This window comes from Pseudophryne corroboree, chromosome 1 (assembly GCF_028390025.1).
Source record: "Pseudophryne corroboree isolate aPseCor3 chromosome 1, aPseCor3.hap2, whole genome shotgun sequence".
NCBI classification, from domain to species: domain Eukaryota; kingdom Metazoa; phylum Chordata; class Amphibia; order Anura; family Myobatrachidae; genus Pseudophryne; species Pseudophryne corroboree.
In genome coordinates this window covers 929,908,070-929,980,158 of record NC_086444.1, presented here as the reverse complement: position 1 = coordinate 929,980,158, position 72,089 = coordinate 929,908,070, and the positions used below count along the sequence as shown (strand labels likewise).

At 41.8% G+C, this 72,089-nt stretch overlaps 1 long non-coding RNA gene across 2 annotated transcripts; it reads right to left on the bottom strand.

Annotated features, from left to right (window-relative positions):
• Positions 1–11,637: 11,637 nt before the first annotated feature.
• Positions 11,638–68,888, bottom strand: LOC134969653 (uncharacterized). 2 transcript variants are annotated; one of them, XR_010189519.1, is made up of 5 exons: positions 68,836–68,887; positions 47,968–48,378; positions 44,675–44,816; positions 18,877–18,991; positions 11,638–12,062 (listed from the first exon to the last, which is right to left on the bottom strand). It is a non-coding gene; the product is annotated as an uncharacterized LOC134969653 (long non-coding RNA). The 2 variants fall into 2 exon arrangements; XR_010189515.1 differs by lacking the exon at positions 47,968–48,378 and having other exon boundaries at positions 68,836–68,888.
• Between the last annotated feature and the right edge of the window lie 3,201 nt (positions 68,889–72,089).

Sequence of the window (72,089 nt, the reverse complement as noted above, 5' to 3'; positions counted from 1 at the left end):
AACAACACCCGTACGAGCCTGATCTCCAACTCTTTGTATTCTTTACAGAAACAAAATAACCCACCCAAATCTAACTCTCTCTGCAAATTTTATATCTGCCCCCACTGCAGTGCACATGGATTTGCTCAACTGCTAACAAATTTGCTGCTGCGATCATCTCTGAATTACCCCTATATCAAGTGGACCTGGGAGCTCTCGCTCAAGGAGAACACAAACTAAAAACTATCACATAACACCAGGTGAGATTCGTATTATTCTCCCCTTTCTATTACATGTTAGGGCATGTTAATAATTTTCTTGGGTGTACTTACATTGGCAACTGGACGGCTTTGTGCTGAAGTGCTGTTTACATCAAAATGGTAACTCTACTGTATGTAACCTCAAACAGAATAATGGTGGTCATTCCAAGTTGTTCGCTCGCAAGCTGCTTTTAGCAGCTTTGCACACGCTAAGCCGCCGCCTACTGGAAGTGAATCTTAGCATAGTAAAATTGCGAACGAAAGATTAGCAGAATTGCGAATAGACACTTCTTAGCAGTTTCTGAGTAGCTCGAGACTTACTCGGCAACTGCGATCAGTTCAGTCAGTTTCGTTCCTGGTTTGACGTCACAAACACTCCCAGCGTTCGCCCAGACACTCCCCCGTTTCTTCAGACACTCCCGCTTTTTTTCCAGAAACGGCAGCGTTTTTTCACACACACCCATAAAACGGCCAGTTTCCGCCCAGAAATACCCACTTCCTGTCAATCACATTACGATCACCAGAACGAAGAAAAAACCTCGTAATGCCGTGAGTAAAATACCTAACTGCATAGCAAATTTACTTGGCGCAGTCGCAGTGCAAACATTGCGCATGCGCAATTAGCGGAAAATCGCTGCGATGCGAAGAAAAATACAGAGCGAACAACTCGGAATGACCACCAATGTTTGGGATAACCGTTTTTGAGGTCTTTTTTTAGAGCTGCTCTAAATGGGTAAAGTAACCATAGGAATTAACATGGAAAAGTACATGTTTTGCTGCTATTGATAATAGGTTTTGTTCCTGTGTAATGCACATAAAATGAAGAACTAATTATTTCACTATACTGTTTCTAAAACTATCTATCTGTCACCAAAAATACATGGCAATACTATGCGATTCACTAGGATTGTCAAAACAATAAAAAGTAAGGATCTTCTGTTTAATCTGCACATGGCAAAACTGTATGATGTAGTCACAATGGCAAGACATACAGTACCTGCGGTCATGAAGAGGTTGCTTAGCAATGTATTTTGTATTGTGCTTTCAATGATTGTGCATTGCCTCAAATTATTTCAGACAATTGCTTGTTTGCTTTCACAATTGCTTTTATTGATTTTTTAAATTGATCATATTAAGTCAAATTGATTTTATCAATAAAACCTTTGTTTTCTCTCTATTACGATATAGATGATCATATTTAAAATCCAGCTGATATATCCCATTAAAAGCAAAAGGAACCTCAAACTTCAATGAATTACAATAGCAAGCAAATGTCCAACAACGCAGACCTCAAATGCACGCACAAAACAAGGCAATAATTGGGCATTTCCATAAAGCAGGTGTTTTGACTGGCATGGTTTCATTTTCATTCAAAGGGGTTGTAAGATACAGAAATCACAAAGCATTGCAAATAAACGGCAGTGACAGCAGTGATCTCAGTAAGCGAGGGGGCCAAAATCAGACTGTCTTTTCAGATTATGAAAATACCTAAATGCAGCCTTTTAAAGCCATGGCTACACAAAGCAATGTCTGTTAGCTTAGGTTTGTTTTTGATATGCCAAGAGCTGTATTCTATTCTTCCTTGATAAACTTCCTCAGCAGCCATAACAAGCTTAGAATGTTAAATAGCAGTAGCTCACATGATGGGACAAAATAATTCTACAATAAATGGATTAAAGGACATCGTAGACACCAACCACAATACTAAATCCTGAACCCTGTTAATACACCCTCCCCCCTTCCAGCTAATAATAAAACAGTATTGTTAGAACTTGTCAGGTCAAATTTTCAAGCATGCAAAATGTGATTTGTTGTAAAGAAGCTTACATAATTGTTTCATCGTGTGATTAGGCATTCAACAAATTGCAAATTAACTCTTTATATACTGTATCTTAGTCTTTGGTTTTGCGATTCATGACAATGTTTTATCTTTTGAGTATAATGCTGTATATATGCATATTTATATAATATTATTCTTATTTAAGCAATGATTACAGTAGGACAAAACATGTTAATTCATGTAGGTGAATTGTTGGATCCCAATACCAGAAAGTTTCAATGATATGGTGTAAGTACTCAATAATCAAATTTATAATTGTTTCATTCTCCCAAGGGCTTCTGGTTCGAGCAAGACCAAAGGGATCAATATGAAATACCGGCAGACAGGATACCGGCTGTCATGATCCGAACAGTGGGATCGTAATGCCGGCCAATCTGCTGCGCTCGCCACATGTTCTATTCTCCCTCTATGGGTGTCTCCCTCAGAGGGAGAATAGACTGTGGCGCCGGTATTCCGGTGGTGGCATTTCACCACTAGTCGGGATTCAGACATCAGCATTGTGACTGCCAGGATCCCGACTAGTGGTATTTGAACCGATTCCCAGTACAAAACAGCAGGAGGTGAGGCACAGTTCCAGAAAGTGCAGGATATCTCAAGCAGGAAATGCACACTAAGGCCAAAGGCAGACAGCAGATAGCATAATATCTAAGGCATAACATCTGATACTGCATACAAAATACAGTATAGCAATGCAAATTCAGAAAGCAGGTCATATAGAATCTAGTAATATACAACAAACTGCTACTTCTTACTAGTTTGATGCCTTAAGGTGGTATAGTTGTGTTGGCCTGGGGTGCCCAGTGCTCTGTAATTGAATCTTAGGAATGTAGGGACCCCCCTGATGATGTCATCTAGCTGTGGTAGGTGGGCCCATATTTTTTGTCAAAAATTATGCTAAGAACCTCAATTTTATGGTGTTTTCTATGTTTAGAATTAGGGTGTGCAGTCAGGGGTTTAACTAGAACTTTGTGGTCCCCACAGCAAAATCTTGAAAACCCCCCATTGGCATGGAGAACCTTAGGAAAGTTAGGCACCCACCTGATGTAGGTCACCTGGCTGTGGTAGGTGGCAAATATTTTTGGTAAAAAATTATGCTAGGAACCTCAGTAAAAAAAAACACACACATTTACCCCCATATGACAAAAAATATTTTTGGTAAAAAAAATTATGCCAAGACCCTCAGTGAAAAACACACACATTCACACCGCATAAAAATGTGTTAGCGCATAGCATTCTAATGGGGCAGAACATTCCAGGGTACAGAATTCATCGAACATGGTGTACAGTATGTGTGTGTGTGTGTGTGGGGGGAGGGGAGCAGAGGGACAAATTGGGTGAATCACAGTACTCAACCTGCATGTTTTAATGTGTGGGTGTTGGTGGAGTCGAAGGGGAGTACAGAGCACATATTGAGGGGGTAAGTACACAGCACTGCCTAGTAGAGATGAGCGGGTTCGGTTTCTTTGAATCCGAACCCGCACGAACTTCACTTTTTTTTTCACGGGTCCGAGCGACTCGGATCTTCCCGCCTTGCTCGGTTAACCCAAGCGCGCCCGAACGTCATCATGACGCTGTCAGATTCTCGCGAGACTCGGATTCTATATAAGGAGCCGCGCGTCGCCGCCATTTTCACACGTGCATTGAGATTGATAGGGAGAGGACGTGGCTGGCGTCCTCTCCATTTAGATTAGATTTAGAAGAGAGAGAGAGAGAGAGATTGCTGTGATACTGTAGATTAGAAGAGAGTGCAGACAGAGTTTAGTGACTGACGACCACAGTGACCAGTGACCACCAGAGACAGTGCAGTTGTTTGTTTTATTTAATATATCCGTTCTCTGCCTGAAAAAAACGATACACAGTCACACAGTGACTCAGTCTGTGTGCACTGCTCAGCCCAGTGTGCTGCACATCAATGTATTGTATATAAAGCTTATAATTGTGGGGGAGACTGGGGAGCACTGCAGGTTGTTATAGCAGGAGCCAGGAGTACATGATTAATAATATTATATTAAAATTAAACAGTGCACACTTTTGCTGCAGGAGTGCCACTGCCAGTGTGACTAGTGGTGACCAGTGCCTGACCACCAGTATATTAGTAGTATTGTATACTATCTCTTTATCAACCAGTCTATATTAGCAGCAGACACAGTACAGTGCGGTAGTTCACGGCTGTGGCTACCTCTGTGTCGGCACTCGGCAGGCAGTCCGTCCATCCATAATTGTATTATAATATATACCACCTAACCGTGGTTTTTTTTTCATTCTTTATACCGTCGTCATACTAGTTGTTGTTACGAGTATACTACTATCTCTTTATCAACCAGTGTACAGTGCGGTAGTTCACGGCTGTGGCTACCTCTGTGTCGGCACTCGGCAGGCAGTCCGTCCAACCATAATTGTATTATATACCACCTAACCGTGGTTTTTTTTTCATTCTTTATACCGTCGTCATACTAGTTGTTACGAGTATACTACTATCTCTTTATCAACCAGTGTACAGTGCGGTAGTTCACGGCTGTGGCTACCTCTGTGTCGGCACTCGGCAGGCAGTCCGTCCATCCATAATTGTATTATAATATATACCACCTAACCGTGGTTTTTTTTTCATTCTTTATACCGTCGTCATACTAGTTGTTACGAGTATACTACTATCTCTTTATCAACCAGTGTACAGTGCGGTAGTTCACGGCTGTGGCTACCTCTGTGTCGGCACTCGGCAGGCAGTCCGTCCAACCATAATTGTATTATAATATATACCACCTAACCGTGGTTTTTTTTTCATTCTTTATACCGTCGTCATACTAGTTGTTACGAGTATACTACTATCTCTTTATCAACCAGTGTACAGTGCGGTAGTTCACGGCTGTGGCTACCTCTGTGTCGGCACTCGGCAGGCAGTCCGTCCAACCATAATTGTATTATATACCACCTAACCGTGGTTTTTTTTTCATTCTTTATACCGTCGTCATACTAGTTGTTACGAGTATACTACTATCTCTTTATCAACCAGTGTACAGTGCGGTAGTTCACGGCTGTGGCTACCTCTGTGTCGGCACTCGGCAGGCAGTCCGTCCAACCATAATTGTATTATAATATATACCACCTAACCGTGGTTTTTTTTTCATTCTTTATACCGTCGTCATACTAGTTGTTACGAGTATACTACTATCTCTTTATCAACCAGTGTACAGTGCGGTAGTTCACGGCTGTGGCTACCTCTGTGTCGGCACTCGGCAGGCAGTCCGTCCATCCATAATTGTATTATAATATATACCACCTAACCGTGGTTTTTTTTTCATTCTTTATACCGTCGTCATACTAGTTGTTACGAGTATACTACTATCTCTTTATCAACCAGTGTACAGTGCGGTAGTTCACGGCTGTGGCTACCTCTGTGTCGGCACTCGGCAGGCAGTCCGTCCAACCATAATTGTATTATATACCACCTAACCGTGGTTTTTTTTTCATTCTTTATACCGTCGTCATACTAGTTGTTGTTACGAGTATACTACTATCTCTTTATCAACCAGTGTACAGTGCGGTAGTTCACGGCTGTGGCTACCTCTGTGTCGGCACTCGGCAGGCAGTCCGTCCAACCATAATTGTATTATAATATATACCACCTAACCGTGGTTTTTTTTTCATTCTTTATACCGTCGTCATACTAGTTGTTACGAGTATACTACTATCTCTTTATCAACCAGTGTACAGTGCGGTAGTTCACGGCTGTGGCTACCTCTGTGTCGGCACTCGGCAGGCAGTCCGTCCATCCATAATTGTATTATATACCACCTAACCGTGGTTTTTTTATACCACCTAACCGTGGCAGTCCGTCCATAATTGTATACTAGTATCCAATCCATCCATCTCCATTGTTTACCTGAGGTGCCTTTTAGTTCTGCCTATAAAATATGGAGAACAAAAAAGTTGAGGTTCCAAAATTAGGGAAAGATCAAGATCCACTTCCACCTCGTGCTGAAGCTGCTGCCACTAGTCATGGCCGAGACGATGAAATGCCAGCAACGTCGTCTGCCAAGGCCGATGCCCAATGTCATAGTACAGAGCATGTCAAATCCAAAACACCAAATATCAGAAAAAAAAGGACTCCAAAACCTAAAATAAAATAGTCGGAGGAGAAGCGTAAACTTGCCAATATGCCATTTACCACACGGAGTGGCAAGGAACGGCTGAAGCCCTGGCCTATGTTCATGGCTAGTGGTTCAGCTTCACATGAGGATGGAAGCACTCAGCCTCTCGCTAGAAAACTGAAAAGACTCAAGCTGGCAAAAGCACCGCAAAGAACTGTGCGTTCTTTGAAATCCCAAATCCACAAGGAGAGTCCAATTGTGTCGTTTGCGATGCCTGACCTTCCCAACACTGGACGTGAAGAGCATGCGCCTTCCACTATTTGCATGCCCCCTGCAAGTGCTGGAAGGAGCACCCGCAGTCCAGTTCCTGATAGTCAGATTGAAGATGTCAGTGTTGAAGTACACCAGGATGAGGAGGATATGGGTGTTGCTGGCGCTGGGGAGGAAATTGACCAGGAGGATTCTGATGGTGAGGTGGTTTGTTTAAGTCAGGCACCCGGGGAGACACCTGTTGTCCGTGGGAGGAATATGGCCGTTGACATGCCAGGTGAAAATACCAAAAAAATCAGCTCTTCGGTGTGGCGGTATTTCACCAGAAATGCGGACAACAGGTGTCAAGCCGTGTGTTCCCTTTGTCAAGCTGTAATAAGTAGGGGTAAGGACGTTAACCACCTCGGAACATCCTCCCTTATACGTCACCTGCAGCGCATTCATAATAAGTCAGTGACAAGTTCAAAAACTTTGGGTGACAGCGGAAGCAGTCCACTGACCAGTAAATCCCTTCCTCTTGTAACCAAGCTCACGCAAACCACCCCACCAACTCCCTCAGTGTCAATTTCCTCCTTCCCCAGGAATGCCAATAGTCCTGCAGGCCATGTGACTGGCAAGTCTGACGAGTCCTCTCCTGCCTGGGATTCCTCCGATGCATCCTTGCGTGTAACGCCTACTGCTGCTGGCGCTGCTGTTGTTGCCGCTGGGAGTCGATGGTCATCCCAGAGGGGAAGTCGTAAGCCCACTTGTACTACTTCCAGTAAGCAATTGACTGTTCAACAGTCCTTTGCGAGGAAGATGAAATATCACAGCAGTCATCCTACTGCAAAGCGGATAACTGAGTCCTTGACAACTATGTTGGTGTTAGACGTGCGTCCGGTATCCGCCGTTAGTTCACAGGGAACTAGACAATTTATTGAGGCAGTGTGCCCCCGTTACCAAATACCATCTAGGTTCCACTTCTCTAGGCAGGCGATACCGAGAATGTACACGGACGTCAGAAAAAGACTCACCAGTGTCCTAAAAAATGCAGTTGTACCCAATGTCCACTTAACCACGGACATGTGGACAAGTGGAGCAGGGCAGGGTCAGGACTATATGACTGTGACAGCCCACTGGGTAGATGTATGGACTCCCGCCGCAAGAACAGCAGCGGCGGCACCAGTAGCAGCATCTCGCAAACGCCAACTCTTTCCTAGGCAGGCTACGCTTTGTATCACCGCTTTCCAGAATACGCACACAGCTGAAAACCTCTTACGGCAACTGAGGAAGATCATCGCGGAATGGCTTACCCCAATTGGACTCTCCTGTGGATTTGTGGCATCGGACAACGCCAGCAATATTGTGTGTGCATTAAATATGGGCAAATTCCAGCACGTCCCATGTTTTGCACATACCTTGAATTTGGTGGTGCAGAATTTTTAAAAAAACGACAGGGGCGTGCAAGAGATGCTGTCGGTGGCCAGAAAAATTGCGGGACACTTTCGGCGTACAGGCACCACGTACAGAAGACTGGAGCACCACCAAAAACTACTGAACCTGCCCTGCCATCATCTGAAGCAAGAAGTGGTAACGAGGTGGAATTCAACCCTCTATATGCTTCAGAGGTTGGAGGAGCAGCAAAAGGCCATTCAAGCCTATACAATTGAGCACGATATAGGAGATGGAATGCACCTGTCTCAAGTGCAGTGGAGAATGATTTCAACATTGTGCAAGGTTCTGATGCCCTTTGAACTTGCCACACGTGAAGTCAGTTCAGACACTGCCAGCCTGAGTCAGGTCATTCCCCTCATCAGGCTTTTGCAGAAGAAGCTGGAGGCATTGAAGAAGGAGCTAACACGGAGCGATTCCGCTAGGCATGTTGGACTTGTGGATGCAGCCCTTAATTCGCTTAACAAGGATTCACGGGTGGTCAATCTGTTGAAATCAGAGCACTACATTTTGGCCACCGTGCTCGATCCTAGATTTAAAGCCTACCTTGGATCTCTCTTTCCGGCAGACACAGGTCTGCTGGGGTTGAAAGACCTGCTGGTGACAAAATTGTCAAGTCAAGCGGAACGCGACCTGTCAACATCTCCTCCTTCACATTCTCCCGCAACTGGGGGTGCGAGGAAAAGGCTCAGAATTCCGAGCCCACCCGCTGGCGGTGATGCAGGGCAGTCTGGAGCGACTGCTGATGCTGACATCTGGTCCGGACTGAAGGACCTGACAACGATTACGGACATGTCGTCTACTGTCACTGCATATGATTCTCTCAACATTGATAGAATGGTGGAGGATTATATGAGTGACCGCATCCAAGTAGGCACGTCACACAGTCCGTACTTATACTGGCAGGAAAAAGAGGCAATTTGGAGGCCCTTGCACAAACTGGCTTTATTCTACCTAAGTTGCCCTCCCACAAGTGTGTACTCCGAAAGAGTGTTTAGTGCCGCCGCTCACCTTGTCAGCAATCGGCGTACGAGGTTACATCCAGAAAATGTGGAGAAGATGATGTTCATTAAAATGAATTATAATCAATTCCTCCGCGGAGACATTGACCAGCAGCAATTGCCTCCACAAAGTACACAGGGAGCTGAGATGGTGGATTCCAGTGGGGACGAATTGATAATCTGTGAGGAGGGGGATGTACACGGTGATATATCGGAGGGTGAAGATGAGGTGGACATCTTGCCTCTGTAGAGCCAGTTTGTGCAAGGAGAGATTAATTGCTTCTTTTTTGGGGGGGGTCCAAACCAACCCGTCATATCAGTCACAGTCGTGTGGCAGACCCTGTCACTGAAATGATGGGTTGGTTAAAGTGTGCATGTCCTGTTTTGTTTATACAACATAAGGGTGGGTGGGAGGGCCCAAGGATACTTCCATCTTGCACCTCTTTTTTCTTTTCTTTTTCTTTGCATCATGTGCTGATTGGGGAGGGTTTTTTGGAAGGGACATCCTGCGTGACACTGCAGTGCCACTCCTAGATGGGCCCGGTGTTTGTGTCGGCCACTAGGGTCGCTAATCTTACTCACACAGCTACCTCATTGCGCCTCTTTTTTTCTTTGCGTCATGTGCTGTTTGGGGAGGGTTTTTTGGAAGGGACATCCTGCGTGACACTGCAGTGCCACTCCTAGATGTGCCCGGTGTTTGTGTCGGCCACTAGGGTCGCTAATCTTACTCACACAGCTACCTCATTGCGCCTCTTTTTTTCTTTGCGTCATGTGCTGTTTGGGGATGGTTTTTTGGAAGGGACATCCTGCGTGACACTGCAGTGCCACTCCTAGATGTGCCCGGTGTTTGTGTCGGCCACTAGGGTCGCTAATCTTACTCACACAGTCAGCTACCTCATTGCGCCTCTTTTTTTCTTTGCGTCATGTGCTGTTTGGGGAGGGTTTTTTGGAAGGGCCATCCTGCGTGACACTGCAGTGCCACTCCTAGATGGGCCCGGTGTTTGTGTCGGCCACTAGGGTCGCTAATCTTACTCACACAGCTACCTCATTGCGCCTCTTTTTTTCTTTGCGTCATGTGCTGTTTGGGGAGGGTTTTTTGGAAGGGACATCCTGCGTGACACTGCAGTGCCACTCCTAGATGGGCCCGGTGTTTGTGTCGGCCACTAGGGTCGCTTATCTTACTCACACAGCGACCTCGGTGCAAATTTTAGGACTAAAAATAATATTGTGAGGTGTGAGGTATTCAGAATAGACTGAAAATGAGTGTAAATTATGGTTTTTGAGGTTAATAATACTTTGGGATCAAAATGACCCCCAAATTCTATGATTTAAGCTGTTTTTTAATTTGTTTTTGGAAAAAAACACCCGAATCCAAAACACACCCGAATCCGACAAAAATAATTCGGTGAGGTTTTGCCAAAACGCGTTCGAACCCAAAACACGGCCGCGGAACCGAACCCAAAACCAAAACACAAAACCCGAAAAATTTCAGGCGCTCATCTCTACTGCCTAGTGTGTGTGTCTGTGTGAGTGTGTGTGCGTGTTGGGGGATGTCATCACAGTAAACAATTATTGCGGGGTTGCAGTACTCACCATGCACTTAGTATTGGGGTTAGGGGGTCAGAACACATATTGGAGGATGAGGATCAGTGTTTACAGTGCATGGTGTATAGTGGGGGGGGTCACAGTACTAAGGCTTCACACAGTGTATGGGGTGGGGGGGGTTCAGTGCTCACACTGTGCAGTGTTTAGTGGGGGAGGAAATCACAGTGCTCGCCATGCATACTGGTGGCCTGAGGTCAACTACTGGACTGTGCCTGAAGTCTCTGGTACAGATGAAGGGCATACACTGAGTACCAGGCTGGTACTGGTATTGCTTTGACAGAACCACTGGACTGGTACTGGTGAGACTTTGGCTGAACACCAGGCTAGTACTGATGGAACTTTGGCTGAACACTGGGCTGGAACTGATGGGACTTTGGTTGAACACCAGGCTGGGACCAGTGAGTTGCTAACTGGATACCAGGTTGATCTCAGTAAGAAGGTGGCTGAACACTGGGCTGGCATTGGTGAGACTTTAGGCTAGACACCGGTCTGGTGCCAGTGAGATGTTAGCTAGACACCGTGATGATATGGTGAAGCTTGGGCTAAATGCTGGGTTGGTCCTGGTGAGATGTTAGCCTAACACTTGGCTGGTACCGGTGAAATGCTAGCTGGACACTGGGCTGGTACCAATGAGGCTTTGGCTGAACACTGGGCTGGTACCAGTGAGATTTTATCTGGGCACCAGGCTGGTACTGGTGAGGCTTTAGCTAAACAGGAATCCTTGGAGGACTAGGGAGCACAGGTACACAAGTTACACTGAGAACAGAGACTTATTGCACTGGCAGCTTGCTGGCCCAACAGGGGTCTCATTTATAGTTACTAATGAAAGTGGATTGGCCAGGAGTGCAGGTACTGTTTTCCTATTAGCGATTCACTAGTCAGATGATGTGACCAAACATGTCGTTGCCCATGGTTTGGAGCCGGTGAGAGACTCACCACTTTTTATGGTAGACAAAGTAAAAAGTAGTCAGAAATTCTTGTACGAGAATAATCCATGGAAAGTATTCACATATTTTGGAGTGGGAATTTTAATGCAGTATTACACTACTGTATCTTTCTGTTTCTTTTTATATAACTGTGGAAACACGAGGTTCTACCATAGGAAAAACAGAAATTATATCTCCATTGAGGATTCTTGCTCTGGGTGAACCATTTAGCACCTGTGGAAGGAGTGGTGACATTTATTTTTGTTAATACATGGACTTTACCCACAGTCCTTTTTCTTGACAAAAAAGAACCCAGCACCAGCGGGTGACAATGAGAGGCAGATGAACCATTTCTCTATGTTCCCCTTGATGTAGTCAGACATTGCTTGGGTTTCTGGTAGGCATAATGGTTATACACGTCCCTTGGAGGGTCTTTCTTGGGATCAAGTTGATGGGATAGTCCCACTCCCGGTGAGGAAGTAATAAAGTTGCTCCTTGCTTGCTGAATATATCCTTGTACTTCTGTTAAACCAAAGGAATTTGATTGGACTTGTACAGTAAGATCCAGAGGAACAAAGAGGTGTCACCCACTGTAGACAAGTCTCGAGGCAAGATAGGCTCCATGATGTAATTTGGAGGAATGACGAGTCCATCTGTACTACCTAAAAAATATGAAGTACAAAAGAAAATTTGTGTAATAAATTCCAATATTAATGTATTAACAGTTCTCATTTTGTCTTTTCAACTGAAAGGATTATCTTTAATCACAATGAGAATTTTATTCATGAGGTGGCATACCTCACTTACACTATCAAAGGTGTAGTGAAGCACATCAAGGTTTCTTTAGATATTCAAAGTAAATTCATTAGATAGACTTTTACAGTGAGATTCCTGAGTGATGATTTTATGGATGATAGCATGCCTCTCTTACACGATATAAGAAACTGCATCAAGGTTTCTTTAAAAAGATGTTGTGCGTACCATTACTCACGTTAGATGGAGCGCGAATCCTCATATACTGTAACACTTTCTTTTGCTCAGTCAGTGTTCCGATGCAGTGTGATTTAAAAAGATTTTTAATATACACAACACTGATGACAAATACAATATTAAAACAAAGAAAATATATTAAAATTATATAAAAATAGAGATGAAAGTATACATCGCCCAGGACAGTTGTGCAGTGATCTAGAGGTGGTATAGACCAATTAAATATGAAGCAAAGGTCTGGCTCCTAAGTCTCAAAAATATATATAGAAAAGGGTCATACCATCCTGCAGTACTGCACAACTAGGTCCACCTATTCAAATATGTCCTCCTGGCCAACACGTTTTGAGTCTGTGGACTGTTTTTCAAGGCATGGAAGGATGAACGTCCTATCTAGTATTTGTATTGAAAACCAATATGGTTAAAGATGGTGGAACTTCCGTTTCCGGTCCGAGGATCAGAGTTGCAAACTAAATAATAATCTAGGGCCAGAAAACACTGCACCAAAATTGGGTGTAGTTATAATAATAAATCAGTTGTGAGTTCTAAAGTCTGTGGAAGGACACTAAATCCCATTGCTCTGTGACTGGAAGTGGTCGCGGTACACTTGAGGCTGCTAAAAATATAGTTAATTTTTGGGCGTCTCAGGAAAATGGCTGTGTTTCCGCTACCAAAAGTAGTAATTTTTTACTAGCGGCTGCTGGGAGATTTAGTTTTTTCAAGTTTTCTTAGCGTGTAGTCTTCCCACCGGAGTTATAGGTGATTATCCAGCATCTCGGGATTTGTAGTAATTTCACAGGATCTCAATCAAGCTAAGGTTTATTGTAAACTTTGTATGAAAAGTTGGATTTATAAATAGATATCCATAAACTAAACTGAACTGAAAATAATGAGAAAATAATCAAGTAAAATAAAATAGAAATAGAAAATGAATAATAATTCAAATGAAAAAATAAAAAAATAAAATCAACATAAATATAAAACGAAAATGAAAATGAAAATAAAAATGAAAATAAAATAAAAATAAATATCTGGGGAGGTGGTGAGATGACATCCAAGATGAAATGACAGAAAGGCTTTCAGTGACATGGACCAATACAGATGGTGAAAACTCTAGGGAGGATAGGTAGATTTGAGTATAATCAGCATATAGATGATACTGAAATCTGAAAGAGCTGATTAGTGATATATATTGAGAAAAGCAGAGGACCTAAGAATAAGCGGAGATGAGAGTTTGGAAATATGTTTGTTTGGCAATCTCCAGAGCATAATGATAAGGTGGTAAATGGTCTAATATATGAGGAAATCACTTGAAGTACGAGACTTACGGCACTGACATTCTATTTTACTTGGAAGTTTTTGTAGGTGTTTTGTAAATTTAGAGTGCCATTGCTGACTACTACAGTAAGTCTTCATGGAGGGGGATGGGTGTCTTTGAGGAGGTTTTGTAGACTTCAATGACATTGAGTTTAAAGTAATAGAGGAGAGCATGCAAGATATAAGGTTATGATTTGAAAGAGGGAAAGGAGTGTTAGTGAAATCAGAAACTGAGCATAGTCTGGTGAATACAAAATCAAGGCAGTGGCCCTCCTAATGAGTCAGTCCATTGGGAAAGGCCAAGAGAGGAGGTTAGAGAGATTAGTTTGCAGGCATGAAGAGATTGTGGACTGTCAATAGCGATATAGAAATCACCCATAATCATGGCAGAGATGGCAGAGGTTAAGAAGTGAGGGAGCCAAGCAGAAAAATCTTCCAGAAATTGTTTGTGTTGACCAGGTGGGCGATAGATAGCAGCAACACGCAGAGAGAAAGGGGTGAAAATCCTAATAGAATGTATTTCAAATTATGTAAATATGAGTGATGGAACCAGTGGAAAAACCTTGTATGTGAAAAATTAAGTCAGTATTATTCCACACTAGGGATGAGCTGGTTCGGTTCCTGAGGAACTGAACCACCCCCAACTTTGCGATCCGAGTCCAGTTCGGGACTTCCCACATTAACGAGGCAAAGCGTCATCATCCCATTGTTGGATTCTTGTGGGTTTTGGATTCTATATAAGTACCTGGTGATTGGCGCCATCTTCACTCCGGCATTGGAAAATGTACTGGACGGATGTGTCCATCTCCACTACTGTGTCTGGCGTGGCATGGGGCAGGTGCGCTCTCAGCTGTATCTGAAAGGGGTACTTCTGTATCTGAAAGGGGTGCTATGTCTGCTGTAAATGAAAGGGGTGCTCTCTCTGTCTGCTGTATCTGAAAGGGTGCACTGTCTGCTGTATCTTAAAGGGGTGGTCTCTTTGTCTACTGTACCTGAAAAAGGGGTGCTCTCTCTCTGTCTTCTGCATCTAAAATGGGTGCACTCTATGTCTGTTGTATCTGAAAAAGGGGTGCTCTGTCTGTTGTATCTGACAAAGGGGTGCTCACTCTGTCTGCTATATCTGAAATAAGTGCTCTCTGTCTGCTGTATCTGAAAAAGGGGTGCTCTCTGCTGTATCTGAAAAAGTGGTGCTCTGTCTGTTGTGTCTGAAAAAGGGATGCTCTCTCTTTCTGCTGTATCTGACAGATGTGATCTATCCATCCAGGGGCTCTGCCCCAGTGTAAAATTAAAATAATAAAACCTAAAATGAAAAAGCCTAAAATTATACATATATATATATATATATATATATATATATATATATATATATAGTTTGTGCTGTACCCCAGTGTACTATACAATTTTTATTTTATTGTCATAAGTACTGTGACACTGCTGGTAAGATCACAGTGTATTATTTCCTGCTCACAAACGCATTGTGCGACACTGTTGGTCAAGTCAACCGCAGTGTGTAATTATTATATGTATTTCTGACTCATTTGTGCAACACTGTCAGTGAAGTCAACCGCGGTGTGTAATTATTATGTATATTTCTGACTCATTTGTGCAGCGCTGTTGGTGAAGTCAACCGCAGTGCGTAATTATTATATTTATATATATATTTCTGACTCAATTGTGCGACACTGTCGGTGAAGGTCAACCTCACTTTGTGTTGATAGAAATGGAGGCTACTACTAGTGCTGAAGCTGCTGTCACTAGTCAAGACATTGACAATTTAAGTCTGTCAATGCCATCTGCTAAGGCAGATGCCCAGTGGCATAGATGGCTTTAAGTCTGGGTATGTAAAATCATTTAATTTTACAAAAGTAAAGGGGAAAAAATCAAAAGTAAAGTTAGCTGCAGAGGCAGTATGACAACCTGCGCATTCAGAATCAGAGCCATCAGACATATTGAGGAACGTTTAGGAGTCTGACATTTCCCACACTGTCGTAGCCTCTGTCAACTCCTTCCACCATTTCTGAACCATCTGCACATGTGGGGAGCAGTACAGGTAAAGAAGGTGATGAATCTGATGAGGACATAATACAAATTAAGGATTCATGTGTGGAAGTGGGACAGGATGAGGGGGATATCTGTGTACTTTCTGAAAGTGAGGATGTTGATGATGATGGTGTTTGTGTAAGTCAGCCACCGGTGGCTGCAGTTGTTGACCATGATAAAAAGAAAGCCATTGCAATGCCTGGGCACAAAACCAGAAAAACCTCATGGGGGTGGGATTATTTTTACCCAAACACAGACAATGTTTATGAAAGCATCTGCTCCATTTATGAGGCCAAATTTAGTAGAGGTACGAATGGTAGCCATCTCGGCACCTCCTCCATGTTACGTTATTTGCGGTGAAGACAAGAAACTTATTGTACAAGATTATAATGTAATTAACACCTCATCATCAACATTCTCAGAGTAATTACTTAACAGAGGTAGTCCTTCTAAAAAAATGTTTTGTGAGGGCTCAAACAAACCAATCATTTCAGCCACATGTTATGATCCCTGTCGCTGAAATTATTGGTTTATTAAACTGTGCATGTTCTGTTTAATATATACAACATAAGGGTGGGTGGGAGGGCCCAAGGACAATTCCATCTTGCACCTCTATTTTTTGTATTATGTGCTGTTTGGAGCTTTTATTTGGCATAGTTTTTAAAACTAATATCTTGTCTGCCACTGCAGTGCCACTGTTAGATGTGCCACGTGTTTGTGCACTCACTTCTGTCATTTAGCTTAGTCATCCAGCTACCTCAGTGCAACTTTTGGCCTAAACTGGAAGAAAATTATATTGTGAGCTGTGAGGTGTTCAAAATAGACTGGAAATTAGTGGAAATTAATGTTATTGAGGTTAATATTACTGCAGCAACAAAAACACTCCCAAATTCTGTTATTTTAGTTGTTTTTTCTTAAATATAGATCCAAAGCCAAAACTGAAACCCGCAAGGGCATTTTTGGCAAAACCAATACAGATCCAAAACACAAAGGAGATACAGATGCAAACCCAAAACACAAAACCTGAAAAATGGCCTGGGTCACACCCCTATTCCAAACCAAACTTCTTTATTGTTAACAGACCTGGAGATGTGTGTGAAGTGGAGCCCTCCATGTGACAGTGCTGCAGGTGAGGCCATGTCTGATTGTGTGAGCTATGTTTCTGTTATAGCCAGCAGGGTGAGTTTTGTTTAAATAAAAAAATCATGGACAAATGTTTATTTGTCGCAAACATAGTGTGCATTCCATAAGGCACATTTTAGTGACTTGGAGGGAGATAGGAGACACGTGATGTTTATATGATTTATTGGATTTACATTACGTTGTTTATCAGCTGAATGTGAGTGGGGAATGTGGATGGGACCTGGATTTGGGGATACTCTATGTCCCCAGCTAGTAGAAGCAGAAGGAGAGAGAGATAAGTATAGTTGTAGGAGGTGTGTAATAGTTTTTTTTATGGTGACAGGTTGAGGATTATAAATGTTCCACCTTTTTATTTTTTGGAGGGTGCGGGTTTATTGGAAGAGTTTTGGTGGTTTCTAAACACGTTTCATAGTAAATATGGGTTTTCTATACTTGTAATGGAAAACATTGAATTTGCTTCAATGTTCTATTCTTATCTCCGGATTCACAGTGGAATTGTGTCAGTTTGGGTTTAACTAAATCCGCAGAATGGAATCCAAAGGCTATACTGCAAAAAATACAAAACCGCTGTTTAGGTAAAATACTGTACCCCTAAGTGTGCTAATCCGTAAACTTATTCTGTACATTCCTCCATTACAATATGCATAATTGTGGTCATTCTGAGTTGTTCGCTCGCTAGCTGCTTTTAGCAGCATTGCAAACGCTAGGCCGCCTCCCTCTGGGAGTGTATCATAGCTTAGCAGAATAGCAAACGAAAGATTAGCAGAACTGCTACTAAATAATTCCTTGCAGTTTCTGAGTAGCTCCAGACCTACTCCTAGATTGCGATCACCTCAGTCCGTTTAGTTCCTGGTTTGACGTCACAAACACGCCCTGCGTTCGGCCAGCCACTCCCCCATTTCCCCAGCCACTCCTGCGTTTTTACCTGGAATGCCTGCATTTTTTAGCACACTCCCTGAAAACGGCCAGTTTCCACCCAGAAACACCCACTTCCTGTCAATCACACTACGATCACTCGAGCGATGAAAAAACGTCACTCGAGCTTGTGCAAATTTCCAAAATTTTGTGCTAAATTACTGAACGCATGCGCGCTGCGTACCATGCACATGCGCATTTTCCACCTAATCGTTCCGTTGCGAAAAACGTCAACGAGCGAACAACTCAGAATGACCACCAATATGCATAATAACAGTTAATATATAGTTATATATTTAAATACACCTCTTTTGTACAATCTTAGAACCAATTATTTCTTCATTAAAAACCTATGAAGGTAAAAAATTCAACATTATCATCAGGTAGAATTAAAATCATAATGTTTTTATCATTTAGAGGTTATTTTTCAGTATATTATTTACATATTATTTTACGCACAAAAAAAGAAGTAAGCCAGACAATCTTTAATAATGTTTTTCCATTAAAAAAAAGTTTTCATCAGACTTTTAAGAGTCGGAAAACAATGGTTTCTTGTTTGACATATTTAATTTTTTTGTGCTTCATTTTTATACAGGGTTTTAAACAACTGAACTATGATAAATTGCTTCCTGTCTAATTTTTCAGTGGGGAATCTGAATCACAGACTGCACTCAAATTAATAATTATATGGGTCTAATTAATCATGGTCCATCAGCCTAAAAAAAAATTATGTGTCTCACAGTTATTCTCAAAACGTGTGCTAATCAATAAATAGATGCTGTACTCTTACTAGAATATTTTTTTTAGTGAAAAGAAATCCAAATACTGTATCTACAGTATTTCTACATCTATATGATATTTCAAAACAGATATTTTACATGGCTGAAGATGTAAACCAGGGAAACCAGCTTTGGATTGATGACATTTTCCTTAAACTATTGTTTATGCAAGTCTGTCTATTAGTTTTCCGAATTTTGACACATCTGTCCACACAAGCACAGAAATGTCATTACATTAGAATATTATAATACATGAACTGTCTCCCATCTGACCTTACTTCAGTACATATCTCACCTTGTATGCGTCATGCTCTCAACATGTTCTGCACAATGTACAGTATACTATTCCTGCAACTGTCTTCATGTACCGTTCTTCTGTTTACCTACTGTATATGCATCTGCAAAAAAACCTTTCATTGGTGAGAAAAATAAAATTGAGATTAGTGTCAAAAGGTGCACTATTATTTTCTGAGAAACCCATTTATCTCATTCATACCCCGTTTCTTATAACATTTTCACTCTCTGAGATCCATTGATTCGGGGGTGCGGTTCACACCCAGGCCACTGGGCTAATTTTCAAGGTGATGAAATATGTACACCATTCTCGTGACTGGTTCCTAGTTGCACACAAAGGCCTCATATACAGGCAGATATATATTTTTATCTTTGATTAATAAATATCAATTAGCAGGAAGAACTCAGAGGGCATTCACATATGAAAGAAGTGTCATAAACCTCCCGGCTATGTGTGCTCACACTTCTGGCAAGAACACGGGGGGGTTAAGGATTCTGTTGGGAGGGGTTAAATGGTTGTCAGGGTATTGCAATTGGATTGGAATGGGAATAGGAGGTACTTTAATTGTTTAAGCTAGGGAGTTGAAAAAGAGGCCGTCTCTTTCTTCTGGACTTTACCCTCCCATCCCTCCTTTGTTTTTAGTAATAACGTTATGTGTCAGCTGGGTTTGTGGTGGTGGCCGGACTCAGAACGGCTTCTGTTTAATGGTTTGTTTTGATTGATATTTTTCTCTGCAGGGCAGTTCAGTTCATGGAGGAGGTTAGGCATGGACAGCAGTGTAGGGCAAGGGGCACCACCCTACCAGGTGGGTCCTTTCCTTCTCTGTGGCTGGACTGTCGCCTCAAGTTGATGCTGATGTGGGCAGATGGCCTCATTGATTTGGTGTTGTCCCCGCCCAGCCTTTGCAAGTTGGATGGACAAGGATGGTGGCAGTTTGCTCATCCTTGCCTGCCATGCAGTTGGCCCTATTTATAAGTTTATTGCTAGTGCTTATGCTAAGCTAGGCCATTCTTTTCCTGCCACCATACTTTAGTTTAGCTTTAAATTTAAATAAAAACTAATTTAAACCCTCTCAATAAAAAGCTAACCCCTTTCACCTCAATTATAGTTGTCGGTGTGATTATTTTAGATAAGTTGGTGTGTGTGAAATGTTGGTGCATCAGCTGTGGATAGTTTATTAGTAGTGATGAGCGGGTTCGGTTCCTCGGAATCCGAACCCCCCCGAACTTCACCCATTTTCACGGGTCCGAGACAGACTCGGATCCTCCCGCCTTGCTCGGTTAACCCAAGCGCGCCCGAAAGTCATCATCCCACTGTCGGATTCTCGCGAGATTCGTATCCTATATAAGGAGCCGCGCGTCGCCGCCATTTTCATTCGTGCATTGGAGATGATAGGGAAAGTTGTGTTCAGTGTGCTGCAAATATCTGTGCTCAGTGTGCTGTAAGTATCTGTGCTCAGTGTGCTTGCAAATATCTGTGCTGAGTGTGCTGAAAATATCTACGTTCTCTGCCTGAAAAATGCTCCATATCTGTGCTGCATTGTAGTATAGGAGGACAGGACAGTGCAGAATTTTGCTGACCAGTCACCACCAGTATAGCAGTATGGTACAGTAGTCCACTGCTCTACCTACCTCTGTGTCGTCAAGTATACTATCCATCCATCCCTGTGGTGCATTTTAGTTGTTGTGTGGTGTATATATAGTAGGAGGACAGTACATAATTTTGTTGACCACCAGTATATAATATATAGCAGTACGGTACAGTAGTCCACTGCTCTACCTACCTCTGTGTCGTCAAGTATCTATCCATCCATACCTGTGGTGCATTTAAGTGGTGAGGTGTATATATAGTAGGAGGACAGTGCATAATTTTGCTGATCGCCAGTATATAATATATAGCAGTACGGTACAGTAGGCCACTGCTCTACCTACATCTGTGTCGTCAAGTGTACTATCCATCCATCCCTGTGGTGCATTTAAGTGGTGAGGTGTATATATAGTAGGAGGACAGTGCATAATTTTGCTGACCGCCAGTATATAATATATAGCAGTACGGTACAGTAGGCCACTGCTCTACCTACCTCTGTGTCATCAAGTATACTATCCATCCATACCTGTGGTGCATTTTAGTTGTTGTGCGGTGTATTTATAGTAGGAGGACAGTGCATAATTTTGCTGACCACCAGTATATAATATATAGCAGTATGGTACAGTAGGCCATTGCTCTACCTACCTCTGTGTCGTCAAGTATACTATCCATCCACCCCTGTGGTGCATTTAAGTGGTGCGGTGTATATATAGTAGGAGGGCAGTGCATAATTTTGCTGACCGCCAGTATATAATATATAGCAGTACGGTACAGTAGGCCACTACTCTACCTACCTCTGTGTCGTCAAGTATACTATCCATCCATAAATGTGGTGCATTTTAGTTGTCGTGCGCAGTATATATAGTAGTAGGCCATTGCTATTGATATATTACTGGCATATAATTCCACACATTAAAAAATGGAGAACAAAAATGTGGAGGGTAAAATAGGGAAAGATCAAGATCCACTTCCACCTCGTGCTGAAGCTGCTGCCACTAGTCATGGCCAAGACGATGAAATGCCATCAATGTCGTCTGCCAAGGCCGATGCCCAATGTCATAGTGGAGAGCATGTAAAATACAAAAAACAAAATTAAGTAAAATGACCCACAAATCAAAATTAAAGCGGCTGATGAGAAGCGTAAACTTGCCAATATGCCATTTACGACACAGAGTGGCAAGGAACGGCTGAGGCCCTGTCCTATGTTCATGGCTAGTGGTTCAGCTTCACATGAGGATGGAAGCACTCATCCTCCTGCTAAAAAACTTAAAAGAGTTAAGATGTCAAAAGCACAGCAAAGAACTGTGTGTTCTTCTAAATCACAAATTCCCAAGGAGAGTCCAATTGTGTCGGTTGCGATGCCTGACCTTCCCAACACTGGACGGGAAGAGTTGGTGCCTTACAGCATTTGCACGCCCCCTGCAAGTGCTGGAAGGAGCACCCGCAGTCCAGTTCCTGATAGTCAAATTGAAGATGTCACTGTTGAAGTACACCAGGATGAGGATATGGGTGTTGCTGGCGCTGGGGAGGAAATTGACAAGGAGGATTCTGATGGTGAGGTGGTTTGTTTAAGTCAGGCACCCGTGGGACGAATATGGCCATTGACATGCCTGGTCAAATTACAAAAAAAATCACCTCTCCGGTGTGGAATTATTTCAACAGAAATGCGGACAACTGGTGTCAAGCCGTGTGTTGCCTTTGTCAAGCTGTAATAAGTAGAGGTAAGGACTTTAACCACCTAGGAACATCCTCCCTTATACGTCACCTGGAGCGCATTCATCACAAGTCATTGACAAGTTCAAAAACTTTGGGTGACAGCGGAAGCAGTCCACTGCCAACAAAATCCCTTCCTCTTGTAACCAAGCTCCTGCAAACCACACCACCAACTCCCTCAGTGTCAATTTCCTCCTTACACAGGAAAGCCAGTAGTCCTGCAGGCCATGTCACTGTCAAGTCTGACGAGTCCTCTCCTGCCTGGGATTCCTCCGATGCATCCTTGAGTGTAATGCCTACTGCTGCTGGCGCTGCTGTTGTTGCTGCTGGGAGTCGATCGTCATCCCAGAGGGGAAGTCGGAAGACCACTTGTACTACTTCCAGTAAGCAATTGACTGTCCAACAGTCCTTTGCGAGGAAGATGAAATATCACAGCAGTCATCCTGCTGCAAAGCGGATAACTCAGGCCTTGGCAGCCTGGGTGGTGAAAAACGTGTTTCCGGTATCCACCGTTAATTCACAGGGAACTAGAGATAGGTACTGTGCCCCCGGTACCAAATATCATCTAGGTTCCACTTCTCTAGGCAGGCAATACCAAAAATGTACACAGACGTCAGAAAAAGAGTGACCAGTGTCCTAAAAAATGCAGTTGTACCCGATGTCTTCTTAACCACGGACATGTGGACAAGTGGAGCAGGGCAGACTCAGGACTATATGACTGTGACAGCCCACTGGGTAGATGTATTGCCTCCCGCAGCAAGAACAGCAGCGGCGGCACCAGTAGCAGCCTCTCGCAAATGCCAACTCGTTCTTAGGCAGGCTACGCTTTGTATCAACGCTTTCCATAAGAGGCACGCAGCTGACAACCTCTTACGGAAACTGAGGAACATCATCGCAGAATGGCTTACCCCAATTGGACTCTCCTGGGGATTTGTGACATCGGACAACGCCACCAATATTGTGCGTGCATTACATCTGGGCAAATTCCAGCACGTCCCATGTTTTGCACATACATTGAATTTGGTGGTGCAGAATTATTTAAAAAATGACAGGGGCGTGCAAGAGATACGTCTGCGGCCCGAAGTATTGCGGGCCACTTTCGGCATTCAGCCACCGCGTGCCGAATACTGGAGCACAAGCAAACACTCCTGAACCTGCCCTGCCATCATCTGAAGCAAGAGGTGGTAACGAGGTGGAATTCAACCCTCTATATGCTTCAGAGGATGGAGGAGCAGCAAAAGTCCATTCAAGCCTATACAGCTACCTACGATATAGACTAAGGAGGGGGAATGCACCTGACTCAAGCGCAGTGGAGAATGATTTCAACATTGTGCAAGGTTCTGCAACCCTTTGAACTTGCCACACGTGAAGTCAGTTCAGACACTGCCAGCCTGAGTCAGGTCATTCCCCTCATCAGGCTTTTGCAGAAGAAGCTGGAGAGATTGAAGGAGGAGCTAATACAGAGCGATTCCGCTAGGCATGTGGGACTTGTGGATGGAGCCCTTAATTCGCTTAACCAGGATTCACGGGTGATCAATCTGTTGAAATCAGAGCACTACATTTTGGCCACGTGCTCGATCCTAGATTTAAAACCTACGTTGTATCTCTCTTTCCGGCAGACACAAGTCTGCAGAGGTTCAAAGACCTGCTGGTGAGAAAATTGTCAAGTCAAGCAGAACGTGACCCGTCAACAGCTCCTCCTTCACATTCTCCCGCAACTGGGGCTGCGAGGAAAAGGCTAAGAATTCCGAGCCCACCCGCTGGCGGTGATGCAGGGCAGTCTGGAGCGAGTGCTGACATCTAGTCCGGACTGAAGGACCTGGCAACGATTACTGACATGTCGTCTACTGTCACTGCATATGATTCTGTCACCATTGAAAGAATGGTGGAGGATTATATGAGTGACCGCATCCAATTAAGCACGTCAGACAGTCCGTACATATACTGGCAGGAAAAAGAGGCATTTTGGATGCCCTTGCACAAACTGACTTTATTTTACATAAGTGTGTACTCCGAAAGAGTGTTTAGTGCTGCCGCTCACCTTGTCAGCAATCGGCGAACATGGTTACTTCCAGAAGATGATGTTCATCAAAATTAATTATAATCAATTCCTCCATGGAGACATTCACCAGCAATTGCCTCCAGAAAGTCCACAGGGACCTGTGATGGTGGATTCCAGTGGGGACTAATTAATAATCTGTGAGGAGGGGGATGTACACAGTGAAAGGGGTGAGGAATCGGAGGATGAGGATGAGGTGGACATCTTGCCTCGGTAGTTTGTGCAAGGAGAGATTGATTGCTTCTTTTTTGGGGGGGCCCAAACCAACCAGTCATTTCAGTCACAGTCGTGTGGCAGACCCTGTCGCTGAAATGATGGGTTTGTTAAAGTGTGCATGTCCTGTTTATACAACATAAGGGTGGGTGGGAGGGCCCAAGGACAATTCCATCTTGAACCTCTTTTTTCTTTCATTTTTCTTTGCATCATGTGCTGTTTGGGGACTATTTTTTGAAGTGCCATCCTGTCTGACACTGCAGTGCCACTCCTAAATGGGCCAGGTGTTTGTGTCGGCCAATTGGGTCGCTTAGCTTAGTCACACAGCTACCTCATTGCGCCTCTATTTTTCTTTGCATCATGTGCTGTTTGGGGACTATTTTTTTAATCTGCCATCCTGTCTGACACTGCAGTGCCACTCCTAGTTGGGCCAGGTGTTTGTGTCGGCCACTTGGGTCGCTTAGCTTAGTCATCCAGCGACCTCGGTGCAAATTTTGGGACTAAAAATAATATTGTGAGGTGTGAAGTGTTCAGAATAGACTGGAAATGAGTGGAAATTATGGTTATTGAGGTTAATAATACTATGGGATCAAAATGACCCCCAAATTCTATGATTTAAGCTGTTTTTGAGGGTTTTTTGTAAAAAAAAACACCCGAATCCAAAACACAACCGAATCCGACAAAAAATTTTCAAGGAGGTTTTGCCAAAACGCATCCAAATCCAAAACACGCCCGTGGAATTGAATCCAAAACCAAAACACAAAACCCGAAAAATGTTCGGTGCACATCACTATTTATTAGGGATATGTGCAGGCCACCGTCATAGGTTTTGGTTTTGGAACTGTATCGCCTTTGTGTTTTGGATCTGTATTTGGTTTGCCAAAAATGCCCTTGCTTGTTTTGGTTTTAAATCTGTTTTTTTTACCATAAACACAGCTAAAATCACAGAATTTGGGGGTGTTTTTGTTCCTAGAGTATTATTGACCTCGATAACAATAATTTCCAGTCAATTTTGATTGTCTTTTGCCCCGGCTTGACAATGGACTTTTTCATGTCATGGGCAACAACTGTTTCCCCTGGTGGCTGATCAATTACACAAACAACATCCTTGGCATAAACATCCTCATTATCAACATCATCAGTGTCAGAGTGTCACAATACATATATGATACACTGCAGTCTGACCAGCAGTGTCACAGAAAAATATTAGCTTAGTACACTAAAAAAAAAAATAATAATAATGATAATATATATATATATATATATATACACACACATATATATATATATATATATATATATATATATATATATATATATTGCTTTTATGTTTTTTGCACCCTTAGATTGACAGAGCACCCCTGAACCACAGTAGTACCTTGTCGGTCACAACACCCCTTTGTTCATTGTGGTCTGACCGGCAGTGTCACATAAAAATAATAGTATAGTAACACAGTCAAAATCCCTAGCGCTTAAAAGCCACCTATCCTGCTCAGTATTTTGTCACACAGAATTGATGTTAATGTGCAGCTCCCAAATAGCACCACTGAAGTGCTAGAAACATAAACTATAAAAAGGAAGATATTACAAATATCAAGGGAGCGCTATGTAGAATAAATACAGATTTATTAGTTACACCTTAAAAATATAACAATTTAAAAACAATATGATATACATAGTGGTTGACACATAGCTCATATAACTGATATTACATAAACATGTTAGAATATAGATAACTGACACTAATGTCACTGGATGTAGCATTAATATTGTATTAGTAATCAGTGCCTTGTAATGTCCTTTAAAAAGGGATGTATGTGGCACGTAGAATGTACATCTTTTTTAAAAAGTCTTATCCAGATAGGTGGTAAACCCAATGTTGTGCTCACCTCCATTGGTTTCCATTATACAATGTTTAAGGTTGAATGGCAAATCATGAGGTGCTATAACGGCAATACAGACCGATATGCTTTCCTCCTCCGTTACTTGAGTGTGAGTTACTGCAATGGCATAGGCAGAGGGGAGGGGGGGGGTGCCGGAAATGTTCTATAGATCCACCATTGCCCGCAGTGACAGTGGCAGTGTCCAGGTAGCCGTAAGATTGTGGGCATCTGGTGGTCTTTCTTACCGGTTCTGTACGTTACTCAGCCATCGTTTAAAGTGCTGTCTTTGCTCCAATAGCAGCGTGATGAGAGCAGATGAATTGCTGGCTGGGCTTTGTTGGAGGAACAGTGCCGGTGACCAATGGGTACAGTTTCTTGTACAGTTGAACAGTTTCTTGTAACTTACACGTTTCTCTGTGTTTCTCTGCACTTGTATATCGGCGGTTTCGTCAGAGGTTATCCTCTGACAAAATCGCCAATATACAGGTGCAGAGAAATGCGTAAGAAACAAAAAACTGTACCCATTGGTCACATCGTCTCACCGGCACTGTTCCTTTTTCTCCCACAACTGGGGATTTATACGCCAGTACCACTGGATTAAGTGGATTTATACGGCAGTACCACTGGACATATACGGCTATATAACTGGATTTATACAACAGTATCACTGGACATATATGGCATTATCACTGGACTGGATTTATATGCCAGTACTACTGGATTTATACGGCAGTACTAGCAGACATATACGGCAGTATCACTGGACATATACGGCAGTATCACTGGACTGGATTTATACGGCAGTACCACTGGACATAAACGGCAGTACCACTGGACATATACGACAGTATCACTGGAATTATATAACAGTACCACTGGACATATACAGCAGTATCACTTAACTGGATTTATATGCCAGTACCACTGGATATATATGCCAGCACCACTGGAATTATACAGCAGTATCACTGGAATTATATAGCGGTACCACTGGACATATACGGCAGTATCATTGGACTGGATTTATACACCAGTACCACTGGATTTATACAGCATACCAGTGGACACATACGGCAGTATCACTGGGCATATATACGGCAGTATCACTGGACATATACGGAAGTATCGCTGGATTTATATGTCAATACTGCTGGACATATATGGCAGTATAAGTGGACTGATAAAGCAGTATCACTGGACTGGATTTATATGCCAGTACCACTGGATTTATACACCAGTACTACTGGAATTATACAGCAGTATCACTGGAATTATATGGCAGTGCCAATGGACATATACGGCAGTATCACTGGACTGGATTTATACAACAGTACCACTGGATTTTTACGGCAGTACCACTGGACATATACGGCAGTATCACTGGATTTATACGGCAGTACCACTGGACATATACGGTAGTATCACTGGACTGAATTTATATGCCAGTACCACTGGACTTATACGCCAGTACCACTGGAATTAAAGGGCAGTACCAGTGGATATATACGGCAGTATCACTGGACTGTATTTATACACCAGTACTACTGGAATTAAACAGCAGTATCACTGGAATTATATGGCAGTACCACTGGAATTATATGACAGTACCACTGGACATATACGGCAGTATCACTGGACATATACGGCAGTATCACTGGACTGGATTTATACGCCATTACCAATGGAATTATATGGCAGTACCACTGGACATATATGGCAGTATCACTGGACATATACAGCACTATCACTGGACATATACGGCAGTACCACTGGACATATACAGCAGCACAAGGACACCACCACTGGACTGATGCAGGACTACACAGCACCACTGCAACTTATACAGCAGCACTGGACATATGGCAGCAGAGGACACCACCACTTTTACTGGACTGATGCAGCAGAAGACACTACCACTGTACTGATGCAGGACAACACAGCACCACTGCAATTTACTGGACTTATACAGCAGCACTGGACATATGGCAGCAGAAAATAATACCACTGGACTGATGCAGAACAATACACCACCACGGAACTGACGCAGTACAACACAGCACAACTGGACTGGACTTATACAGCTGCACTGGACATATGTCAGCAGAGGACACCACCACTGTGACTGGACTGATGCAGCACAAGACACTACCACTGAACTGATGCAGGACACTGAGGACGGAGACATGTCCTCTCTCTACACTCTACAATGCCGGAGTGAAAATGGCGGCGACGCGCGGCTCCTTATATGGAATCCAAACCCCGCGAGAATCCGACAGCGGGATGATGACATTTTGCCTCGTTCTGGTTTCTGAGTCAGGTTGGAAAACCTGAGCCTGACTCAGATCCGGGCTCGGTTAGTGAAGTTCGGTGGGGGGGGGGGGGGTTTGGTTATCAAAGAACCGAACCCGCTCATCTCTACTGTATATATATATTATCAATGGGTTGGGGATGGATTCCCGGCGGCTGGAATCCCAGCGGTCAGTATACTGACACAGGGTTCCTGGCCATCAGAATGTCGACAGCGGGGCGAGTGCTAGAAAGCCCCTTGCGGGCTCACTGCAGCAGTCAGGATCCCGGCGTCGGTATTCTAAATACCAGGTTCCCGACCGCCGGGATATTAACTACATCCCATTAGCAATGAATAATGAATGTCTGACACTCTGTTTACATGATTCAGCACACCCCAGTGCCCTTCCAGATTCACTAAAATACACAATGCAGTGGACAGTACTCAGAGATTAGAAATTATACAACATGCTAATGCAACTGTCTTATGCCATGTTTCAGGGCATAGCCCTTTTATCAAGACATATAAACATGTCCTGTTGGAGACTTGGTGAAATAACGTGATGTGCCATAGTACCGGTGCCCTGGCAGTCTCCAGGGGCATGGCTACCTTGTGAGCCATCACCATGGGAACATGAACAACAACTCAGCAAAAGCAGAGAATAATATATTAGAACAAGTATGGTGTGACTGTACAGCCTCTACATAATGGAGAAGAAACCCAAAGTGTCTAGAAAAGTATAAAAACTACTGTAATGATAAATATAAAAATAAGGACTATGCCATACTATATAGAGATAATAACACAACTTCACTAAAAGCCAGTGTAGTAAAAACTGAAATACCCTCAAAGGGATGTGCTAACACTATACTGACAAGAGAAATATGACAATAAAAAAAAGGGAATTAATTGTTATGGTGCCCACACACCGTGTGATTCTTGCATGGTATTTGATCTTTTTAGTTCAAATAGCATCCCTTGCGATGTAATGCGTGCTCCCGTGTATTCAATATCGCAAGGCAAAATAGTATGTGTAGGCAGGTATTTCAGAACTACATCGCATACATTACATATTGTAGTGTAGTGAAATTCTGGTGTAGATCAAATCACGTGTAGTTCAAATAGCATACCACTAAAGTACAAATCGCATAGCACACGTAGTATAGCTCAAATCGCACCTAGCACAGATAGCACCGTGTGTGGACACCATAACAGAAATTAGAAAAATAAATTACTTCATTGAGTCCTTGTGGATGGACGGTATTCATATTGTGGATCCATCTGGTTACTCACTGCAATAAAATACGGCCCCTTTCCTCCTCTTGAATTAGTTGGGACCCAGTCTGTCATTTTGTAACATGTTGTGGATAGACCATGTGGACATCTCTGAAATGTTTTGTTACAGGTTGCTCAGATTCTTTTCCTTCTAGGGTTGCTCTTATACTAGATCTATGGAGAGCCATTCACTCCATCAGTTGGCATGTGGTCTTGCCAACATACAGTATAGTAGCCTGCAAGGGCACCAAATGATATAAATGACAAAGCAACTGGTACATGTTAAGGGATACTTTATTAGGAATTTCTTTCCAGAGTGTGGATGAATGTGTTCCCAGTTTTTTGGAAACTACAGCTTGTGCAACCCATGCATTTATAGTGTTCTGGTTTTGCAGGTTTTAATAAAGAAATATCATTATGCACCAAAACATTTCTATTATTATTTCCACATTGCAATGCTGGCATAATTTTAGTGTTCTTTAAATCTGGTACCAGTTGGTCAGATGATATGACAGGCCATATTGCCCTTGCTGTTTTTGTGAGCTCACTGCTGTGGTGTAATCCTACAACCAAAGCACTTTCCCTTCAATTTTCTTTTTGCCATTGGAACATAGAGCATCAGTTCTAGGTATTTCCAGCTCCTTCACCTAAAATTTTGCTTCTTTCAGAATCCTAGTATGATCACCTCTGATTAGAAATTTGTTCAACAGCATATCTATTTGAATGATGGCATCATCCCTTTCACTTCAAATACGAAGGGCCCACAGGAATTGTGTGGAAGACAAAGTAGTAACTCTCTACCCAAAGGATCATGTTCCTGTAAATGCTTTTTGAATACATGCAAACTGAAATTTGTGCCAACACTTACTGCCATATCCAAATAATGTACCATATAACAATTACTCTTATAGGTAAATTTAATAGATGAATCTTTCATATTAATTTCCTCCATGGTCTGTTTAAATGTTGACAAATCACCTGAACAATCTGCAAAAATATAGATAAAGCAATACAGTGTAATATATGTAGAAGCCTAAGTACTGTATCAGAGAAAAATAGATCTCTCTCCACCTCCACCATTATTAGATTGTCCAGGCTGGGGACCACACAAGTGCCCATTTTACAGCCAGAATGTTGAACATACAATGTTTCATTAAAAAGGAAATACTTCCTAGGGATGGTCAAATGTAGTAGATTAATTATGAAGTCCACATCTGGCCCGCAATATTGTGGACTGTTTCTAAGAGGACGCCAAACCACTGTCCTAAATTCTTGTGTAGAGGCTGGTTACACAGATGGCACACAATAAGTGCTTGGTAGGTAAGGGAGAAATTTCTTGTAAATTGAGAATAAATTATGTAGTATCCTTAAGAAACAAGACTTGTGATTGAGCTATGAGTTGTAGATAGTAATCAGGAAAATGCGAGATACAATAATAGATTGAGTCCCGTGAGGAAATTATAGGGTGTCCTGGAGGATTGGCACCATTTTTGTGTAGTTTTGGCAAGCTTTATACAGGTAGTACTGAAATTTGAGGGAATTCAACTGTTATTATTTCACTCATTTTCTTTGTAATTATTTCATGTTACACTGCTTGTGCCTGGACATTCTTAAGTTTCTTTTTAAAGGATTCTATTTGGACCTGTTGCAGACTCCAATATACATTGACATTGGATACTGTAGTTGTTTATAAATCTCCTGTTTCAAAACTGCCAAATTCTGGACAACAATGCACCCTTTAAAGCATTTCTTTCACCTGCTGATAAATATTATGGTGTGCTAAAATTACTGTTAGAACTTTCCTCAATGGGATGTGCTAACACTATACTGACAAGAGAAATACACAGTTGGGTCACATTATTATGACCAACAGCTAGCGAGAGTAACCATCGTGTGCAGTAAGGACAGCAGCTAAATGGGCTGAACTGTTATTTAAGACACATGTCTGGTAGCCCCCAGGTTCATAGATGGTGAGCTGCTCCAGTGTAGCAAGTGGGTTGGACCACATGCACCTTCATAGTGGACATTCATCTCTCACATCAATGGCACGTAGTGATCTGCTGTTTCCATGCTGGTTATTCGCAATGGTGCCATTTGTCCAGTCACGATACACCTTCACCACAGCAGTATGTGAACAGTTCACAAACTGTGCTGTTTTAGAAATACTGCCACCCTTGGCCCGAAAGCCAATAATCATCCCTTGTTGTTACTCTGATAAATTGCCCCTTATATTCATAACAGCAATGAGTGATACAGTATGTGTGCAGACAGCCTATTGCACACCTTATATACCCACCAAGCCAGCACACGACCTGTGACATATACGCTGCTGACGTCAAGTGTAGGAGGTAGTCATAACAAGAATGTGAATTGCAGTGTTTGTATGAGAAGAAAGTGATCAAAATCAGCAGAGAGAGCTAGAAGAATAAGAAGTGAGTAAAAACCTTCAGAATTAGTAGTGACCAGAACATTTACTACTTTAGTGAGTGCTGTCTCTGTGGAATGCTGGTAAGAAAAGTCTGACTGAAGTGGGTTCAAATAAGTTCTGTGAGATAAGAAAATGTGAGGGAAATATAGAAAATGTTCTTAAATAGCTTGGAGGGGAATGGGATGGTAGTTTGACAGAGTTATGGCCAGAATTTTTTTTTCAGAATGTGAGTAATCAATGCATTCATAAACAGTGAAGGAAATATACCAGTAGAGAGACCGAGACATTATGGTTAAGTTTGGAATGAGCATAAGAGACAGAGCTTTATGTATATGTGAGGGTAAAGGATCAAAAGGAGAGGTAGTAGAGTAGCAGGATGAGCAGAGTGTTGTTAATCTTCATTTGTGGGATCAAATGAAGAGAAGGCACCAGAGGGTTTAAGTAAGGAATTGAGCAGGGCACTGGCAGAGGAAGAGCACACCATTTCACCTTGGACATTATTAATTTTGTCCTTGACATATGAAACAATATCTTGCACATTGGTAGAAGCTAGTGGGCTGGGTGAAAAAGGGCTAATAAATGATTTAAATGTATTAAAAAGTCACTTGGGGTTAGAGGCTTGAGCATAGATGAGAGATTGGAAATATGTTTTTTGGCAGTGTCCAGGGCATGACAATAGGACTGGTAAATAGTCTTATACATGAGTAAGTTGCTTGGAGTATGAGATTTATGTCACTGATGTTCAACTTTATGTGATAGTTTTTGTCGTTGTCTTGTTAATTTATGGTTTGCACCTACATGGAGTGTGATGGTTATCTGGAGCTACTTCATCAATGGCTATTTCTAGAGTCTGGTTCTGGTGTGATACAGCCATCTTGGAGAAGTGAATGCAGAAATAGGTGAGAGCGGTTGTTGCAGAGAGGTGGAAAGTTCTTGATTAGTTAATTGTGTAAATATTTCTGCAGGTTTGAGGAGGATTGGAGGATTAAAGTAATAGATGAGAGCATACCGGTGATAAGGATATGATCTGAGAAAAGGAAAGGAGTGTTATTGAATTCAGAAAGTCTGGTGAATACAAGATCAAGGCAATGGTCCTCATGATGAGCAGAGGAGTGAGTTCATTGGGAGAGGCAGAGAGAAGTCAGAGAGAGTACTTTGGAGGCATACGCAGCAGATTTCAAGCTATCAATCATGTTATTAAAATCACCCGTGATGATTGTGAAAATGTCAGAGGATAGAATATGAGGGAGCCATGCAGAAAAATCTTCCAGAAATTGTTGGGATTTCCCAGGTGGGCAAAAAGTAGCTGTAACATACAGAGAAAAAGGAATGTACATAGAATGAACTTAAAATATTGTAAAAGTGAGTGATAGAAACTGTAGTAGAACTATGTATGTGAAGGATTGGGAAAGTAATATTTTAACCCCCCCCTCCTTTACTGTTGCCAGGCCTAGAGGTGTATGTGAACTGGAGACCACTATGTAACAGTGCTGCAGGAGAAGCCATGTCTGGCAGTGTGAGCCATGTTTCTGGTGTAGCCAGAAGGTTGAAGTTGTGAGATATAAAGAGGGCATGGATGGATGTGAATTTGTTATAAACAAGGATTGCATTCCATAAGGCACATTTTACTGATTTGGAGGGTGATGGATGACTAGTGATGTTTATGAGCTTTGCTGTATTTATATACTGCTGTGAATCAGGTGAATGTGAGTGGGGCAAGTGGTTCAGGCCTAGATTTGGTGGAAAATATGCCAGTTAAAAAAGCAGGAGAGAGAGGTAAATGTATTTGTTGGAGGTTTGGGAATGTTTTTTGTGGATATTATTGTCAATGCATAAAGATAAGTGAAAGGCTCATGAGTGTTAATAAGAGGAGAGTGTGTAAAGGAGTCGACGATGTGTGCAGAGGGGTGAGTTGCAGGGAGAATGAATGGTGTAATTGCTTTGGAGGAAATGCAATAGAGTGAAATGAAGAAAAGCACTTTGTCATACATGGTGTGTTTGAAATAAAACTACAGCTATTAAGATTTAGAGTGTAGTGAATTGCAATCGTTAAAGTTGAACGATTGAATACCTGTTTACTGGTGTTGTTCAAATGTTCATTTTCAAACACTTAGTGTTATCAACAATTTTGTGTATATGAACACACATTGAGCCTAATTCAGACCTGATAGCAGCAGCAAACTTTTTCTCTAATGGGCAAAACCATGCTGCACTGCAGGTGGGGCAGATATAACATGTGCAGAGAGAGTTAGATTTGAGTGGGATGTGTTCAAACTGAAATCTAAATGATAATGTAAAAATAAAGCAGCCAATATTCACCCTACTCAGAAACAAAATAACACACACAAATCTAACTCTCTCTGCACATGTTATATCTGCCTTACCCCCCCCCCTTCAGTGCATGTGGTTTTGCCCATCAGAGAAAGATTTTGCTGATGTGATCAGGTATGAATTAGGCCCATTGTCCAACGCAGCTTAATTTAAATTGCATCTAAAGGAATAATGGGTACTAATACAGGCTACCAATAAGTCAAATTTTAGCTTTTAGTAATAGAATACAATGTAAACATTATCATATTATGCCTTTATTATCTATGCCTCACTGAGCAAGATGGGTAATAGGTGCAAAAGGTGGATACTAAAGTAGACAATGTTAGAGGCAAGGGATGACATAGTAACATAGTTTTTTAGGTTGAAAAAGAAAATTGTCCATTCAGTTCAACCTGTTAGTGTTCTCCTACACTGTAATAATTTTAAGACTAATTTTAGCTGGGGTTTATTTTTAGCCGTTATTTCAAGTACACTTTTTTGTTTATTTCATTTTAATATATTATGTTCTATTGCTATAGTGCATGATTTACCCACCATATCCCTGTATATCCTTATCCATTAGGAATTTATCAAGCCCATTCTTAAAAGCAGTGACCGAGTCCGCCATTACTACTCTCTCAGCCAGGGAATTCCACATACGTATTGTCCTTACTGTGATGAAACCCATCTATAAATCATTTCTAGTTTCAGGATATCCATTTTGTAGTATGGTGCCCATAGTTGTGAGCAGTATTTGAGATGTGGCCTCACTAGTGATTTATATAATGGGAGTATAACACTCTCATCCCTTGCATCAATTCCCCACTTTATGCAAACTAATACCTTGTGTGCCTTTTTTGCTGCATTCCTACTTTGGGTACTACAGCTTAGTTTGTTATCTAACACCTAAATCTTTTTCCAGTGCAGAATCCTCTAGTTTCTCCCTATTTAGTATGTAGGTAGTATTTTTGTTCTTTCTACCAAAGTGAATTACCTTACATTTGTCTATATTGAACAGCATTCTCCATTTTGCAGCCCATGATTCCAATTTAAATAAGTAATTCTGTAGAGACTTAGCATCCCCCTCCAAATTTATAACCTTACACAATTTGATATTCTCTCCAAAATTTGACATTGTACTCTCTAGACCTACTACCTACTACCTAGATCATTTATGAAAATGTTAAACAATAGTGGTCCAAGAACAGACCCTTATGGCACACCACTTTGTACTTCAGACCAATTTGAATACATTTCATTTACCACCACTCACTGCTCCCTATTATCCTACCAATTTCTAACCAAGTGCATATTGTGCTTCCTAGCCCAAGTTCTCTTAAGTTGTAGATAAGTCTCATGTGAGGTACTGTATCGAAAGATTTAGCAAAATCTAAAAATATTGCATCCACCTCTTTATCCTGATCAAGGCTCGCACTAACTGTCTCATAAAAGCCTATTAAGTTTGTTTGACATGATCTATCCTTCACAAATCCATGTTGGTTCCTATTTATTACCTTAAAAGTTTTAAGGAATTCCTGTATTCTTTCTCTTAAAATACCTTCCAATACTTTATCCACTATAGATGTAAGACTTACTGATCTATAATTACCCAGTTCAGATTTACTTCCCTTTTTGAATATTGGCACTACTTCCACTATATGCCAGTCTTTGGGGGCCATTCTTGATGTGAGTGACTCATTGAAAATCAAATATAGGGGTCTTGCTAATTCGCAGTGTAGCTCCATGAGAACCCTTGTGTGAATTCCATCGGGACCAAGTGAGTTATTAATCTTATTTTTTTTTAATTGGTCACAGATAACTTCCTTACTTAAATAAACATTAAGTAGTTGGACATTATCAATGTTGAGGTTATGTATCAATCCCGCCATCTGGTCCTCTCTTGTGAATACAGATGAGAAAAACTTGTTTAATTTTCCGCTATGTCATTGTCATCTTTGATTAGGATGCCTAAATTGCCTTTTAAAGGGTCTATACTGTCTTTCTTTAATCTTTTGATTTTGATCTATTTAAAAAACTTTTTGGGGTTTGATTTACTTTCCTTTGCTATAAGCTTTTTCATTTCAATTTTAGACGCTCTGACTATTTTAGTACAATCCTTATAGTACAGGAATGACTGCACCTTCCCATCCGATTTATACTTTTTGAAAGCTTGCCTCTTTTTTTGCCATTAGTTCCTTAATATTTTTGTAAAGCCACATTGGTTTGGAATTATTACTCCTTCGTTTGCTGTCCATTGGAATGAACTTTTGAGTATAATTAGCAAGCAACATTTTTAATACATCTCCATTTTTCTGTAGTATTCTTGCCTTGAAACAAAATTTCCCAGTCAGTGTTACCTAAAGCTTCATTCATCCTGTCAAAGTTGGCTTTGCTAAAGCTTAAAGTCTTAGTTGAGTCTATACAGGGCTTCTTGTGAAAACTAATATTGAATGTGGCCATTTTGTGGTCGCTGTTTCCCATGGGCTCCACTCCTATAATATTTGATATAAAATCCCCATTGTTTGTTATTACCAGGTCTAAGATTGCATTGTACCTAGTTGGTCCCTAATTAGTTGAAGTAAGCAGTGATCATTTAGAGTGCTTAAAAACCTATTACCCCTAGCAGTAAAACATAAATCATTAGTCCAATTTATCTCTGGATAGTTAAAATTAGATATGTGCGGTGGACACTTTTTGGGTTTATGTTTTGGTTTTGGATCTGGATCTCCGCTCATGTTTTGGATCTGGATAGGTTTTGCCAAAACCACCCTTTCAGGTTTTGTTTTTGTTTTGGATCTGGATGATTTAAAAGAAACCATAAAAACAGCTAAAATCACAGAATTTGGGGGTAATTTTGATCCTACGGTATTACTAACCTCAATAACATTCAATTCCACTAATTTCCAGTCTATTCTGAACATGTCACATCTCACAATATTGTTTTTAGGCCAAAAGGTTGCACCGATGTCACTGGATGACAAAGCTAAGCGACACAAGTAGGCGGCACAAACACCTGGCCCATCTAGGAGTGGCACTGCAGTGGCAGACAGGATGGCAGTTTTAAAAACTAGGCCCCAAAGAGCACATAATGCAAAGAAAGAAAAGAGGTAAAAGATGGAATTGTCCTTGGGACCTCCCACCAACTCTTATGTTGCATAAACAGGACATGCACACTTTAACAAACCAATCATTTCAGCGACAGGGTCTGTCACACGAATGTTGCTGAAATGATTGGTTTGTTTGCGTCCCCACAAAAAGAGAAGCAATTAATCCCTCCACCAAAAAAGAAGAAATTCATCTCTCCTTGCACAAACTGGCTCTACAGAGGCAAGATGTCATCATCATCCGTATCCTCCAATTCCTCATACCTTTCAGTGTGTACAGTACATCGTTATCCTCACAGAGTAATAATTTGTCCCCACTGGAATCCACCATTACAGGTCCCTGTGTACTTTCGTGAGGCAATTGCTTTTAAAGGTCTACCTGGAGGAATTTATAATTCATTTTGATGAACATCATTTTATCCACATTTTGTGGAAGTAACCTCCTACGCCGATCGCTGACAAGGTTACTGGCTGCACTATACACTCTTTCAGAGTACACACTGGAGGGGGGGCAATTTAGGTAACATAAATCCAGTTCATGTCAGGGTCTCCAAATTGCCTCTTTTTCCTGCCAGTATACTTACTGGACATGTCTACTTGGATGATGTCACTGATATAACTCTCCTTCATTCTTTCAATGGTAACAGCATCATATGCAGTGACAGTAGGCATGTCAGTAATTGTCGGCAGGTTCTTCAGTCTGGACCAGATGTCAACACTTGCTTCTGACTGCCCTGCATCACGACAGTGGGTGGGCTAGGAAATTATATCCCTTTCCTCGCAGCCCTAGTTGCGGATGAAAATGAAGGGGTTGCTGTTGACGGGTCACGTTCCACTGGAGTTGACAATTTTCTCACCAGCAGGTCTTTGCCCCTCTGCAGACTTGTGTCTGCCGGAAAGAGAGATATAACATTTTCTTTAAACCTAGGATTGAGCATGGTGGCCAAAATGTAGTGCTCTAATTTCAACAGATTGACCATCCTTGAATCTTGGCAAAGCGAATGAAGGGCTCCATCCAAAAGTCCCACATACTTAGTGGAATCGCTCCATCTCTTAGCTCCTCCTTCAATTTCTCCAGCTGCTTGTGCAAAAGCCTGATGAGGGGAAAAACCTGACTCATGCTGGCAGTGTCTTAACTGACTTCACGTATGGCAAGTTCGAAGGGTTGGAGAACACGGAAATCATTCTCCACTGCACCTGAGTCAGGTGCATTACCCCTCCTTTGCCTATATCGTAGGTGGATGTATAGGCTTGAATGGCCTTTTGCTGCTCCTCTATCCTCTGAAGCATATAGAGGGTTGAATTCCACCTCATTTCCACCTCTTGCTTCAGATAACGACAGGGCAGGTTCAAGAGTGTTTGCTGGTGCTCCAGTCTTCGGCATGCGGTGGCTGAATATCAAAAGTGGTCTGCAATTTTTTGGGCCACAGACAGCATCTCCTGCACGCCCCTGTCATTTTTCAAAAAATTCTGCACCACCAAATTAATTGTATGTGCAGAGCATGGGACATGCTGAAATTTGCCCAGATGTAATGTATGCACAATATTGGTAGCATTGTCTGATATCACAAATCCCCAGGAGAGTCTAAGTGGGGTAAGCCATTCTGCGATGATGTCTTTCAGTTTCCGTAAGAGGTTGTCAGCGGTGTGCCTCTTACGAAAACTGGTGCTACACAGTGCAGCCTGCCTAGGAATGAGTTAGCATTGGTGAGATGCTGCTACTGGTGCTGCTGCTGTTTTTGCTGCTGGAGGCAATATATCTACCAAATGGGCTGGTACAGTCATGTAGTCCTTAGTTTGCCCTGCTCCGCTTGTCCACATGTCCGTAGTTAAGTGGACAGTGTGTACAACCGCATTTTTTAGGACACTAAGGACACTTTTCTTAATGTCCCTGTACAGTCCAGGAACTGCTTTCCTAGTGAAGTGGAATCTAGATGGGATTTGGTACCAAAGTCACAGTACGTCCATCAACTGTCTAAATCCCACTGCACTAATGGCGGATACCGGACGCACGTCTCACACCAGCATAGTTGTTATGACCTCAGTTATCCGCTTTCCAACAGGGTAGGGTGACTGCTGTCATATTTCATCTTTCTCACAAAGGACTGTTGGACAGTCAATTGCTTAGTTGAAGTAGTACAAGTGGTCTTCCAACTTCCCCTCTGGGATGACGATCTACTCCCAGCAGCAACAACATCAGTGGCAGCAGCAGTAGGCATACCACTCAAGGATCCTCCGGAGGAATCCAGGTTAGGAGAGGACTCGTCAGTCATGCCAGTGACATGGCCTGCAGGACTACTTACATTCCTCTCTAATGAGGAAATTGACATTGAGGGAGTTGGTGGTGTGGTTTGCAGGACTTTGGGTACAACAGGAAGAAGGGATTTAGGTGTCAGTGGACTGCTTACACTTTTACCCAAGGTTTCTGAACTTGACAATGATTTCTAATAAATTCACTGCAGGTGAGGTATAAGGTAGGATGTTCCTAGGTTTTTAACGTCCTTACCCCTACTTATTATGGATTGACAAAGGTAACACACGGCTTGACGCCTGTTGTCTGGATTTGTTGAGAAATAATTCCACACCAAAGAGGTGGCTGTTTTTGGTATTTTGCCCAGGCATGCCAATGGGCTTTCTCATCCAATGGACATAAACTGTCTCCACTGGTGCCTTAGGCCAACAAACACATCACCATCAGAATCCTTATTGTCAACTTCCTTCTCAGCGCCAGCTACACCCATATCCTCCTCATCCTGGACTGGTAGTGCTCTTCCCACCACTTACAGAGGAAGTGCAGATAGTTGTAGGATCCTCCTCTTTCCATACAGTCTTGGAAAGGTCAGGCCTAAACATCGCAACCGCTGACACACTTGGACTCTCCTTGGGGATTTGTGATATCTTTGAATGCACAGTTGTATTTTCCTGTGCTTCAACAAGCTTAATTTTTACATTTTTCAAAAGGGAGGAAAGCTTTTATCCTCATGAGAAGCTGAGCCACCAGTTATGAACATAGGCCAAGGCCTTAGCCTTTCCTTGCCACTTTGTGTCGTGAATGGCATATTGCCAATTTTATGTTTCTTTTTTTTCTGATTATTCATTTTTACTTCTTGGATTTTACATGGCTTCTATGATATTGGGCATCGGCCTTAGCAGATGACGTTGATGGAATTGCATCGTAAATGTCATGACTGGTGGCAGCAGCAGCTTGAGCACTAGTACTAGGAACTGGAAGTGGTTCCTGATTTTCCTCCAAATTTTTGTTCTCCATTTCACAAGACAGCACCCCTTTTTTATTACAGCACTCAGAACAGTGCCCCTTTTTTTCACAGCTCCCCTGTATACAGGACCACTGTAATGTTATTTTAACAGCAGCAGCACACCTGAATTGTTATAGAATACAGGGCCAGTGTAATGTTATTTGAACAGCAGTACCCCTATATTTTGCAGCATATAGGAACAGTGTGCTTTTAATTTTTAACTTCTGCACACCTGCATTTTTATAGCATACAGGGACAGTGTTATATTATTTTAACAGCAGCACCACTATATTTTATGGCATGCAGAAGCAGTGTGAATTTTAATTTTTAACAACTCTACCCCTGAATTTTTACAACATACAGGGACAATGTAATGTTATTTTAACAGCAGCACCCCTATATTTTACAGCATACAGGAGCAATGTGCTTTTAATTTTTAACAACTGCAACCCAGAATTTTTACAACATGCGGGGCAAGTGTAATGTTCTTTGAACAGCAGCCCCCCTATATTTTACAGCATACAGGAGCAGTGTGCTTTTAATTTTCAACAACTGCACCCCTGAATTTTTATAGCATACTGGGCCAGTGTAATGTTATTTGAACAGCAGTACCCCTAGATTTTACAGCATACAGGAGCAGTGTCTTAAATGTTTAACAACTGTACCCCTTAATTTTTACAACATAACGTTATGTTGTAAAAATTCAGTGTAATGTCAGTGTAATGTTATTTGAACAGCAGCACCCCTATATTTTACAGCATACAGGAGCAGTGTGATTTTAATTTTTAACAACTGCACCCCTGAATTTTTATAGCATACACAGACAGCATAATGTTATTGGAACAGCAGCACCCCTATATTTTACAGCATATAGGAGCAGTGTGCTTTTAATTTTTAACAACTGCACCCCTGAATTTTTACAACAAACAGGGCCAGTGTAATGTTATTTGAACAGCAGTACCCCTAGATTTTACAGCATACAGGAGAAGTGTGTTTTTAATTTTTAACAACTGTACCCCTGAATTTTTACAACATAATGTTATATTTTAAAAATGCAGTGTAATGTCAGTGTAATGTTATTTGAACAGCAGCACACCTATATTTTACAGCATATAGGAGCAGTGTGCTTTTCATTTTTAACAACTGCACCCCTGAATTTTTACAACATACAGGGACAGCAGCACCCCTATATTTGAAAGCATACAGGAGGAGGATAGTGCCCCTGCACCCTGTACAACACAGTGACAGCAACACTCATGTATAGTAACAGCACATGAAACACCAGTGACAGCCAGGACTGTACCCCTAACATAGCACAGGTACACCACAGTGACTGCAGCAGCACCCCTACAGAGCACACACTAACCCCACCCAATGCCACCACCCACAGAGAGAGACAGAGGTCTGTCTCCCTCACTCTCCAAGTCCGGAGTGAAAATGGCGGCGACACGCGGTTGTTTATATGGAATCCAAACCTGTGAGAATCCGACAGCAGGATGATGATGTTTTGCCTTGTTCTGGTTTACGAGTCTAGCGGGAAGTCCCGAGCCAGGCTCAGATACCGGCTCAAAGTGTGAAGTATGGGGGGTGTTCTGTTTTCAGGGAACCAAACCCGCTCATCTCTAATATTTTTATTCTTCATCCTCCCAAAGCTATAATCTATGACTAGAATAATGTACATTTCAATGTATAGTTTGTTTAAATAGGCAGGGAAAACACAATAACCACACCTCAAAAATTCACTGCATGTTGACAGTGTCTCGGAAACCGGAGTGTATTTCTCTTTACTGTTGTCGTATAACGTACCAAGAGAAAAGCAAAAAGGTCTCTCTTGTGTGTAATGCAACAGGCAGTTTATCTAAAAGAATCCAAGCCCTGTGTACTGTTCTTTGACCGCAGAGGGATCCAAGGCCATAAAATATATATGTTTTGTATTTTCATGTTCATATTGTTTTGTCTGAATTCAGTGGAGACAGGTTTTCTTTTGAAGATATATTCTACTGTGCCACTGCTTCTATTTTAGATGAAGGGATTGGGAATGAGCTCTAAAAATCAGCAATCAGGATGAAGCTTGGAGGCAGCTGCTGGCAAAAGCAACTGCTCCTCTTGGACATTTTAAACACTAGACTTATCAAAAGAGAAACCATCTGCTAATCCTAGCAAAGGTTTATTTATTTCATTTTCTGCATATTGTTTTCTCTGAGCTTTTGTGACTTTTTTTTCTTAGTTACTTAAGTACTCATTAATGTAAGGATATACAAAGTAAAAGAAAAAATGATAACATATTAAGTATACTGTAACTGTATAGAGCAAAACATAACTATTCCATTAGAGTATACACAGTTTCACCATGTATGTAAACCTTATTTTAATGAAGGATGCTACCAGTCTCTGCAATTAAATCACTTACAGTCAAGCAAATGTTACTAGCCTAAAAGGGTAACTTAGGCATCTATTTATGAAACAGTGAAAAGAGTGGAGAAGTGAGCCAGTGGAGAAGTTGCCCATAGCAACCAATCAGCTGCTCCATACAATTGAACAGTATGCAAATGATAAATGTTCCTTTAATGCTGATTTGTTGCCATGGGCAGCTTCTCCACTGACTCATTTCTCCACACTTTTCACTGCTTCATGAATAGACCCCTTAATGCTGTAGGAAATTTGTGTTAAAAGTGCACACATAAACACTTGCAAACATAACATTTATTTGTTTATTTCATTAAGTATGAAATTTATATGTGCAATTTAAAATAAATATGTAACTGAGTCTACATGAAGATACTGTATGTTTAAAAGTAAAACACATCTTGTCTATTATTACGCTTACCATATTATCCCTTTAAACTGGACACGCATGAATTACACAGGTTCTTTGACTGATTAAAACATAGTCGTTTCTATAATGGGTGCACGGGGCCCACACCACACACTCTGCACCCATCTATTATTCTTACTCCTCAGCAGTCCTGTGGTGGCAACCCTGCACTGCGGACAAAAATCACTTGGAAAATGGCCATACATAATGCCAGAGCCTACTTGTCACAACGGAGGCTGCACGTGGGCCCTCTGCTCTCGTAAAACACCCCTGGATTAAAAACAGGTAAATTGCAGGCTTGAAGTCAGACAGCCAAAGAACATGTGTAATTCATTAGTGTTCTGGTTAAAAGGATGGTATGGTAAACCTATCTATGGCAGAACGCTTAAGATATAATTTCTAATCGTTTGTTGTCTGTGAAAGGTGTTTTTGTTGTAAAAGAATATGTTAAAGCTCTTATAGATCTGCAACCCCCAAAAGGAATGAGATGGCACTCACCAGACTTCAAACTGAATAGTTTCCAATAATATTTTTTCAAAGATCATGCCAGTTGGATCTTTGAAAAAATATTATTGCAAACTATTCAGTTTGAACTCTGGTGAGTGCCATCTCTTCCCCTTTGGATGTTGCAGATCTATATATTATTTGGATATCTTTATATTAATTTGCATAGCACCCCAGCAGCTGTCTCCAGTTGGGTAAGAGTACAGGACTTGTGTTCTTTATATATATATATATATATATATAGAGAGAGAGAGAGAGAGAGAGAGAGAAGGATCAGCTTACCCGGACACCCATATGGTGGTCAATGTTTCATTTATTTAACATAAATTTCATCAGGACATGTGCATAAACACACAATCTTACCTTATATAAAGACAGAACTATCAGAATCCCGCCACCGGAACATTAACTCGACCTAGCGCGGGCACCAGCGGACTCCAATGATGTCTGAATCCAGCGACATGTGCCTCTCGGCGCCGTTACTATGGAGACCCGGCACTACACGCTGTGACAGAAAATAAACAAAGAATGTGTAATCTTTTACATGACAGCCCAGCGGCAAGGCAGCACTGCATAATTAAATGTAGAAACCATAAAAACAGAGCATGAGGCATAAGCACAAATATATAATGCCTAGAGGCACTACCTACAGCCCATATCTAGCCCAGAGATGCACTATATTTAAATGTGTACTAACAGGGTGCACAGGATCATAACTGGCATAAACAATAAATATCTATATTAATATAACAGCCAAGCCAGATCACCTATATAGTAGGTGGTCATAAACAATCAGCACCCCTATGAATCCCGTTAGATACAGCAAATCGAAAAAGAAAATAAACACTGTAGCCAGAGAAAATAGACAAATAATTCCGAAAGTCAAACAAGGGTCCCTAAATGAAACAACCCAAATTATTAGTCTCATTAAGGCCCCATGGGGCCACTGTTTTTAATTGGTGGATCCACCGTGCTTCCCTGCAAAGTAGCTGTCTGTCACAATCACCGCCTCTTATATTAGGGGGGGGGGGGTGATCAATGATTTTATAACTAAGCGTAGCCAAGGACTGTTTAGTGTCCCGAAAATGGCGTGATACTGGTTGTTCTTGCAGTTTCCTCTCCATAGCATCCCGGATTGCTTTACGATGTAAAGCCATACGTTCTCTAAAAGATCTTATAGTATTGCCAATATAAAGTAGACTGCAGGGGCAGCGAATATAATAAATTACATGGGTAGTCTGGCAAGATACCACATGGCGAATCTTCAATTTGGCCCTAGAATGGGGATGAGCAAAGAACATACCAGTTTCCGTATAGCTGCAAGTTGTGCAGCCCACACATCTATAGCAGCCAGGTTTTTTACTCATAAAATGTTGTGGACGACTTGTTCCTAAGCCTGAAATGTCATTGTGCACCAAGATGTCGCGCAAGTTTCTCGATCTTTTTTAACTCAGTATCATTTTGGTATAGCGCCGGGTCTCCATAGCAATGGCGCCAGGAGGCGCATGCCGCAGGATTCGTGACATCAGTGGAGTCCGCTGGCGCTCAGTTGAGTGAATGTTCCGGTGATGGGATTCTGATACTTCTGTTTTTATATAAGGTAAGATTGTGTGTTTATGCACATGTCCTGATGAAATTTATGTTAAATAAATGAAACGTTGACCACTATATGGGTGTCCGGGTAAGCTGATCCGGGCACGCTGACTGGCTGATATACTGAATTCTGTGAGTGCCGCAGTCTTTCTCTTCTCTACAAATTTTCAATACTGAAGGCGCCTAGGTAGTTGATCACTTACAGTTGGAGTACCGATCAAGTTTCTTCTCTCTATCTCTCTCTCTCTCTCTCTCTCTCTATATATATATATATATATATATATATATATATTACAGTATATGTGTGTGTATTCATAGACTAACTTTCAAGGTACACTCGCCAAATTTACACACCGTTCCTTTATTAACTTGGTTTCAAGTCAAACAGCAGTCCACTGTTTCAATTCTCTATGAAGCCATTTTCAAAGCACACATCCAAAAAAGTAGAGCCCTTAAATACCCAGGAACACCTCAACAAATACACATTTAAATTCAAATCCAGACCTAGATCAATAATGTCACAAATATATAAACATTTGTGATACCTTGCTGGAAAGCAAGCAAATGTACTGGTGCCAGTGTAAGCTGGCTGCAATTCCTAACTCAGTCCATGCTCTTATTTATCCAATGTTTATTCTGAAACTTTCTATGCACGGTGTACTCATGGATCAATGAAGACCTGGACTATACTATAGGTAAGTACTATTCAGACATAGACTTCCTGGATGATTTCTGGATCCTTTTCTTTTGCGCTCACCATGACAGAGAGGCAGGTTGCCTTAGACACAAAAAATACATTGTTTCCATTCACAGATTAGTATTACAATATGCAATATGTTATGGCAGTTAATTAGCTTTGTAATACTTGTTAAAAGACAACTGCCTTTACAGTTACAAATATAGGTTTAGCTTACTATTTTTCAGCAATAATTGTAGTTATTTTTTTCAGATGCCACACAGCATGAATCATATGTTTAGATGAGAATATATCTATTTCCATAGCAGCATAATTTGTCATGAACAAGAAAGAACATAGCAATTGGCAATGTACTATGCAGCATGAATTGTATGGCTAGTTCACCAGTTAATTTATCTAGAATCAACCAGAAAACATATAATTTAACCACTAAAACTCTCTACAAACAACAATGTAATCAGTTTGATTGGATATATTGCCCACACATCAGTCTTGGAAGTATATATATATTTATTTATTTATTTATTTATTTATTTATGTATGTGCTTTCTTTATTCAATTGATCCGTGTCTTGCATCTAATAGCATTCACGTTGGTGCAGACAGGAAGAATGTCTGGAGTAAATAGCTAGTGAGGAAATCCTAGATCTGATTTGCAAGTTCCAAGGAGTCAGCAACAGTGGAAGTAACTTACTTTAGTCAATAATAGGTCCACTCTATGTTTCTCTATAGGGGCATGTAATTATGGATGACAATGCAACAACCTAATCGTAATGGTGAGATGATATGCTTCTCTTTGTGGAATTAGCTGAGGCTGAACATCATTCAACTTTTACTGAAATTCTAACACTGCTGGTGAGCTATGGGAGACATGTAATATTTATCATGCAGTCTGTAAATTTAGCTTTGATGAAAAATTATTAAAAACTTTACCACTTTAACAGAAGTTTCCCAGGTTGTTAAAATGTAACTGATCCATCCCTTATCAAAGGGAAGGACATTTAGTACCTGAGCCTGTGGACAGCAGCAGTAATTTATCTGACAGAATGAGACGCAACATCAAGAACAGCCAGAGGTGGAGCACTTCTTGGTTTCCATTTTCTGGTGACTCCCATCTCATGTATATGGTCAACATGTTTCATTTTCTAATGCTCAAACCTTTTTCAAGACTAGCATGTTGCTTATTAGCTACTCTTTTAGCCTTACTTAATTAAAGCAGCAGTGGTGTTAATTTCTCATTGATTCTAGTTAATCTAGTACTGTAATCGAGTGTTACCCATACATTATAATGCTGTATAGAAATGAGTTTACAAATATATATCATTTGATAAGGACATATAAACATGCATACAAACAGAGAAGTTTACCCTGGTTATTAATAGAGATGAGCAGGTCCAGATCTCCAGAAACTGAACCCACCGGAAATTCGCAATCTGAGTCGGGATCCTCGGAACGAAGGAAAACATCACCCTCAGATACTCGTGCGATTTGGATTCTATAAAGGTCCCCAGTGATGGGCCACATTTTACTCCAGCAGTGGATCTTGTATTGAATAGACATGTCTGTGCTGTGTCCATCCAGGTCTGCTGTGCTGTCCATCAATGGGTGCTGCTTTGTCTTCCAGGGGTTCTTTGTTCATCCATAAAGGGGTGCTCTGCAAATCTAGGGGTGCTCAGTAAATGTAGGGGTCCTCTGTCAATGTAGGTGTGCTCTGTCAATCTAGGGGTGCACTGTCAATCTAGGGGTGCTCTTCTGCAGTATTCTAAACAAAATAAAACCTAAATATATAATTTGAAAAAATTATATTTTTTTGGATGTTAAGCTTAGTGTAGTATATTATTATTTTTCTGCGACACTGCCGGTCAGACCGTAGTGTGATCATACACATATTGTGACACTGAAGGTGAATGTAAACCACAGCGATATATTACTATTTCTGATTCATACATGTATTGTGTGACATTGTAGATAAAAGAAAGATGCAGCATTTTATTTCTGACTCTTACACGTATTATCTGACACTGTAGCTGAAAGTAAACCACAGAGTGGGAGCAGGGCCGAAACTAGGATTTTCGTCACCCGGGGCAAGGAAGTAATTTGGCGTCACACACACACACACACACACACACACACACACACACACACACACACACACACAAACCCTATCAGACTAAAATAATCAGATTATCAAACATTTTGAAAAAAGTGGATACTACTGGACAATATTCTCCTTTGTGCCTCAAATGCCATATGCGTCACATGCACCTCCAGCGTGTTCAATTACATGCTCCTCTGTGTGTCCCCATACATTGCACTATATCATAACACTTCATCACTGCACTACATTCCCCTATCCACTGCACTACATCACTATACTACATCCCCTTCACGCTGAACTACATCACTACACTACATGCCCCTATGCACTCCACTACATACCCTATATGCTACACTACATCACTACACTACATCCCTTTATATGCTACGCCACATCAGTGCACTACATGCCCCTATATACTACAATACATGACCACACTGCATACCCTATATGGTAAACTACATCACTGCACTACACCCCTCTATAAGCTACACCAAATCCCCCCATCTGGGAGGTAAAGCGTAGGTTGATTCTGCTAACTGGGTGCACAGTGCGCTTCTATAGTAGCTTGTACAGTGCACCCCATGCTAGTCGAAGCACTGCATGACAAAGAAGAGAGTTTAAGACAGTAGCCAACATGAGAGAGATCCCAGGTACTGGAGCTCACCCGCACAGCGTCAGAGCCAGCTGCGGGCAAACAGGTGAGTCAGATACATTGCCGTGGGAGCTGTCTGCTGTCTCACTGGAGCAGCACAGCACTGCCGGGAAAAACACTAAACATAAAAACCCTGCTCATCTAACTCCTTGGCGACCCCTAAAATCCTGCACCCGGGGCACATGCCCCCCCCCCTATTTACGGCCCTGGTGGGAGAAGGGTCTCAAGTACAATTCCACCTTGCACACTGCTGTGTGTCAATGATTCAGAGATGTGCTATAAACTGCTGTGTGTTTGTGCCGCTGCTCTGTTGGTTAGTAACCAGCCAGCTTGCTACAGCCTTTGGCCTAAAACAGATGAAAACAATATTGTGAGCTGTGAGGTGGTCAAAGTTGACTGGACATGACTGGAAATGAATGTTAATGAGGCTAATAATAATGTAGGAACAAAAACAGGTCCAAAGTATGTGGTTTTAGCTGTTTTTATGATTTTATTGACAAAAATACAGAACCAAAACTTAAACCAAAACACACAAGGGTGGTTTTGGAAAAAATGAAAAATTAGAGATGAGCAGGCCGGATTCCCAGGAATCCGAACAGTTCCGAATATAGGCCGAACGTCATCATCCCACGTTGGATTCTCGCGAGACTTCAAGTCTGTAAAGGCTCGGCATGCCATGGCTCAGCACCACTTCCCTGCATGCTTCCACGCTGAAAAAAGCTCTGCTGTTCTGCGCTGTCAGTCTTTGTCCTTTAAAAGGCAGGCTGTGAAAGTGTCCATCAGGGCCTGTCAGTCAGAGTGTCCATCAGGGGCTGTGCTGTGCGGCTGTCAGAGTGTCTATCAGGGGGTTGTCATTCAGAGTGTCCATCAGGGACTGTATATGGGGCAGTGTCAGTCAGTGATATAACAGCCCGGGGCTGTATCAGTCAGTGTAGTAGTGTACACAAGAGGCTGTCAGTCAGTAGTGTACATATAAGGGGCTGCCAGTCATTGTGTCCAGCAAAGCTAGTGGTTTTTTTTTTGGTGCTGTCACTGTCCATCAAAGGGGCTGTGTTGCTATCATTGTGTCCATAGTGCCTTGCTGAAGTATTCACCCCCTTTGCATTTTTCATGCTTTGTTGCCTCACAACCTGGAATTAAAATGGATTGTTAGAAGGTTTGCATCATTTCATTCACAGAACATGCCTACAACTTTGAAGATTTTTTTTATTTATTGTGAAGCAAACAACAAATAGGACAAAATAACTGAAAACCTCAGCGTGCATAACTGTTCACCCACTTAAAATCAGTACTTTGTAGAGCCACCTTTTGCAGCACTTACAGCTGCAAGTCACTTTGGATAAGTCTCTATGAGCTTGCCACATCTTGCCACTAGGATTTTTGCCTGTTCCTCAAGGCAAAACTGCTCAAGCTCCTTCATGTTGGATGGTTTCCACTTGTGAACAGCAATCTTCAAGTCTGACCACAGATTCTCAATTGAATTGAGATCTGGGCTTTGACTAGGCCATTCCAACACATTTAAATGTTTACACTTAAATCACTCGAGTGTTGCTTTAGCAGTATGCTTCAGGTCATTGTCCTGCTGGAAGGTGAACCTCCATCCCAGTCTCAAATCACAGGCAGACTGAAACAGGTTTTGCTCAAGAATATCCCTGTATTTAGCACCATTCATCTTTCCCTCGACCCAAAGCAGTTTACCAATTCCTGCCGCTGATAAACATCCCCACAGCATGATGCTGCCACCACCATGTTTCACTGTAGGGATGGTATTCTTGGGGTGATGGGATGTGTTGGGTTTGCGCAAGACATAGCAGTTTCCTTGGTGCCCAAAAAGTTAAATTTTAGTCTCATCTGACCAGAGCGCCTTCTTTCTTACATTTGGGTAGTCGTCCACATGCCTTTTGGCAAACTCAAAATGTGCCTTCTTATTTTAAACACTAAGTAATGACTTTTTTCTGGCCACTCTTCCATAAAGCCCAGCTCTATGGAGTGTACGGCTTATTGTGGTCACATGCGCAGATACACCAGTTTCTGCTGTGGAACTCTGCAGCTCCTTCAGGGTTACCTTTGGTCTCTGGCAGCCTCTCTGATTAATGCCATCCTTTCCTGGTCTGTCAGTTTTGGTGGCCGGCCCTCTCTTGGCAGGTTTGTTGTGGTACTATGGGGGTCATTCCGAGTTGATCGCTCGCAAGAAGTTTTTAGCAGCCATGCAAATGCTATGCCGCCGCCCACTGGCAGTGTATTTTAGCTTTTGTGTAGTTTCCGAGTAGCTCAAAACCTACTCAGTGCTTGCGATCACTTCAGACTATTCAGTTCCGGATTTGACATCACAAACCCGCTCAGCGTTTGCCCAGCCATGCCTGCCTTTTTCCTGGCATGCCTGCATTTTTCTGCACACTCCCTGAAAACGATCAGTTGCCACCCAGAAACACCCACTTCATGTCAATCACTCTGCGGCAAGCAGTGCGACTGAAATGCATCGCTAGACCCTGAGCAAACCTACATTGTTTGTTGTGCCCGTACGTCACACGTGTGCATTGCACCGCATACACATGTGCAGAACTGCCATTTTTTAGCCTGATCACTGTGCTGTGAACAAATGCAGCTAGCAATCAACTTGGAATGACCCCCTATGTTCTTTCCATTTGAAGATGATGGATTTGATGGTGCTCCGGGGATCATAAAAGATTTGGATATTTTTTTATAATCCAACCCTTACTTGTACTTCTCAACAACTTTGTCCCTGACTTGTTTGGAGAGCTTCTTGGCCTTCATGGTTTGATACCTCTTGCTTAGTGGTGTTGCAGCCTCTGGGGCCTTTCAGAAAAGATGTGTTTATACTGACAGATCATGTGACACTTAGATTGCACACAGTTGGCTTAGATTGCACACAGTTGGACTTAATTTCACTAATTATGTGACTTCTGAAGGTAATTGGTTGCACCATAACTTTTGAGGGGCTTCATAGCAAAGGGGGTGAATACATATGCACATGCCAATTTTAACATTTTTATTTTAAACAATTCATTTTTATACACATTTTTCTCATTTCACTTCACGAACTTAGACTATTTTGTGCAGTTCCATCACATAAAATTTAGTTCAAAAAATAAATAAAAAAATTACAGGTTGTAATGTACCAAAATAGTTAAAAAGCCAAGGGGGTGAATACTTTAGCAAGGCACTGTACCAATAACTCTTGTATAATGTGTTTAGCAATTTGATGAGAGATTTTAAAGCAAGACATTTCCTACAGATAATGTTAATTGAGTCCAATATATCAACAAGTGTGTAATTTCCAACTTCCCACCTTTTATTCACCGTACCTACTGTAATCCCTTCTTAAATTATCTCTTGTTTAACTGAGCTGAAGTGGAATTGATCTATAGATAGCATAGTACATTAGCCTCACATATTTGTTATGGTATGTAGGTATCTTCCAAATATACATTATCATACATATGCCTTACTTCCAAGACTGCCATTCTGTTAAATACATAGATACTAATAAATTATTTAAAGTGCCTGTAAAGGAGAATTGATGTCAAGCCCACACAATCACTTTATTATCATTCTATTTTTTATATTTGTTTTTGTTTTCTTCTTTTAATTACAAAGTAAATAAATAATAAATGATGGGTATTATGCCATTTGTAGTTCAATGGGATTAAGAAAACAGACAATGAATACCATATATTTAGGTCTACACCATATGTATGGACATCTTCATGATTAATTATCTAAGGAGGAGTGCTGGTTCATATGCATTCTAATAATTTTTTTATGAATGTTTAACATCTAAAAAGTTTCTGATTGCAGATAGTATACAGCAATATGAAAGAAGTTTCTTAAATACATTGGAGATCTACATCAACTGAGATCCGTAGAGCGATTAGCAGTTGTACTGGTTTGGTTTGATCTCTTTCAAACTTGGGTAGCATTTGCCTAGCTCTCTAAGCAACACTATTGGTCCATGGATCGTGCACTACAGTATATGACAAAACAGTGTAATACAGCCTGCAGTTGGTAATATTTAACACTTGTAAGACCTGGAACAAAGGAGTAAAATAATACTTGCACCCTTGTCAAATTAATAACTAATGTATTAGATATGGAGCCAATGTAATGCTTGCCATTTGTGCACTTAGCCACACTGTAGTTATGATAATTGAGACCAGCTGTTACACTGTTCAGCATTTGGACTTGATCCAAAATAACTGCAGAGAGACACCACTCAAAGGAGTCAGAGCTGGTATAGATGTAGCCTTCCAGTCTGTACTTAAACAGCAGTTTGCTTTGGGCCAAGAGTCAATGTCTGTCTGGTGGTAAAATTCTCCTATTACTGCATTAATATTAAACCATCTGGATAATAATTAAAATATGATAGAAGTTAAACAAAAACAACATCATAGCCAGTATAAGACCTCAGCTCTATTCCTTCTGCAGACCTATATGGCTACTTAAATTCTTATTTATTTTCTCAAAATAACAATAACACTTAAGTTCAACCACAGAGTAAGCGCTAATTTATCTATGATTAAATCTACCATTATTCTAGCAATTTAAACTTTCAAGACAAATAAATGTACATATTTTCATGTTACTCCCTCGCTTTATGATGCTTCAGTCCACAAAAATATACATGGATAATGACTTAGCCAGTAGATCCTATTTAAATCATTACAGGCACTTGAGCAACAAACCATATTTTAAGCATTAAAATGAAAACACAAGTAAAATGTTCTGCAGGGATTTTTGGCAAAAAATGTGGTACCTGTACTAACTTATTTATTATTTCCCCTTAACTCGCAGGAATATATATTGTGAAATCTGCCATCATTACATATGGAAATTTAATTACCATAGTAAGTGAGAGTACAACATGCTAAATACAGTTCTAGCAGAAAAAAACAGGTAGTCCCATTGTTGCATTAATAGTGATGAATGTGTTGTTATCATGCAATGAATATAGGGTCTAATTCAGACCTGATCATAAATGTGCTAAATTTAGCACAGCTACGATCAGCTTCCCTGACATGCGGGGGGACGCCCAGCACAGGGCTAGTCCGCCCCGCATGTTGGTCCTTGCCCATTGCAAAGTGGCAATGCGTTCGTACTTGAAGAGTAGGTCCCTGCCAGCGCAGCTTCTGTGCGCTGGAAGGGAGCTACTTGTCGCTGTCCGGGTCGCAGTGGCTGCGTGTGATGTCATGCAGCCATCACGGTCCACCCCCCAAATTGTCCAGGCATGCCTGGGTTGCCTGGACCACGCCCATCCAAGTGCCTCCGGCCCGTCCCCTCCCACCCAGCGACCGCCTCTACCTGTCAATAAGGCAGAGGCAATCCCAGGGCTGAGACAGCCTTCGACTGTCTGGCATGCGCCGGAGAAAATGCACAGTAGCAATAAGGTCTGAATTAGGCCCATAGAGACAAAAATGTGGTGCAAAAATTTACTTTTTTTAAGTTGTTCGTTTTTTACCTGCTTTTTCCTCACAAATGTTTATGTATAAAAACAAATATCACTTAATTTTAGTTTTAATAGATTCAATGTAAAGAAAATAATAATAACTAATATAACAGTTCTTATCTTCTATAGATCTTTAGACACTGACTTACCGGAGGACCTTAAACAGTTTTCCAATGTCTCTACAATGACCTTTCTATCTGACTATCCAGGATGGACTTCCCCAGTCATGTTACAAATGTTCAAAATACACTTTAAATGTGTGTGACAATAAATGAAAACAGCATACTGCCAGTACAGTCTTCTTTTAGCTATAGTCATAAATATAAACAGGACCTCTGAGACTTATGGCCAGCCCATGGTGCTAAAGGGGCAGTGATCAAACACTGAGGCGTACAGATGGGTCCACCTTTATCTTGACTTCGTTGATGCACCTAGGCACACCATGGTTTATCAACATAAACCCTTCATCTATTGTTCTCAGCTGCAATACAATACAGAGAGAACAATACATCAGGGGATTAAGTCATTACAGCAGGGGATTAAGTCTCACTGACCTGGCTCAATTAATCCTATTAAAGGCCATGATAAACATGGACCCATATGTAGCTGTACCAATTCATTAACACATTAACACATATATTTTTCAAATGTTTTACCAGTGTTGATATTTTTCCATTTGTTCCTTGGTAGCCCTACTTCATCACATACCATGGAGTTGACTATTGTCATCTATCATTGTCACTTTGAAAAAATTCCTAGACTGAGGATCTTCAGCTATCATAGATGACTGATCTACTTTTTCATATATTTTTTGTAAGATTGTAGGTATGGCATTGTCTAATGTAGGGTTATTGTTTAGCTTATGATAAAACTTTTCTTCGCAGTATGATTTTTGTGGGAGGAATGTGGGATGGGTGGCACTTGTACTTCTCAGTTACAGTTAGCTCTAAAGAAAGTTCTCTTTAAAAGTTATCATGCACCTGCTGAAAGACAGCTGCGTGTATTTTAAATGTTTCCACTTCATCATCACTGCTTGCTATGATAAGCTATTTCTGAAAATAGATTATATTGTAATTTCATTTTGTGAAGCTGTCACACAAACCTGGAAATACAGTTTGCTTTGCATTATACACAAATAACAAATTTAGAGATTAAGGAAGGTGCATAGAAGTTTTGTGCATATCAGAATTCGTAGCACAGGCATTTCTGCTTTTGCTTTGCCAAAAAGCTGAAATGCAGCTGAAATGTGAGCAAAAAGTGACCTGTTTGGGTGCCTAAATAGCATTTTTTGGCAATTAGTTTAGTTGGGTTTTGACCCTTTATGTGGTTGAACCCAACTGCTATGGGCGCAACCTGCATGATGGTATCCGTTCTTTAGGTCGACAACACTTAGGTCGACACTTATTAAGTCGACCACTATGGGTTGACATGAATTATGTCAACATGGTCACTAGGTCAACATGGCAAAGGCCAACACATAAAAAGGTTGACATGGGTTTTAAAAAATTTTTCAACTTTTTCATACTTTACAATCCACGTGCACTACAATTAAGAATAGTAACCTGTGCCGAGTGCATCGGTAGCAGAGTGCGGCCCCTTGCCCGAAGCATGGTGAGAGAAGCAAGCCATGCAAGGGGAACATGGTGCACTAATTGGGTATCCTGGTCACTTTACGAAGAAACAACACCAATTTAAAAAAACAAAACTCATGTTGACCTTTCTCCATGTCGACCTTTTGCATGTCGACCTAATGACTGTGTCAACCTATTTCAGGTATCGAAATACGTAGGTTATTGGGGACTGCGCTTGTCACTCCAACTTGATAGATAAGCTACTAAGGGTGGTAAGAAGGGAATCCACATATCCCTAAATTATTGTACATAAAGCAAAAAAAGGGGGGTACCTCCCAGTGCTAAATTAATCAGGTATTGTATTGACCTTAATAACTGTAAATTGTAGCTTCATTTATTTCATTAATATCTATTTTTCAAATACATTTACACAAAATGATATTCTGAAATGTTGTTTTATTTGAATAAAATAGAATAAAAAAATAAGTAGAAATATATAACAATTATTCTGGTATTTAATAAAATGTAATAAAAAACAGTGTTTCCTAATACCGGTATACTCATATATAACACACTACAACATATAACAAAAAAATTCCCAGTGAAACGCCTCTGTGAATTACTCACTCTTACTGTACAAAGTCTTGTGCAGTACCAGAATGGATTTAGGTGTCCATATAGACAGAACGAAATGGGTACTTTCAAAGTCTTCAAGTTCTTTTTGCAATGGCCCACTATGGGCTGAATAAGGTAATATCCATAAGAGCCTTATTGCCAGTCAATGGTTAATGAGTCCTCTAAACTTACTTGTTTTGCTTGGCACTGTAAGGTTGAAGAGCATCGGATGTCTGCCGGCAGATGTGCTGTGGTGCTCCGCGATCAACTAGTTTCGCCTGTCTAAGTAGGCTTCATCAGGATAGCTGCAAGCACCTTGTGTCCCGTTTTTATGCTCCTACAGTGCCAGTTTCCATAGTTACCAATGTTTATTTCCACCCTTAATGGCCTCATTGAACCCGTCACTTCCGCCCTTAAGGGTCGCGTCATTTCCGCTCAGTCATCTCCAGAAGTCTAATGCGGGATGCCGTGGTTACTGCCAGCATCGCTCCATCGCTTCTGGCCACGGCTTCCGCCCTCTTTATACTTGCGTCATTTCCCCCTTATGGTGCAGTACCGTTGCTGATCATTGTGGTTACTAAAAACCGAACGTTGTGTCACTTCCGCCCATCTGATTGCGTTACTTCCGCCCAGAGCAAGGCGATGATAGTAATCTTCCTGCATTCCAGCACAGTTCCCACCCCTTTTTTTAGAAGGGGAAAAGTGGATTTTGTATTTCAAATCGAAAAAACAGGATTTCTATTTCACCCTTACAGGGCTTTTCTCAGCAGTATTCCTTATTTTCTTCTTTCATTAAAATTATATACAATTCTATTTAGAAGTCTTTATCTGTGCCTCGGATACACTATCCTCCTTTTTACATGGATGTTACTTGGTGATCTTAGCGGCCACTCCTTATTCTTATTCTTTTATTTCTTTTTCTTATTACAGGTGTCGACCTAGTCACTGTCGACCAATAGTGGTCGACCTAATGACTGTCTACCTAGTTACTGTCGACCCAATGATCCACTCCCATGCACAATAATGGGGATCAATTGAATATTGCACCGTGATCTCTCATTACTTTACATGGGAGAACTATGGGGCTAATTCAGACCTGATCGGTGCTGTGCACATTCGCTGTCTTTAGCTAGCGAACGCCTCTGCCTGATTGACAGACAGAGGTGGTCGCTGGGCGGGAGGGGGCAGGACGGCAGCGTTAAGCTGCCATTTAAGCAGCACAGTCTGGCCAATGCAGGTGTGGCCGAACTGTGCTAGGGATGGGCAGCGGCGGCTGCGTGATGTCACGCGCAGCCGCTGCGACCTGGGCAACGACGAGTAGCTCCCGGCCAGCATGCAGGAGCTGCGCTGGCCGGGAGCTACTCCTGAAGTACAAAAGCATTGTCACTGTGCAATGCTATTGTACTTCTGCGACGGGGCAGGGACTGACATGCGGGGTGTCCCCCCGCATGTCAGTGTCCCTGATCGTAGCTGTGCTAAATTTAGCGCAGCTACAATCAACTCTGAATCACCATCTTGGTGTGATACAATATTTGAATATTGCCCTATGTTGTCAATAGAGCTGGGTCTACAATGTTCTCCATACATTTTGTTCTGTAGTATGGTTCAAATTTCAGGTAGAACAATTTCCATTCGGAACAACAATAAAGTCCAATTAATGAGAATATTGCACAGAACAGGTTCTCTTTAATTATGTGTAATTGTACATAAGGCATACTGTATGATGATTACCAAACCAGGAAATACAGAGAGGTGCCAACTGAGCTAGGTTATCGTTAATAAACTATTAAAGCGGCATACTCTTAAATGAAACAATTAACCACATGTTTTGCTAATAGAAACTCCCAAATACTTAATAGCCACTGGATACCACAGATAGTTGTGCTCTAAAAGTTTACTAGTTGTAAGGGATACATGTAACACTAAAGCTTCTGACTCAGTAGTGTTGATCTGGTATCCAGAATAGTTTCCATAGATGTCTAATTTTGACTGGGAAGTGAAATTTGAATAGATAACAGGGTCAACATCATGTCATCAGCAAGCAACAATAATTTACAGTGCCTACCGTCCACCAGGATTTTCTTAATGTCAAAGTTACATAGAATTCTAGCCACTAGTGTCTCGATAAATAAGGTGTAGTGCAATGGGGAAAGGGGGCATCCTTGTCCCACTGGGCAAGCTAAATATTGAGAAAGAAAGTCCATTTGTAGAAACTGAAGCTATCAAGTTGGACTATAGAGCACCCTTGGCCATCAGAAAATCTCCATGAGTACCATTATTTTAAGGTCTGAAACATAAAAGGCCAGTAGAGCTTGATGAAGGCCTATCCTGCATTGAGGCTAATATAATCACAGGCAAAGTTTTTTTGATTAATGTTAGAGGGGTGTAAATCATTGGATCTGAAAAAAAGGCTACAATGTCTAAGTCGACCCCAAAAGGCCGAAATGCACAAGGTTGACATAGGAAAAAGGTTGACATGGACAAAAGGTTGACATGGATAAGGTTGACACAGAAAAAGGTTGACATCTGGGTTTTTTGTGTCATTTATGCCATAAAATGACCAGGAAACCCAATTAGTGCACCGAATTCCCTTGTATGGTTTGGTTTGCTCACCATGTAGCAGGCAAGGCTACTATTCCCAATCGTAGTATCGATAGTAAAGTATGAAAAAGTTAAAAATGTAAAAAAATGTAAAAACTTCATGTCAACCACATGCTGTGTATACTACTGCCCTTTCGACCATGTCAATCTAATGCATGTCGACCAACAGTGGCTGACCTATTGACTGTCGACCTTACTACTGTTGACATATCATCTGGATACCACATTAGAGATCAGAGTAATTGTCCTCCTAGTATTATAGTCTGCCTTGTCAGCACAAAGATATCCTGCATCAAACAGCTCTGTGAGGCACATATTCAGTCTACTCACCAGAATTTAGCAAAATTGCAATATCTGCATTAAGCAGGGAAATTCGCCTGTAGTTAAGAATGGATAGTTTAAAATGAAAACACTTTAAATGTAACTTAAAAAAAAAAAAAGACGTCAATGGTAAATCTACCTAAGGGATTATTTTATTGATGTTTTGATTTATACTGATTATGTAATATTTATCTTTCACTGTGTATGACCATTAGTGATGTGCACCGGCAATTTTTCGGGTTTTGTGTTTTGGTTTTGGGTTCGGTTCCGCGGCCGTGTTTTGGGTTCGAACGCGTTTTGGCAAAACCTCACCAAATTTTTTTTGTCGGATTCGGGTGTGTTTTGGATTCGGGTGTTTTTTTCAAAAAACCCTAAAAAACAGCTTAAATCATTGAATTTGGGGGTCATTTTGATCCCATAGTATTATTAACCTCAATAACCATAATTTCCACTCATTTTCAGTCTATTCTGAACACCTCACACCTCACAATATTATTTTTAGTCCTAAAATTTGCACCGAGGTCGCTGGATGGCTAAGCTAAGCGACCCAAGTGGCCGACACAAACACCTGGCCCATCTAGGAGTGGCACTGCAGTGTCAGACAGGATGGCCCTTCCAAAAAATACTCCCCAAACAGCACATGACGCAAAGAAGAAAAAAAAGAGGCGCAATGAGGTAGCTATGTGAGTAAGCTAAGCGACCCTAGTGGCCGACACAAACACCTGGCCCATCTAGGAGTGGCACTGCAGTGTCACGCAGGATGGCCCTTCCAAAAAATACTCCCCAAACAGCACATGACGCAAAGAAAAATGAAAGAAAAAAAGGTGCAAGATGGAATTGTCCTTGGGCCCTCCCACCAACCCTTATGTTGTATAAACAGGACATGCACACTTTAACCAACCCATCTTTTCAGCGACAGGGTCTGCCACACGACTGTGACTGAAATGACTGGTTGGTTTGGGCCCCCACCAAAAAAGAAGCAATCAATCTCTCCTTGCACAAACTGGCTCTACAGAGGCAAGATGTCCACCTCATCATCATCGTCCGATTCATCACCCCTTTCACTGTGTACCTCCCCCTCCTCACAGATTATTAATTCGTCCCCACTGGAATCCACCATCTCAGGTCCCTGTGTACTTTCTGGAGGCAATTGCTGCTGGTGAATGTCTCCATGGAGGAATTGATTATAATTCATTTTAATGAACATCATCTTCTCCACATTTTCTGGAAGTAACCTCGTACGCCGATTGCTGACAAGGTGAGCGGCGGCGCTAAACACTCTTTCGGAGTACACACTGGAGGGAGGGCAACTTAGGTAGAATAAAGCCAGTTTGTGCAAGGGCCTCCAAATTGCCTCTTTTCCCTGCCAGTATACGTACGGACTGTCTGACGTGCCTACTTGGATGCGGTCACTCATATAATCCTCCACCATTCTTTCAATGGTGAGAGAATCATATGCAGTGACAGTAGACGACATGTCAGTAATCGTTGGCAGGTCCTTCAGTCCGGACCAGATGTCAGCATCAGCAGTCGCTACAGACTGCCCTGCATCACCGCCAGCGGGTGGGCTCGGAATTCGTAGCCTTTTCCTCGCACCCCCAGTTGCGGGAGAATGTGAAGGAGGAGATGTTGACAGGTCGCGTTCCGCTTGACTTGACAATTTTCTCACCAGCAGTTCTTTGAACCCCTGCAGACTTTCTGCCGGAAAGAGAGATCCAACGTAGGTTTTAAATCTAGGATCGAGCACGGTGGCCAAAATGTAGTGCTCTGATTTCAACAGATTGACCACACGTGAATCCTGGTTAAGCGAATGAAGGGCTCCATCCACAAGTCCCACATGCCTAACGGAATCGCTCTGTTTTAGCTCCTCCTTCAATGCCTCCAGCTTCTTCTGCAAAAGCCTGATGAGGGGAATGACCTGACTCAGGCTGGCAGTGTCTGAACTGACTTCACGTGTGGCAAGTTCAAAGGGCAGCAGAACCTTGCACAACGTTGAAATCATTCTCCACTGCGCTTGAGACAGGTGCATTCCACCTCCTTTGCCTATATCGTGGCCAGATGTATGGGCTCGAATGGGCTTTTGCTGCTCCTCCATCCTCTAAAGCATATAGAGGGTTGAATTCCACCTCGTTACCACCTCTTGCTTCAGATGATGGCAGGGCAGGTTCAGGTTTTTTTGGTGGTGCTCCAGTCTTCTGTACGCGGTGCCTGTACGCCGAAAGTGGCCTGCAATTCGTCTGGCCACCGACAGCATCTCTTGCACGCCCCTGTCGTTTTTAAATAATTCTGCACCACCAAATTCAATGTATGTGCAAAACATGGGACGTGTAGGAATTTGCCCAGATGAAATGCACGCACAATATTGCTGGCGTTGTCCGATGCCACAAATCCCCAGGAGAGTCCAATTGGGGTAAGCCATTCTGCGATGATCTTCCTCAGTTGCCGTAATAGGTTTTCAGCTGTGTGCGTATTCTGGAAAGCGGTGATACAAAGCGTAGCCTGCATAGGAACGAGTTGGCGTTTGCGAGATGCTGCTACTGGTGCCGCCGCTGCTGTTCTTGCAGCTGGAGGCAATACATTTACCCAGTGGGCTGTCACAGTCATGTAGTCCTGAGTCTGCCCTGCTCCACTTGTCCACATTAAGTGGACATTGGGTACAACTGCATTTTTTAGGACACTGGTGAGTCTTTTTCTGACGTCCATGTTCATTCTCGGTATCGCCTGCCTAGAGAAGTGGAACCTAGATGGTATTTGGTAACGGGGGCACACTACCTCAAGAAATTGTCTAGTTCCCTGTGAACTAACGGCGGATACCGGACGCACGTCTAACACCAACATAGTTGTCAAGGCCTAAGTTATCCGCTTTGCAACAGGATGACTGCTGTGATATTTCATCTTCCTCGCAAAGGACTGTTGGACAGTCAATTGCTTACTGGAAGTAGTACAAGTGGTCTTCCGACTTCCCCTCTGGGATGACGATCGACTCCCAGCAGCAACAACAGCAGCGCCAGCAGCAGTAGGCGTTACACTCAAGGATGCATCGGAGGAATCCAGGCAGGAGAGGACTCGTCAGACTTGCCAGTGACATGGCCTGCAGGACTATTGGCTTTCCTGGGTAAGGAGGAAATTGACACTGAGGGAGTTGGTGGTGTGGTTTGCGCGAGCTTGGTTACAAGAGGAAGGTATTTACTGGTCAGTGGACTGCTTCCGCTGTCGCCCAAAGTTTTTGAACTTGTCACTGACTTATTATGAATGCGCTGCAGGTGACGTATAAGGGAGGATGTTCCGAGGTGGTTAACGTCCTTACCCCTACTTATTACAGCTTGACAAAGGCAACACACAGCTTGACACCTGTTGTCCGCATTTCTGTTGAAATACTTCCACACTGAAGAGCTGATTTTTTGGGTATTTTCACCAGGATTTTTTGGGTATTTCCCAAGGACAACAGGTGTCTCCCCGGGTGCCTGACTTAAACAAACCACCTCACCATCAGAATCCTCCTTGTCAATTTCCTCCCCAGCGCCAGCAACACCCATATCCTCATCCTGGTGTACTTCAACACTGACATCTTCAATTTCACTATCAGGAACTGGACTGCGGGTGCTCCTTTCAACACTTGCAGGAGGCGTGCAAATGGTGGAAGGCGCAAGCTCTTCCCGTCCAGTGTTGGGAAGGTCAGGCATCGCAACCGACACAATTGGACTCTCCTTTGGGATTTGTGATTTCGAAGAACGCACAGTTCTTTGCTGTGCTTTTGCCGCAAGTCTTTTCTTTTTTCTAGCGAGAGGATGAGTGCTTCCATCCTCATGTGAAGCTGAACCACTAGCCATGAACATAGGTCAGGGCCTCAGCCGTTCCTTGCCACTCCGTGTCGCAAATGTCATATTGGCAAGTTTACGCTTCTCCTCAGACACTTTTAATTTTGATTTTTGGGTCATTTTTTTACTGATCTTTTGTGTTATGGATTTTACATGCTCTGTACTATGATATTGGGCATCGGCCTTGGCAGACGACGTTGATGGCATTGCATAATCTCGGCCATGACTAGTGGCAGCAGCTTCAGCACGAGGTGGAAGTGGATCTTGATCTTTCCCTATTTTTTTTACCTCCACATTTTTGTTCTCCATATTTTGCGCACAACTAAAAGGCACCACAGATATACAATGTAGATGGATGGATAGTATACTATTATTACTTATACTTATGGATGACGAGTGACGACACAGAGGTAGGTACAGCCGTGGCCTACCGTACTGCTGCTTAGTGCTAATATATATAATATACTGTATAACGGACCTGGTGGACACTGTCAGCAGACTGCTAAACAAACTAGTATGAAGAAAGAAAAAAAAAAAACACCACAGGTATACAATGTAGATGGATGGATAGTATAGTATTACTTATACTTATGGACGATGAGTGCACTGACGACACAGAGGTAGGTACAGCCGTGGCCTACCGTACTGCTGCTTAGTGCTTATATATATAATATACTGTATAACGGACCTGGTGGACACAGTCAGCAGACTGCTAAACAAACTAGTATGAAGAAAGAAAAAAAAAAAACACCACAGGTATACAATGTAGCTGGATGGATAGTATAGTATTACTTATACTTATGGACGACGAGTGCACTGACGACACAGAGGTAGGTACAGCCATGGCCTACCGTACTGCTGCTTAGTGCTTATATATATAATATACTGTATAACGGACCTGGTGGACACTGTCAGCAGACTGCTAAACAAACTAGTATGAAGAAAGAAAAAAAAACACCACAGGTATACAATGTAGATGGATGGATAGTATTAGTATTACTTATACTTATGGACGACGAGTGCACTGACGACACAGAGGTAGGTACAGCCGTGGCCTACCGTACTGCTGCTTAGTGCTTATATATATAATATACTGTATAACGGACCTGGTGGACACTGTCAGCAGACTGCTAAACAAACTAGTATGAAGAAAGAAAAAAAAAACACCACAGGTATACATTGTAGATGGATGGATAGTATAGTATTACTTATACTTATGGACGACGAGTGCACTGACGACACAGAGGTAGGTACAGCCGTGGCCTACCGTACTGCTGCTTAGTGCTTATATATATAATATACTGTGTAACGGACCTGGTGGACACTGTCGACAGACTGCTAAACAAACTAGCATGAAGAAAGAAAAAAAAAAACACCACAGTGTTTTTCAGGCAGACAAACGTATACTGGACTGGTGGTCACTGTCAGCAAAACTGTGCACTGTACTCCTGCTATAACTGCTCCCCAGTCCCCACAATTAGGCAGTGTGAGCAGTGCACTCAGCACAGATATATCATGCAGCAGTGCAGCACACTGAGTGAGCACAGATATGGTGGAGACTTTTTTTCAGGCAGAGAAACAAAGGATTAAACTAATCAAAACCCTGCACTGTACTCCCTAACAGCTGCTCCCCGTCCCCCCAATTATAACTAACTAAGTCACTCTGTGTTCTACTATAACGGAGAGGACGCCAGCCACGTCCTCTCCCTATCAATCTCAATGCACGTGTGAAAATGGCGGCGACGCGCGGCTCCCTTATATAGAATCCGAGTCTCGCGAGAATCCGACAGCGGGATGATGACGTTCGGGCGCGCTCGGGTTAACCGAGCAAGACGGGAGGATCCGAGTCGCTCGGACCTGTGTAAAAAAAAGGTGAAGTTTGGGCGGGTTCGGATTCCGAGGAACCGAACCCGCTCATCACTAATGACCATATGCATTAAACGTTAATGTACTATATTTTGTTTTTATAATTGTTTCCTTCCTACTCTACAGCTTGTATATATACATTGAACGTTATTACTGGCTGGTGTTCTACAAATAATATGTGACTTTCATTCAAGGCTTCTCGCTTACTCCCTATGCATGAAAATAACACAAATGGGAGCAGTGTTCAGTCTATCACTGATGTTAAGAATAAACTCTATCTATCTACAGTATCTATCTATCTATCTATCTATCTATCTATCTATCTATCTATCTCAGCTAATGAGGATATACTGTATATGAAATTTGCTTCTAATTTTCAGCAGATATAAAATAATGTGAGTGCAATTAATAGCCTTTATTTTCCCACTGTAGATTTCTCACTAGAATGCTAACTCTGTTTATATTATTTCATCATACAGTATTACTCCATTTATATATAAGTGTTGATTTACAGGTAGAGGTTTCTGCAAGAGTTTTTTCTTAGATATACTGTACATAAGTAAGAACAATTATCCTAGGTTCATCAAGTTTAATTCAGGGGCTTTTACATCTACCCCAGAGCATGTACTGTATATTGGGATACAGTGGAAATAATTGACAAGTGGAGTACTGCACCAATTTAAGTGGTTACAGACAGAGCTGGCCCTACCCAATATGATGCCCTAAGCAAGATTTTGGCTGGTGACCCTAGCACCACCGCTAGTTCCGCCTCTGACCCTGTATCCCTTTCTCAGCCCCATCACCCCTCCCCCATAGCAGTCCTCATTTTGGTGCTTCTACCCCCTATATTTTACCTAGGAACAGTGTGCACATTCGGTGCACAGCCCAAAAAGATGTGTGTTTTTGCTGGCTAGGGGCATGGCAATACAATAGTACCCACAATTCAAATTCCGCCACACAGCAGTGCAACTTTATTCACAATTTATCATGTGATAGTGTCCCTAATTCATGTTACATCACACAGTAGTACCAATTTACCTTATATACGTTACTCCTCACAGTAGAGCCCCTTATTCACATTATATCACACTGAATTGCTCATTAGTCACATTACACCACACCATATTTCTCTTTATTCACATTAAACCACACAGTTGTGCCCTTTCTATATGGTATGCCACACATTTGAGCACCTTATACACATAATGCCACACATTAGTAATGCATGTATACACATAATACCACACAATAATGCTCCTTACACATATGACACACATTATTAATGTCCTTATAAACATAATGTGCCTTACACATAATGCCAACCTTTAATGCCCTTATACACATAATATCCCTTACACATATGCCGCAAATTATTAATGACTTTATACACATAATTACACAAATAATATCCCTTACACATATACCGCACATTATTAGTGTCCTTATACACATAATGACACACATAGTGCCCCTTACACATATGTTTCACATAATTAATGCCCTTATAAACATAATGACACACATAGTGCCCCTTACACATTTGCCGCACATTATTAATGCATTTATACACATGACACGCATAATGAACCTTACACATATGCCGAACACTATTGCACAACCAACCCGCTCACACACATACAACACTCACACGGCCGTTAACACTGTGATCTCTGCCTAATCTTGGATACAGATGTATCCTCATACATCTTGCCTCAATACACGATGCAGCAGGAGATGCCTGGTGTGAGTCAGCTTGCTGCTCTGCTAACGTCGGGTGCCTATTTTTTATGAAAATGCATCTTATTTGCATTACTATGTGACTAGGATGCACAAGCAGCTTCTGCTGATTAAAATTCATATGCAGCATGCCTATATACTGTGTGTGACTGTGGCTGTATCTGCATTCGAAATGCTACACACAGAAAATAGGCATGCTGCATATCATTTTAATCAGAAGAAGCTGCCTGTGTCCCTAGGCATACCAAATGCCCTAGGCAATTGTCTATTTTGCCTATGCCTAGGGCCGGATCTGGTTACAGACATACAGAATATGTGAATCTTCCTCATAGCTTTTCATTGACTGCCTGTCAGTGAGATTAACATTGGGAACAGTGTCCAGACTTCAATGTTGTTAAGGATTTACTTATCATTTACAAGTCTTTTGATATATGTTGAGTACACTTTAATTTAGTTAAAAAAATACCCTAATGAGAGTGAAATAAGGAGTCTTTAGTTTTTCATTCTTTGTGACTTATGATAACATGCTGGATTGTTTTCCCTGTTCATATGCTTTCATCTACATATTGTACAGCATACGCTTTCAGCGTGACAGATCTATGGTATACTGAAGATGTAAATAAAGTAATTAAACACAGCAAAGTCAGTTCAGTTTTTATAATAAGAATTTCTACAGTGTATTCATATCATTAGTATAAAACCAATAAAATTAATGCATTTCATTAATGTCATTAATATAAACATAAAAATTTAAAAAACCTTACTAGTCAACCTAGCTGCCAATTTGTAAAAAATAAAGATTTTTTTTATATTTAGCTCTATTTGTTTAATCTGTTATTGCCTCAATAGCAAGTGTCAGTGAGTAATATTATAAAATGCCAGTTCCAAATGTCAATTTAATTATGCCTTTAGGAATAACTTGGTCACAATTTTAGTTAGTTTGTTTGAGGTTAAAGTTTAGGCTATTATAGTCTGCCTAGAAATAACTAAGAATTATGAACAAAAACTTGTGTCATATTTTATGCATTAGATTTTTTGGAGAAGTCATTGTGAATGCTATGAAAACATTCAAGCAGATCTAACAAGTCAACAAAAGAATAAAAATATTTACATTTCAGTGATTTTTTTAGTTGTCCTAACTTATTTTTTTTCTACTAGAAAAGCCTGTGTCTAATTTGTATGATACAGTATATTAATGTGCGTAGTCTTCTAGTTTCTAAGATAAGATAGGAGGTACAATATAATACATATATGTTTTGTACATTGTAACAGGGTTATGGATGCATGTACCATTTCCAGGGGTAGAGGGTAGTGCACAGCAGCCCGAGTGATCATACAAGTCCACAGTTTCTAGTGCAACTGGCCTCAAACAGTTTTATTAAACAGAAAAAAAAATCAAAATAAACACCTTTCTTTTTGGAGTGAAACATAAATCACTCCTGACTAACCCTACAAAACCATAAGCAATATGTCACCCAGTATAGCTCACTTGTATCCAGTAGCAGGTTTTCTTTCACAGAGACTGTGCAGTCCCTTTTCCCCAGGCAGTGAGAGAGCGGAAGATCAGACTAGCAGCCTTTTAACACCTTCATGCAAGTGAAATCACTAATTAACCTGCCCTTAGGTTACAGGCCCAAAGACCTGGACTGGACCTTATGAATGGAGCCCATCCTCCTTTCCCAAATCCATACACCAGGACCCCTTAACCAGTTCTTATTAAAAGCCAAAAAGCTAATTCAGATGTTGATACTGCTTCATCACATTACTTCTCAGTAATCACCGGAACGGGTCCTGGCGACTCACTAGTGGTACACTAGTGATTTGCTGAAGCCATTGTTTCTTTCGGCCACTGTCTTCCCATCCCACTGCTGCTGCTTATATGCTGCCCATCCAACTCCTGTCCACACAATGACAGCCACGCCACCCTCTCTGCATGCTCAGTCTGTCTCCTGGCTGGCTCCTAGGCAGGGTACTAGTCTAGGGCCCCCAGATATACATAGAGAGAGAAGACTGAATAGGGGAAGGTAAGATGAGGAGGGGGCAGATAGGTATAGTAGGTGTCAACAAGATATGTCAGAGGGACTGGGACCAGAACAGGAGATGTGATTACAGAAGTGAGGTGAAAAGGTGCAAGATGGCATGGTGTGAGATAAATAGTGGAGGGGAAATTGTGATAGAATAGACACAAGTAAAGAGATCATGGTAGAAGGACACTGTAAAGTACGAAATGCAAGCAACAGTAGGACAAGATGGTAAAATGCTGTATAAGACAGAAGAGGATGGGATCAGAGGAGAAATATAAGGGCTAGAGGTGACTATGATACTCTCAGACAGTGGTGGGATGTATCAAGCCTAGTAGAGAGATAACACAGAGAAGTTGCCCAAAGCATCTAATCAGCTTTTGTCATTTTAACAAATGTGTTAGTTTAATGACAGAAGTCGATTGGATGCTCTTTGTCTCTCACCAAGGATTGATACATCTCCCCATGGGAGCATAAACAATGAAACTGATATCTAAGGCTTCAGGAAAGAGGAGAGGGGCAGAAGATAGAGTAGTGATGGGGTGACAGAAAAGCAAAAATACAGTGGTAGTTCAGTGTCAGGACAGTGGCAGAAAAGACATAGGACAATGTACTGTCACAATTCAGTGGAGCATACAGAAATAGCAGTGCTGAAAAACAATAAAAGCACACTGGTTGAGGTACCTGGGAGGATAGGAGTAGTCCTTGGAGGAAGGCCATGAAGGAGAAGGTGCTTCAGGCAGCAAAGATGGTGAGTAGGGTCAGCAGCTGACTAGGGGCCAGACCAGGACCAGAGCATGGGAAGGATGGCAGGAAAGAAAGAATAGATTGAATATACTTGGGATTATTACTATAGCCACCCCTTGCTTGATAACTTCAATATACCCAACCCTCCCACAAACAATAGTATACGCTTGCACGACTCCCCACCCACAAGTGACAAAAATACACTTACAGTACATCCCCCCACTCCACGCACAAGTGAAAATAATACACTTACATACCCCCAACCCATAATTGACAATTATATACACTTAGTCCCCCCTTTCAGTCCCCAAACACTTATCTCTCTTTGAAGATGCCTATATGTGTTTTGTGGAGCTCCATACTCAAGAGGTGACCAGTGAGAGGAAGGGGGTGGGTATTCAGGGGAGAAGGAAGAGCAGGCTCTGTGTCAGCATCTGTGTGTGCTGTGTTACACCCAATGCTTCTGCAATGTGCATTAAGGCACAATCAGTGACCCAAGGTAGGCTCAGTAGAGCTGGGTCACCTTTTATAATGGCCAGTCCACACTGATCCGCCTGCCTGTATTTGGAGAGTTTCAGAGCAGCAGGGATGTCCTCTGTTGGCTCTGTGATGATCTACTGTATGTAACATCCAATGTTTCAGCTACATACAAAACTGCACCGGACCCACTTCCTATATGCCCCCATTTCCTTGACCATGTTTTTTTTCTGGTTTAACATAAAATAAAGGATTAAATACTGTACATTGCCAGTGGAAGATCATAGGAAGACCTTACACTAACTTGTGAAGGATACGTCATTGTACGTCAGGTGACATCTGCGATGAGAGTACACAGCAGAGCATTGAGTTGGCAGATCTTTTATTACACAGCAGGAAGGGCATGGAATAGGGGACAGTGGCGTACCTGTGTCCACTTAAGGGCTGGGAGCCCAGCAGCATGTGACTCCATTGTCTCCAGCAGTTCCGCCACTGACTATAAGCACACCATCACTCACACCATTGCAATTTTTGACAGCCTATGGCCTTGCTCAATGTTTCCTTCTTAAATTCATCTACAGAAAACAAGGCCTCTGATGCTGTGGATCTACAGTTATGAATGCAGTCATGTTCACTGGTACACCCTTGACACTACCATGACATGACCATGGAATGGTCTTTTTTTTGCAAACACTTTAGGACAACTTCCACTCACCACCCAGGAATACCCATTGTTGTGCGTGTTCCTTTGTCTCTATTAACAGTGACTGTGGGGGTTATTCAGGTTAATTAGGAAACATTAAAAGCACACTAATCAGCAAAACCATGTTGAACAACAGGCGGAGCAGATATAACATGTGCAGAGAGATTAAGATTTGGGTAGGTTATATTGTTTCTGTGATGGTAAATACTGGCTGCTTTATTTTTACACTGCAATTTAGATTTCAGTTTGAACACATCCTGATCCCACCCAAATCTAAATCTCTCTGCACATGTTACATCTGCTCCACCTGCATTGTAACATGGTTTTGCCCATTAGTGTGCTTTTTTGGTTTGCTAACAAACCTGGGTAAGGCCCTCTGTATGCAATAGCAGTCTCTGTGTACGCTCACATGTGCCATAAGGAGAATGTAATGACAAAACTTGGAATGGAGGGAGTTAAACCTACTGGGCTTGGGGCAGACCACTGTTGCATGGCAGGGTTGTTGTTCCAATAGGAGGGCTTGTGTGTGGTTTTAGTAGTGATTTCTGGCTTGGTCTGGTTAATATAGTCAGTCTCTTTTCCTTTTGCCTTTTTTTTTGGTGAGTACTCTAATTTAGAGCTGCTTATTGGGCCCGTTTTTCTGCTTATCATATTTCAATTGTTGGCCTTAGGGTAAAAGCTGAGTTTAGTTAGTGCTCCATTTGCTTAGTGCTTCCTTTGTTTAGTGCTCACTTTGTTTTCTGTGTCTCACCCACCCTCTTGGGGTTCCACATGGTGACCTATGGAGACGCAACT